The following is a 72,089-nucleotide window of genomic DNA, read 5'->3' as shown; positions in this document are numbered from 1 at the left end:
GATACCAAAGCCATACCCATAGAGTAGGCGGGTCTGCGACTGAACCCCATGAAGTTCCAGAGGAAACGTAGCCATCTACAAGGTAACGAAACGTAGGGGACCGCAAGCCAGCGCAGCCACACCAAACCATGAAGCTCATAAAAGAGAGGAAAACATGGGGAGGTAAAGGCACCACAGGCCATCCAAGAACAGCATGAAAACCCCTGTATGTATACCGGTGAGAGAAAGAAATAATAGTAGACATGTAGGTGTGAACAGGAAAGGACAGGACTTTGCAAGAAGTGGAACAAAACCTAGGGTCTGATAGATCCGCAGGATCCGGCATGCTGACCGTAAGTAAGACCCAGAGAGATGGCAACTGGTGTGACAGAGTTAGCGCATACCAGTGCAGTATGCACTACATAAAAACAGAAGCACTGTTGAAACCCGCTCCAGCAAAAATACGTGTGACATCAAGGGCAATATGCCAACCCACGGCCAGAAAATGCCGGTGGTATGAGAAACAGAAGACTGACAGTCACAGATATGTGAAAGGGCGACGGCAACCAGCAGGTGCTCCCAAAACATGACTTACAGTAAGAATGATAGCCAAGCAGAAGACTGGAAGGTACATAAGCAGACCGCGTGGATGTCAGAACCACACGAAGTATAGGAAGACCCTCTTATAGGGTAGCATGAACATCCCAGATGCAAGGGACGCAACAGCAAGAAGGCAACCAGCAAAAAGGGGACCAAGCAAGCCGGACACCCATATAAGAACTTGTAGCACAAGCAGACTAGTACAAAGACTACAACGCCACATGAAGGAACTTTGCCAGCAAGATACTACTGTGTAATAGTACAGTAGACATCGAATAAAAAGAAAGACGCTCAAAAATGAAGCGTAACAGCAATAGACTAGGGCATGCGAAAAGTACCAACAGACATGTGAAAGCAGAACAGGACAGGACAATGTCCAGGCCCATAAGCGACATCTGCCCCTTGCCTGGGAGGTACAATGGTCTCTCGCAAGAAAGAGGAGGAGATGGAGCTAGGCACGATAGTGGTAACAGTCAGGACTAACCTAAAGGTCCGGGGATCCATGAAGCAAGTATCCTGAAGAGAACACTCCCCTTGAGAGTGTTATAGAATGAACCCAAAGCAGAAGCGTGGAAAAACCTGTGCGGAAGCAGCAGGGAATGTGGGAAAATTGCTTTTGTGAAAGTGGCCAGGAAACGAGGCCATAAGACAATGTACAGCAGAAGCAGACATGGTAAATCTGCTACCTTGAAAGACAAGCCTAGTAAGGGCTGTGTATCCAAGTTTGAGCTAATATAAATAAGCCTGCTGCACAGCAGTTTTTTGCCCTGGTGCAAAGCGAGGACAGGGCGTCAGCTGTGAAAAAACTGTGCCTGAAGTAAATGGAACATGGGCCCGAAAGACCGTGTGCATCAAAAGAAGAGCCGAAATATATAGACCAGAGGATCACTGCAACGCTGAAACAACATAAGGACCTTGTCAAGGCATTCGAGGGAGAGGCCGCATGGCAAGGAACCCATGCCTATGCCTAGGCCTAGAAGCACTACAGACAACTGGAGCCAATTGCAACCGAAGTGCAATAGAGCGATGCTAATAGGAGGATTGCGATTTAGAAAAGGGGGTGGTGATGAACAGAGTGTCTGAGTTAAACAGACCACTCTTACCCAGTCCAAAGATCAGGGCTTGATCCATCACCGTTATTTATCTCACTGCCCCATCGCAGCTCAGAACCTGATGGTGCAGTGAGCTAAAAAACGGTGTTGGATCTAGCCCTGATCTCTTGACTGGGTGAGAGCTTTCTGCTTAATTCAGAGACTCTGTCCCTCACCACCCCTTGTTGTAAATATTTTTGTCCACCCTAAGCGTGGAAGGGTATTCTCAGATGTGAGACCCTTGCTCATTGCACCATCAGGATTCAAGCAAACCGGGCCGAAGACGGCTGTAATGCCAGAAACCGGTCCCCGGGAGCTTGTTCCCTTCCCAGTGTAAGAATTGGCTTTTGTAGTTTGGTTTGCCCTGTTCCCATCCTGCACTGGGACAGGAACAGACTAATTTGCATACAGCCAGGTTCTGAAACTGGGATGGTGCAGTGAGCTAAAAAACGGTGTTGGATCTAGCCCTGATCTCTTGACTGGGTGAGAGCTTTCTGCTTAATTCAGAGACTCTGTCCCTCACCAGCCCTTGTTGTAAATATTTTTGTCCACCCTAAGCGTGGAAGGGTATTCTCAGATGTGAGACCCTTGCTCATTGCACCATCAGGATTCAAGCAAACCGGGCCGAAGACGGCTGTAATGCCAGAAACCGGTCCCCGGGAGCTTGTTTTCTTCCCAGTGTAAGAATTGGCTTTTGTAGTTTGGTTTGCCCTGTTCCCATCATGCACTGGGACAGGAACAGACTAATTTGCATACAGCCAGGTTCTGAAACTGGGATGGTGCAGTGAGCTAAAAAACGGTGTTGGATCTAGCCCTGATCTCTTGACTGGGTGAGAGCTTTCTGCTTAATTCAGAGACTCTGTCCCTCACCACCCCTTGTTGTAAATATTTTTGTCCACCCTAAGCGTGGAAGGGTATTCTCAGATGTGAGACCCTTGCTCATTGCACCATCAGGATTCAAGCAAACCGGGCCGAAGACGGCTGTAATACCAGAAACCGGTCCCCGGGAGCTTGTTTCCTTCCCAGTGTAAGAATTGGCTTTTGTAGTTTGGTTTGCCCTGTTCCCATCATGCACTGGGACAGGAACAGACTAATTTGCATACAGCCAGGTTCTGAAACTGGGATGGTGCAGTGAGCTAAAAAACGGTGTTGGATCTAGCCCTGATCTCTTGACTGGGTGAGAGCTTTCTGCTTAATTCAGAGACTCTGTCCCTCACCACCCCTTGTTGTAAATATTTTTGTCCACCCTAAGCGTGGAAGGGTATTCTCAGATGTGAGACCCTTGCTCATTGCACCATCAGGATTCAAGCAAACCGGGCCGAAGACGGCTGTAATGCCAGAAACCGGTCCCCGGGAGCTTGTTTCCTTCCCAGTGTAAGAATTGGCTTTTGTAGTTTGGTTTTCCCTGTTCCCATCATGCACTGGGACAGGAACAGACTAATTTGCATACAGCCAGGTTCTGAAACTGGGATGGTGCAGTGAGCTAAAAAACGGTGTTGGATCTAGCCCTGATCTCTTGACTGGGTGAGAGCTTTCTGCTTAATTCAGAGACTCTGTCCCTCACCACCCCTTGTTGTAAATATTTTTGTCCACCCTAAGCGTGGAAGGGTATTCTCAGATGTGAGACCCTTGCTCATTGCACCATCAGGATTCAAGAAAACCGGGCCGAAGACGGCTGTAATGCCAGAAACCGGTCCCCGGGAGCTTGTTTCCTTCCCAGTGTAAGAATTGGCTTTTGTAGTTTGGTTTGCCCTGTTCCCATCATGCACTGGGACAGGAACAGACTAATTTGCATACAGCCAGGTTCTGAAACTGGGATGGTGCAGTGAGCTAAAAAACGGTGTTGGATCTAGCCCTGATCTCTTGACTGGGTGAGAGCTTTCTGCTTAATTCAGAGACTCTGTCCCTCACCACCCCTTGTTGTAAATATTTTTGTCCACCCTAAGCGTGGAAGGGTATTCTCAGATGTGAGACCCTTGCTCATTGCACCATCAGGATTCAAGCAAATCGGGCCGAAGACGGCTGTAATGCCAGAAACCGGTCCCCGGGAGCTTGTTTCCTTCCCAGTGTAAGAATTGGCTTTTGTAGTTTGGTTTGCCCTGTTCCCATCATGCACTGGGACAGGAACAGACTAATTTGCATACAGCCAGGTTCTGAAACTGGGATGGTGCAGTGAGCTAAAAAACGGTGTTGGATCTAGCCCTGATCTCTTGACTGGGTGAGAGCTTTCTGCTTAATTCAGAGACTCTGTCCCTCACCACCCCTTGTTGTAAATATTTTTGTCCACCCTAAGCGTGGAAGGGTATTCTCAGATGTGAGACCCTTGCTCATTGCACCATCAGGATTCAAGCAAACCGGGCCGAAGACGGCTGTAATGCCAGAAACCAGTCCCCGGGAGCTTGTTTCCTTCCCAGTGTAAGAATTGGCTTTTGTAGTTTGGTTTGCCCTGTTCCCATCATGCACTGGGACAGGAACAGACTAATTTGCATACAGCCAGGTTCTGAAACTGGGATGGTGCAGTGAGCTAAAAAACGGTGTTGGATCTAGCCCTGATCTCTTGACTGGGTGAGAGCTTTCTGCTTAATTCAGAGACTCTGTCCCTCACCACCCATTGTTGTAAATATTTTTGTCCACCCTAAGCGTGGAAGGGTATTCTCAGATGTGAGACCCTTGCTCATTGCACCATCAGGATTCAAGCAAACCGGGCCGAAGACGGCTGTAATGCCAGAAACCGGTCCCCGGGAGCTTGTTTCCTTCCCAGTGTAAGAATTGGCTTTTGTAGTTTGGTTTGCCCTGTTCCCATCATGCACTGGGACAGGAGCAGACTAATTTGCATACAGCCAGGTTCTGAAACTGGGATGGTGCAGTGAGCTAAAAAACGGTGTTGGATCTAGCCCTGATCTCTTGACTGGGTGAGAGCTTTCTGCTTAATTCAGAGACTCTGTCCCTCACCACCCCTTGTTGTAAATATTTTTGTCCACCCTAAGCGTGGAAGGGTATTCTCAGATGTGAGACCCTTGCTCATTGCACCATCAGGATTCAAGCAAACCGGGCCGAAGACGGCTGTAATGCCAGAAACCGGTCCCCGGGAGCTTGTTTCCTTCCCAGTGTAAGAATTGGCTTTTGTAGTTTGGTTTGCCCAGTTCCCATCATGCACTGGGACAGGAACAGACTAATTTGCATACAGCCAGGTTCTGAAACTGGGATGGTGCAGTGAGCTAAAAAACGGTGTTGGATCTAGCCCTGATCTCTTGACTGGGTGAGAGCTTTCTGCTTAATTCAGAGACTCTGTCCCTCACCACCCCTTGTTGTAAATATTTTTGTCCACCCTAAGCGTGGAAGGGTATTCTCAGATGTGAGACCCTTGCTCATTGCACCATCAGGATTCAAGCAAACCGGGCCGAAGACGGCTGTAATGCCAGAAACCGGTCCCCGGGAGCTTGTTTCCTTCCCAGTGTAAGAATTGGCTTTTGTAGTTTGGTTTGCCCTGTTCCCATCATGCACTGGGACAGGAACAGACTAATTTGCATACAGCCAGGTTCTGAAACTGGGATGGTGCAGTGAGCTAAAAAACGGTGTTGGATCTAGCCCTGATCTCTTGACTGGGTGAGAGCTTTCTGCTTAATTCAGAGACGCTGTCCCTCACCACCCCTTGTTGTAAATATTTTTGTCCACCCTAAGCGTGGAAGGGTATTCTCAGATGTGAGACCCTTGCTCATTGCACCATCAGGATTCAAGCAAACCGGGCCGAAGACGGCTGTAATGCCAGAAACCGGTCCCCGGGAGCTTGTTTCCTTCCCAGTGTAAGAATTGGCTTTTGTAGTTTGGTTTGCCCTGTTCCCATCATGCACTGGGACAGGAACAGACTAATTTGCATACAGCCAGGTTCTGAAACTGGGATGGTGCAGTGAGCTAAAAAACGGTGTTGGATCTAGCCCTGATCTCTTGACTGGGTGAGAGCTTTCTGCTTAATTCAGAGACTCTGTCCCTCACCACTCCTTGTTGTAAATATTTTTGTCCACCCTAAGCGTGGAAGGGTATTCTCAGATGTGAGACCCTTGCTCATTGCACCATCAGGATTCAAGCAAACCGGGCCGAAGACGGCTGTAATGCCAGAAACCGGTCCCCGGGAGCTTGTTTCCTTCCCAGTGTAAGAATTGGCTTTTGTAGTTTGGTTTGCCCTGTTCCCATCATGCACTGGGACAGGAACAGACTAATTTGCATACAGCCAGATTCTGAAACTGGGATGGTGCAGTGAGCTAAAAAACGGTGTTGGATCTAGCCCTGATCTCTTGACTGGGTGAGAGCTTTCTGCTTAATTCAGAGACTCTGTCCCTCACCACCCCTTGTTGTAAATATTTTTGTCCACCCTAAGCGTGGAAGGGTATTCTCAGATGTGAGACCCTTGCTCATTGCACCATCAGGATTCAAGCAAACCGGGCCGAAGACGGCTGTAATGCCAGAAACCGGTCCCCGGGAGCTTGTTTCCTTCCCAGTGTAAGAATTGGCTTTTGTAGTTTGGTTTGCCCTGTTCCCATCCTGCACTGGGACAGGAACAGACTAATTTGCATACAGCCAGGTTCTGAAACTGGGATGGTGCAGTGAGCTAAAAAACGGTGTTGGATCTAGCCCTGATCTCTTGACTGGGTGAGAGCTTTCTGCTTAATTCAGAGACTCTGTCCCTCACCACCCCTTGTTGTAAATATTTATGTCCACCCTAAGCGTGGAAGGGTATTCTCAGATGTGAGACCCTTGCTCATTGCACCATCAGGATTCAAGCAAACCGGGCCGAAGACGGCTGTAATGCCAGAAACCGGTCCCCGGGAGCTTGTTTCCTTCCCAGTGTAAGAATTGGCTTTTGTAGTTTGGTTTGCCCTGTTCCCATCATGCACTGGGACAGGAACAGACTAATTTGCATACAGCCAGGTTCTGAAACTGGGATGGTGCAGTGAGCTAAAAAACGGTGTTGGATCTAGACTGGGTGAGAGCTTTCTGCTTGATTCAGAGACTCTGTCCCTCACCACCCTTGTTGTAAATATAATAGGAGGATTGCAGCAGAAACATAGGACAGCCTGACCCCCAGAAAGATGTCAGTGAGGAAGACTCCATAGGAGCGTACCAAGGCTAAGGCAGTCACCCTATAGCCAACCAATACCCCACATATGGTAAGTCTCAACCCCTGCAAGGGGGGTCCTCTTGGGTAAAACACACATTCAGAGGAATGGTAGGATGACAGAACCAGCCATCCGGTTGTACTGAACGAATACTGAAATGGTGGAACAGCCGCTTGCACTATCCAGCCAGGCACTATGCAAAAACCTAGGGTCGTGTTTTTTATTTTGTTGAAAAAATCAAACCAACAAGGCAACATTGCCTATGCCACAGAAAAAAAAGGCAGGAAGTCATGCCTCAAGATTTACGGTAGCCCAGACAAGAGGCGGGAGACCGCCGAATCTGCATGGAGGTCAAAAAATATCCTCACCATTGAATGGCAGATCCCTAAGAGCATCCAGAACATTGTCTGGCCATGCATGGCGGCGCAAAGCCACAGACTGAGCAAGAGCTCGTCCCACTGAGTAAGTGGCATCAAGGGAAGAGCGGAGGGAATATTGCTCCACTCCCCTACCATCCTGCAGAAGGCGAAGCAATTCTACCCGTGGGCCTTCTGGAATAGAAGGAAGAAGGTTCTCAACCAAGTTCCAAAGGGTAGAGAATGTGCATGCAAACACGCAAACCTTATTTAAAGCACGGATGCCAGCACTGGCAGAGGCGAACAGCTGGTGACCACATGTGTCCAACCATCTAGACTCCCTGGTGGGAGGTAACAGTGGCAAGGTGAAGGAAGACTGAAAGTCAAAAGCAGCCTGAACAACTAGGCCCTGAGCTCTAGGGTGAAGGGATAGGCAGAGCGGATCATCCGGGGCAGGACGGTGTCGATGAGCTATGGCCCAATCAACAGGGTCACCAGAGAAAGGCCTCGCCCATGTGCCAAGCATGATGTCAAACAAAGATGCCCTTAGGGGCAGCAAAGGCTCCACTTCAACTGGCTCCATGTGGAGATGATCCAACAAAGGATCAGAAGGCAGAGAAGCCACAGGGGGCTGAAAACGAAGAATAGCTGTCGCCCTGTGAATAGCCCGTGCGTAGACAGCACTAGCCTCAGTTGCCATCCAGGAAGGTGGAAATAAACCATCGGTTGGAAACAGTTGGAGACTAACCCGTCCACTAAACAGCAATAGTGGAGGAGTTGGAGGCTGATCCGAAGGCCATGCAACACAAGGTAACTGCACCATGGACTGAAAGAACCTCAGATCTGAGGAGTCCAGAGGAACACCAACCTCTTGCATAAGAGGAGGCATTAACACCGGCGTTGACCAACGCCATGAGGGAGTCACATTGAAGTCCGAGGAGCAGGTGGGACACCAACCTCATGCAAAAGAGGAGACATGGATGTCGGCACCGGCGTCGACTGACGTCTAGTCAGAGTTGTCTGGACGTTGACGACCTCTTGGCCTGGGCGCCATCTGATGTCGACCTTACTGTAACAGGTGCGTCGAACCCTGCGCCACCTCCGACATCAGCGCAGGAAGCCACTCAGGACTATGCGGTAACTGAAGGGGTGGGCTGGACGGGCGACTGGGAGGGCCCACTGGGCTCTGTCCCGTCGGCGTCATATTGGCTCCGGAACCGGAGTCGATGCACACAGTCGGCGCCGAGGTGGAATCCGCTGGTGGGGACCCGACATGAGTGCCTTCCACCTCTATGGTACTCGAAGGCGAACCAGTGTGAGGGGGTGACCTAAAGTAAGAGTGAAGCGCTTTTGAATAAGCATCCATTTGGGCCCGCATTACTCCAACTTCCGGAAAAGGAGGGTACAGAGGAGATGACTGCCAGATGCCTGTGCCTGGCAAAGAGCGAGAGGGACAAGCGCAGCGTCACACATATGGGAGGAAGACCTCCACGACTTATGCTTGTGCTTACCCGCCTCTGAACGACATTCGCGGGAACAACCTCAGGAATGGGCTCGATCCCGAGAGGTAGAGCGTCGACACGAAGGTGCAGGACCGGACAGCCGTGCGGCCAGCAATTTCATACAACGCTCCCGTAAGGACTCTGGTTTCATTCACTGAGAGGCGTTGCACTCTTTGGAGTTGTGGTGCACTCCTAGGCACCAGATACAGATGGGGTGCAGGTCCATTACAGACATCTGACGTGCACAGGTCTCACAAGCCTTAAAGCCCGAAGGCATTGCACACTGTTGCTGGACGCCGAAGGCTTCGAGAAGACCCGAAAAACAGGCCAAGGAACTGCTGGTGTTCCAGGATTCGCGTTGGGATGCGGAAAAGAAGTAAACTGATGTCAGGGTGCCAGAAGGGGCATATATGGCCCAGCTTATGTCACGTCCGTGGATGACGTCAGGGCAGAGCTGTGCGGCACCAACCCCAGCGTGCAGAGGTGCTGCTGCAGAAAGTTTACGGATCCAGTCTGACGCCTGGCGATATTCTAAGTTAAATAATATGCGGATAGATGTCTCTATCAGATACAATTTAATTCCAGAGACTGTATGAACAATAATACCTCTCCTCCGTTGGACGTCGGAACCATCACATGACCACACGATAATAGCGTGTTCATGGCATATATTTTACTTTGTAAGATTATGAGACCATTAGATTCCAGACATCAGAACCGGATCACTGAAATAATATCGAGTGTCAAAATATCGACTAGCAAAAATATCGTGGACAAAATATCGACAGTCAAAATATCGAGTTTGTATCTACAAACAGGTAAGTACAAAAATATCGAGTACAAAATATCGTTTACAATAATATAGTTGTAAAAAATATCGACTTTATAAAAAACAGTGTTAAATTAAATTAATATTAAAATGTAATTACTAAAATATACTTAAAAATACTTACATTAACTTATAATAATTAAATAATAAATGAAAGTAATAACAACATTTTTTACAATATTATTTGTTAAAACATATATATATATATTAACATACTATAATTAAATAAGATACTAAAAACTGACCCTGAACCCTAAAAATACCCCTTTACCCAAAAACCCAAAACTGACCCTAAACCCTAAAAATACCCCTTTACCCAAAAACCCAAAACTGACCCTGAACCCTAAAAATACCCCTTTACCCAAAAACTAAAAACTGACCCTAAACCCTAAAAATACCCTTTTACCCAAAAAATGAAAACTGACCCTGAACCCTAAAAATACCCCTTTACCCAAAAACTGAAAACTGACCCTGAACCCTAAAAATACCCCTTTACCCTAAAACTGAAAACTGACCCTGAACCCTAAAAATACCCCTTTACCCTAAAACTGAAAACTGACCCTGAACCCTAAAAATACCCCTTTACCCAAAAACTGAAAACTGACCCTGAACCCTAAAAACGCCCCTTTACCCTAAAACTGAAAACTGACCCTGAACCCTAAAAATGCCCCTTTACCCAAAAACTGAAAACTGACCCTGAACCCTAAAAATACTCCTTTACCCAAAATTAATCAATATTATTTAGTTACCAATTAATTATTAATTAACAATAACAATAAAGTAAATATATTAGCACATTACCTGTAATTAATTTAATAATTAATATTATTTTACCCCAATTAATTACTTTACAATAACACAAAATTATATATATGTAAAATTTACTCTAATTAATGTAATTAACTAATTACAAATAATTAATTACCAATTAATTACTAAAAAAAATGTACTAAATTATATTAATTAATTAACTAATTAATATTAATTAATTATCAATTAATTATTAATAACATGGGATTCCTGCATCAGTAATCTAGTGTAATATCTGACAGTAATTGACATATCACACCAGGAAGTTCAAAGGTTTGGCTATTCTTAGAAGTTCCTATCTTAATGCGATTCCTTTATTTTCTAATAGAGGAAGTCCCAGTGTGCAGACTACGTCTACATCATCATGCAAATGTACACACAGGATCTCTTTTTCTAGTATCTTCTGTAAATTCTGTATGCCCAGAAGAGTATTAAATGGACTACTAATTACCTCCCACCTCCTACGGATCTTTCAGGGTAGTGATTTTTCCTGAGCCACATGCCAGGTTGAGGAGAGGCTTGTTTCCTGACACTAACCCCTATTTATCATTAAATCTTTATAAGCATACAACCAGAATGAAATGATGTTTATGGGTACTGTTCTGATCTATAGCCATGGCTCAATGAAATTTTGCTTGTTCTGCTTTGATTAGTTGGTTTTATTACTGTCATCATTTATACCTGGTCATCATAACTGTCCAATGTTGTGACCTAGATTTTGCATAACTGTGAGTAACTCTTTTGTATGTACATGAGGAAGAAGGCCACCATCCTTCTTTGGCACCAGAAAGTAGCTGGAATAGAAACCACAACCTACTCCTGATGCTGGCACCCTATCAATGGCTCCTTTGGTCAGAAGGGCCAGTACTTCATACCGCAAGAGCACAAGGTGATCCCGTCCAACTGATCTGGGATGTACGTAGTGGTGGTGAGGTTTGTTGGAATTAAAGGGAATGAAATTGTTTGAAAATTCAGCACCTACTAAACACTCAGGAAGAAGGCGGAGATTAAGGCTGGCTCTCATGGAAGCAGGGCGTTGGTTGACGAGCAATGGTCCTGTGCAGCGCTTAGCTCAGGCCCTGAGCTGGGCTTCATTGAAGAGCAATAAGGATTCTGATGGGGCTAGGCACCTTTGAAGCACCTCCATCAAGCCGATTTGACTTGAACCGTAAAGCAGCTGAAAGTTACAAGATCTCAGCCACTCTCCAAAACACCACTGTGAAGGAATCCCCTTCCTTAGTAGCTAGAGTGGGAGGAGGTGGGAGAAGGGAAGATCACTGGCATCAACCAGGTCCTCATACCAGTTGTCATTGGTCATGGACTCTTCTAGGGGGTCAGTGTAGGAAAAGCGATCCTCAGATCCCTTCCATTTTTGTTCTTCAGTGAGCCCTTCCGTGCAATAGGGCTCTGCCTCTAAATTCAGGGCTTGTGGGCCTCATCAAGGCTGGTAGTGATGTAGTGGGACACTGGTCCAGCTTCATATTGGAGTTGGGAATCACAATTGGTTCAACACCCCTGATGGGCGTCAGCAGTGCTGGGAATGGTACCTCTGGAACAGTGCCCGGGGGAGATTACGAAGTTGCAGTTGGAGCCAATCCAGATCTGCCAACAGATCTAATGGGTTTGGCTAGTGCAGAGAGCGAATAAACTGGCAGAGCTCCAGTCTAAGACCCTTCCAAATTCATAGGACCCAAGGGTGCTCCAGTGGGGTGTGACTGCCCAAAAATGAGACTCATGGCCTCATTCAAATTTCAGAGTTGGGTGGAGGTCGCTCCGGCTTTAGGAACTTCACGAAAGCGGTAAGCAGACCCATAATCTGACACCAGCTGTACATGGACCAACTGCGAGTGGGTCAGATTTTGTGGCATCCTTCCCTTGTGTCCTATAAAGAATGGGAGCACCCCAGAGAAGTCGGAAAGTGCTTTGACTTCTTGCACTTTTTCTTGTGGGACTTACCAGAAGAATTCCTACAGCGGAAAGAGGAACAAAGTGAGTGACTCCAGGAGTGGTCCTATACTCTCCCACGGTACCTGAACTGTGTGACGATTAACCAAAAGCTCTCGGATAGCCTTTGGGTTCCTTATCCTGTTCTCCGCACACAACACATAATAGTGGTCTACTTCAATACACCACAGACAGACCAAATGGGGTCTTTAACTGATGTTTGTCAATGGCAGGTTACACAAGGTTTGACCCCAGTGAGTTCTTTGAGGACAGTGTGACAAAAATTTGAAAAAAGGCACACCAGTCATTGATGAAAAGGTTGAAATAGTCACAAAATGACTGGGGGAAGTTCGATCGGGATTCGCACTGAGAGTGTGGAAAAGAAGGAACTGAGATCAATGTGCTGGGGTGGCGCCTATATAGGCACCTCGCACTTCACTTTCAGCGCAACGGCACTACCAATGCCAAGCAGAGCCAAATGACAAAATCTACCAGCTCATAAGGAGACCGCTCAAAAAAATTCCCAGATCCAGTCTGATGCCTGGAAGTATTCTAAGGTAATGAATAGAAGTCTCCTTTTGATGAAGATTGTTTTGTGTCTAAGGCAAACACGGATTATGTGTGTGTACCATGATATTTGCCTTTACCACGAGTTAAGCAGCAAGAGTGTGGTAGTGGTAGCATACTGAGTAGTGATCAGTAGGTGTGGACAGGGGCAGGTCTTTTTAACCTGTGTCACTGGAGTGAGGCCTACAGGCTCACTTGTTCAAAGTTCCACTCCTGTGTGCTTAACTCACCCCTGGGCCTACATAAGATTGATGCGGAGTGATGCACAGCGCATGAGTGTTGTATCTGAGCTGAGTGTATGTGTGCTTGGGAACAATACAGGGATAATGCAGTACTGTGTGCTGAGTACATGTGCTGGGTCTATGTGTGCCTGAAAGTGGTACAGTACATGAAGGATGTAGTTATGTGCAGTGTGTGCATGTACTGGGTGTATGTGTGCCTGCAAATGATACAGTACATACAAAATATAGTGCTGTGCAGTGCATGCATGTTAAATGCATGTGCTGGATGTATGTGTGCCTGTGAGTGGTAGTGTACATAAAAGATACATTGCTGTGCAAAGCCTGTATGGGAAAGGCACTTGGTGTATGTGTGTCTGGGAATGATACAATATAAGGCAGAATATGGGTTAGATTTTGGGAGATGCAGGGCTTTGTGGTGGAACATGGAGAGGAGTCAGAGTAATCCCCCAGAGAGAGAAGTGATCATTGCTGCATTTCTGTATGCTAAGTCAGCCACAATGGAGAAAGGCGAGCCAGGCTTCCCCCACATACCTCAAAGGGTGCTCTTTGATTCAGAGAGGTCACAAGGACAGGGCCAGAATGCATCTCAGAAAGTAATGGGGCAGATAAGTGAATCATTAAGAGTAGGGCTGAAGTCCAGGGCTAACCTTTTGATACACATATCACTCTGGCTGACATCCAAGGACGACCTCTAGTCACTCCCATGGCCTCTGTTGTGGGGCTATCAGCTTTGGAGTCGCTCCTGCTGTTACAGACTGCATTGAAGAGTAAGAGAGGGGAAAGGAGTTGAGTGGGAACTTCTAAAGGTAGCAGCCCTCAAACAAAATAATCTTCAAAGACTCAGAATCTAAATCACATTTGGTGTCTGGGAATCGACTACAAGAAGGGAATCTTGAAACTCCAAAAATTGTCAAGTGTCAAAAAGCCAGTTGGACTGTGTGTGGAAGAGAAGCTCTGCAAGACCTCTGGCTGTGACCAGGATTAGGGGCCGGTCTGACAGTGAGGGGATATAACCCAAAGAATCCATGACCAAGTGTCCTGGAGCACCGGAGCCTGCCTCCTTACCCAGACCAGTGTGCCCTGTGATGAAGAGGAGAGTGTTGGATGCAGCAAGATCCAGAGGGGAATCCTGTTAAGGGTGCTGAGACGGAATATCGAGTTTGAAATGCCGACTTACACAAATATCGAGTTGGAAATATCAGAAATATCAACAGCAAGAAATAGTGGTCAAGAATATCTAAATTAAGGTAAGAAATATTGTTTTTAAAAATAAAGAAGTCATTAATATTGTTTGAAGAAATATAGATGTTTAAAATATTGATTTTGTTTAGTGTTATGTATTTTAGTTTATATTTTAAATGTATGTGATGTATGTTTTTGTATAAGTATTGTTTAATTACATTTTGCATTCTTTTGTTCCGTTGTGGGGTTATAGGGCGGGAACTAATTTAATTATAATACATTAATGATTATTTTTTATGTATTTAATTTAGATTTTATAACTCTATTGTGGGAGGTAATTTATTTGTAATTAATTATTAATTGGTTGTTAACTAATATTAATTAATTGATAATTAATTATGGTAATTGTGTAATTTGTTTTAGGTGCGTGTTGGGGGTTTATAGGGGTAATGGTGGGAAGTAATTTATTTTTGATCAATTAAAAATTAGTTGGCAATCTATATTAATTAATTGATTGAAAATTAATTATGGAAATTGTGTTATTAATTTTAGGTCCAAGATGTGGGGTTTATAGGGGTAAAGGGTGGGAAGTAATTTATGTTTAATAATTAGTTGTTAATCTATATTAACTATTTGATCGGTTATCAATTATGGTAATTGTGTGATTTCTTTTATGTCTGGGTTGTGGGGTTTATGGGGAAAACAGTGGGAAGTAATTTATGTTAAATTAATTAATAATTAGTTATGAATTAATAATAATTATTTAATTGAAAATCAAATATGGAATTTGTGCGGTTGTAAAAACCTATAAAATTGTATTCTCCCTTCCAAGGAATGCCTCAGAAGCACAGGTGAGGCTGGAATTTGGGTTAAATAATCAGCAATATGCAAGCGAAGGGCAAGCACTTAAAGTATGGAATAGAATAAAAAATGATCAAGATAACCAAATGTTTCAGCTGTTGTGGCAAGAAGTAATAGATAACAGAAAATACACGCTTGGTCCTATCTAAACACAGCGATAGAAGAATATAGCATAACATCAATTTGGAACAATACAATCACGCAGGAAAGCTTAAAAAGAACAATCAATAAACTTACCAACCACCTTTCCTTGATAAAGGATAAAGATATGCTTGTAAAAAGAAATCATGCATTGCCAATTATAAATGGATTTAAGGGGGAAAAGGTTCAAAAATATCTTGAAGCATCTTGGTCTAAGAAAAACAAACACATTTTTATCAAAGCTAGATTTGGTTGTCTGCCAGGATTATGTCACTTACCTCCATAGAAGAGAACAGATGAGGATAAACTATGTAGGCTATGTAATTCTGGCCAAGAGAACATTATACACGTATTGTTTCTTTGCTCTGAGTTGGAATATGAAAGAAAATCCACATGTAGGCAAGCCCTGATAGCATGTTTAAATCCTGAAGACTTACTAATAAATTCTGCGTTTGTAAAATGTGTATGTGCAGTTGGGAAAATGCTGGAGGTTTTTATCTGATTCAATAATGGTTTGTGCTAATATATTATATAATCAAGTTTTTGTAAATATACATTTTATATGATTGATTGTTTTGTAACTTTTTTACCTTGATGATATTTAAGTAATTCTTGTAAGATTTTAATTAATCAAACAAAATAAATACACTTGAAACTTGAAGTGCTATTAATTTTAGGTGCAAGATGTGGGGTTTGTAGGGGTGAAGGGTGGGAAGTAATTTATGTTTAATAATTAGTTGTTAATCTATATTAACTAATTCATCGGTTATTAATTATGGTAATTGTGTGATTTCTTTTTAGGTCTGGGTTGTGGGGTTTATGAGGTAAAAGGTGGGAAATCATTTATGTTTAATTAATTAATAATTAGTCATGCATTAATATTAAAAGGCTGAGAAGCAATTTCCGTTTAATTAAAATCTAGATGATTGGAGGCGCGGCGAGCAGCCAAGCAAGATGGCCGCAGCCTAAAGGGGCTCCGAGGGTGAGATCGTCTCCACTGCAATCCGCCTATTTATCCGTCATCTAAATTGTACCCAGAGTCTAAATTAGTGTGGCTGAGACAGAGCGGAACGTAGCGATCCGGCGCTGGTGGCGGTCCGAGAGCGGCAGCGCGAGTTACAGGGATCGGCATATTGCGGCCTATCTGCTGGGTGGAAGCCGGGGACTAAATTTTGGAGACCGGCCCGCACAATAGTCTTGCGACCGGCTGCGAGAGACGGAGTGGTGACGGCAAGTAAATGTGGGCAGACTGTTGGCAGGCTGAGGTAGTGGAGGCATTGCCTGCTGCCTCCGTACCTGTGGCAGACAGGCGTCGGAATCCCCCCTGAGTCGTCAGGGATTGAGGCCCATTTCGGGAGTGGAGGCCAGGTGGAATTGAAAAGGAGGCCCGTCACCACAAAGCCGAACGGACACGGCGGTGGGGGCCTGAACAACGGTAGCGTCGCAAGTGCTGGCACAAACGTGGGACACCCGGTAAGGTGGAGAAGAACACCGCTCTAGTTGATCTGGCTGGGTGGAAGGCCCTAATATTGAAGATTCCTGTTGGGGGGCTAGCAGGCTCTGTCCTGGTACAGTCAGGGGTAAAGAAATGGAAGGCACTGCAGTCGGCGGTGGAATTAAGGTCACATAAATCTAGACTGTTGGACCCGGCCTCGTGGCGTGTCCCTCGCTGACCTCCATAAACCCAGAACGACGGACAGGACTGATTTCCGTCCACCCAGAACTATACCCGAGACTCCTACGTCGGACCTGAACCGACCTCCAGACCGCGTGCCTGCCCCCATGCACGTGACCAGCAGACTCCATGTTTTGCCACCCCGGCCAGCCGGCCGCCTTCTTCCCTTTCGGCAGCCTCTGGCTGCAGCTGGGCGTGCGCGTCCAGCGCGCCCCAACCCACCCAGGGGGTAAACGACTCTCCAAGTACCCGAAACCAAGGCTTCCATCACGCCTCCGGCCCCCCTCCAGAGGAACTGGTTGTCCTCACACCTCCGAACCATCCCTGAGGGCTGGTTTCGATCGCACCTTTGGCTGCCTACTGAGTTGGCTCCAGGCCTTGCTGAGCGTCTGGGATTCCCTGGACGCATGGTCCAAAAGCATCAAAGACACAGCCGCCCGACAATCAGACGCCTGGCCCTCGGACCTTCGGCCTCCTGCCTCTGAGGGTCCGGACATCAAAGAGCTCCTGGACTATAAGACAGCCTGCCTTCCATCTAACCGGCAGTGGTATCCTGGACAAGAAAGCCCTGCTGATCTGATCGCGGCTGACCTTAAGGAGAACAGCCTCCGACCCCCCGAGCCCTGCTGACGCTGTCGCGGCTCATCCTTGAAGCTACGGAACTGAAATACCGAGCCCTGCTGACGCTGTCGTGGCTCCCTCTTGGAGAGTAAGAACTGACCCATCGAAGCCCTGCTGACCTCGTCGCGGCCCACTCTGGAGAAACGAGAGACTCTTGCTACCATCCTGAGCCATGCTGACGCTGTTGCGGCTCCACCTGCCGACAGGTACCATGGAATACCCCTGATCAAGCCCTGCTGACCTCGTCGCGGCTTAAAAGAACCTTCTGGTCCAGCTGGACCATCGACGCTACCCTCAAGACAACCTTGAACCGAAGTGAGTAGGACAGCGAATACCATCGCCAGCCCCCGTATCCCCCAGTTCGAGGATTGAGAACTGTGCGCAGGGTACGTGGTGTGCCTGCTGGCCCCCTAAGACTGTCCCGCTTCCCCGTTCCCTGGTTACGAGACTTTCGCGATCCCTCGATCGCTGTGTATGGCTTCTTATTTTTTTACCTTGATAAAGTTCATACTTGATAAAGATCCACGGTGTGGTGTCCGTTCGTAAGTGTGGTGTGTCAACAGTGGGTACGATCAGTCCTCCCCGGCGAGGACTCCCCCTCGATAAGACTCGGCAGGAATTGTGGGAGAGGAGGGTCTCGGGTGGTTAAGGGAACAACTTGGACCCCCGCCAAGTTGAGTGTACAGTGTTTGGAGGGCCCGTAGATGCAGGATGACTGTGAGCTGAATCCCAGCTAGGCATACCAGAGGCGTAGATCCAACTGGGGGAGGAAAAAACAGCGCCATAACACTACTACAGATATCTTGCGATTCCCCCCCCCCAAGTCAGTGCTGATGTGACGAAGGACTGTGATATACATAATAGCAACACGCTGTGTCAGGTGTGGGATCTCCCAAGTAATAACCATTGATGGCCCCCAACGCAATAGGCACATACTCTGAGCAGGTGGAAAGGTGCTACGGCAAAATGGACAATGAGTGTCAAGGGGTCCCGCGCGAGCCAGCAGGGTAAGCCGGATAAATTTGCCTACACTAAAGTCTTCCCTCCATTACCAGAACGTAAAGGACAAGCAGATAAAGACAAAGAAGAGGACAGTGGCACCAAGGTGACACTAGAAGATATCATGGTGGCCCTCCACAATGTGCAAACGACGGTGGGTTCCATCTCAACGCATGTCACGTTCCTACAAGCGGACTTTCAGAAAATGTCTGCCAGAGTGGCAGAGATGGAACAGGTAACGACGGGTCTCTCAAAAGACTGCTGATCAAGAAGGTGACGCAATTAGAGGTGGATAACAAGCATATGGCGGCACAGCTGGACGACTAGGAAGGGCGCTCCCGCAGTAACAATGTTCGAATTAGGGGGCTTCCGGAATCGGAAGGGGGCCCGCTATGGACTTCTACAATGAAGACCTCATAAAATCACGTCTAAAGCCTAAAGGGCTCTCAGCCTTCTTTTCAGTGGAACGGGCACATAGGGTGCCGAGTGGCAGGCCGAAACCTGGAGCCCCCCCAAGACTAGCCCGTATCGTCAACTTTCGAGACAGGGATGCCATTCTTCAAACTGCCCGAGTGGCACCGCCCATTGAGTGCAGAATTCTGTAATCTCTTTCTTTCCGGACTATACGGCGGTGGTATCAGCACATCGCAGTAGTTTCTTCGAGGTCAAGAAGGCACTAAGGGCCCGTGAGCTACCATATTCTATGCTCTTCCCAGCAAAACTCCGTGTAGACACACCGGAGGAGGCCCATGACTGGCTTGAAGGGTGGCGAATTGCGGAGAGGTCCGGCGGAACGCAAAGGAGACAACGGCATCTTGGGAGAGAATGAGATCCTGAGGACATTGAACAAGGTTGGGGAGAGGCGGAACAATTACAGAAGGATGCAGGAGAATGAGTTCTTACGGGCAAACCACCTCCATGTAAGGAGGGTGTAAACTGGTATATGTTATGGCCGACCTCGGCACTTGACCACGACGAATAAACTGATGGTTGAGGACTCTGGGGCAAGGGGAAGATTCCTTCCTCAGACTTCCCGCTCCCATACATGCAAGTAAAGTTTCGGGGATAGGGTTCCAAGCACTGTGCTGAGTTGAGGTGGCGGGCAGTTTTGGGTCCGCATGGCAGGGAGGCAGGGAAGGGGGGTAGTCGGGTCGGGACTGTTTCTAGATATTTGGTATAATGGTTCTATCACAGTTATGTACACAGTTAGTTTTGCAGTAATGGTGCACACAATGAGGCACACTAGTTCAATACCGGGAAAAGTCACTAGCTTAACTAGGTCCATTGAGTATGGAAATGGGTTAAGCAACACAGGTTCAGGCAACAGAAGGCCCCATCCACATAATACCAACTCTTTCCCTCCTCATGTGGAATGTGCGTGGCCTTGGAGATAAAATAAAACGTGGCCTTGTGCTGCAATGCATCAAAAGGGGTGGCCCGGCAGTGGTATTATTGCAAGAGACACATCTTACAGGTACTTCCAGTAAAGCGATGGACAGATTGGGATATAAAATGGTGGTACATTCCGAATTCACATCTGGATCCAGGGGGGTTGGTATATTGGTTAAGAAGCAATTCCCATTGATAATATCAGATGTTAAAACGGATAGGTCAGGGAGATTCGCCGCCATTTTTACACAGTGGGAGGGCCGGCCCCTAAATATGGTGTCAGTTTACATCCCACCAGCGTTGCATGCAGTGACCCTCCCGGAGCTCAGTGTGTTCCTACTTGGATTGCCGGAGGGAGAGCTACTTATTGGCGGGGACTGCAACCCTATCTTGAATGAATTCCTAGATAGATATCCTGTGAGAGCGGGAACCACAGGAGTATCGTGACTAGGGAGCTTCATAGATGCAATGAGTCTTACAGATATCTGGAGGAGAGACCACCCGACAGAACGCTATTAAACATATCACTTAAGTGTCCATAATAGTTTAACAAGAATCGATTATTTCCTAGGTTCGCTGGGTAGTCTTAAAAATATAGGTACTATAGAAATTAGGCCCCGGGGTATATCTGATCATTTCCCACTGATGCTCCGATACACTTATTATTAACAGAAGCGGTGACGTATTTACCCAATATGCTCTGGCTATCTGCAAGTTCCCAAGACCAGGAAGGCGCTCAAAAAGGTAACGGGCCACTACTTTAAGGACAAAGTAGGTTCAGTTGCCTCTGCGACTACCCTTTGGGAGGTGTTCAAAACAGTAATTAGGGGACAGGCCATTGCTTCCATCACAGCACATAAATGGGAGGGGCAACGGGAACTGAGGAATCTAGAGTTCGAACTACAAACTGCAGAGATCCAACATGCTAATGACCCAACTCCTATTACATCCCACATCTTGCGCCTCAACCAGCAACAACATAGGGGACACCTCACAGAATTAAGAAGACAGCAACTGGAGCCCACTCGCCATAAAGTCAATGACATGATAAGGCCCGGAAGTTACTGGCATGCTAGATAGGTGGGAAAAAAGTGATAGATGGATTGGTCAGCTTTGCACGGAGGGAGGACAGGCAGCAACTGACCCACACGCAATAGTAAGCACGCTGGCGTGCCACTTTCAGGTAATCTATTCGTCGGACTCAGAGATGTCCCTAGAAGAAGCGCTGTCATATGTACAAAACCTTGCAATGCCCAAGCTAACCCCAGAGGAAGCGCTAGAGCTGGAAAACAATCCTACTATCGACGAGCTGTAGGCAGCCATTGGGGCGCTGCAATCGGGCAAGCCGTAGGGCAGAATGGCATACCGGTCGAACTCTATAAGAGGACGGCAGATGCCATTGTGCCCTATTTATTAAATATGTACACTGAGAGTCTGAGGGTGGGCGAACTCCCGCCGGACCAACGAACGGCCACCATAGTGGCTGTTCTGAAACCAGGGAAAACTGCGGATAGATGTACCTCCTATCGACCTATCTCCTAACTAAATGCAGTGGCTAAAATCCTTGTAAAGCTGCTGGCAAATCGGCTAACGCCGCATTTATCGAAACGTGTACACTTTGATCAATCAGGCTTTATGCCAGGCAGGAACAAGGCTCTTAACCTGAGGAGATTGCCTGTTGTTGTGTGTGTATTTTGGGATACACTCCACAAGAGCCACGTGGGAAGGTCCCTTTCACTGCTGGGAACCACCAGAGTGTTTCTTGTCTCATTGTTTTGATTGTCTTAGTTCTGATGAGTATCGATTTGTCCTTTAAGGTGCTGCTCCATTTGAAGGCAAACAGAGGACGTTCATTTGATGTCAAGCCTTTATTAAGGATCTGCCAGTTCTACAGATAGACCTTTTGATCTGGGAGGAGAATGTACAGAAGGTGTTGCCTCACATCAGTCTTAACAAATTTACAAATTGTCCCCGTAGGAATTACTTAAATAGTTTTCATAAATTCTTAATTTGTCACAACAGTGATCTATCATTCAATGAACGCAAGGAGGGTATAGTATTTTACTGTTATTTATTCATATAAGTTATTTTCTTTATCAAAAAATGCAACATAGCAACATAAACACTACTCTTTGTACAGATTTGGCTTCAAGTAGTATATAACACCTTTTGTTATTTACATGGAAAAACGAAATACCATGCAGAGAGGAATGTATCTCATTATAATACATTCATTGTAACATCACAACAAAATGGTACAAATGAAAACAGAGCGGTGTCAAGCGTCGACGTTTCTTTCCCTCGTTGGTTTAAAAAATCCATAGGACCATCATCAGGACAAGTTGCACATATATATCTACAAATAGATACAAAAATCAATACAGAACTCCTTGCATACCAGGTATCGTCTAATCACCCAAAAGGGAAAGCAAACCCAGGACATGCAACCCAAGTGTAACTCAAAAAGTGTTCCAAGCAAAAACATTAAACACCACAACCAAAGTGCAAAGACCCAGGCATTGTGATGGTCTTAATAATAAATATACAAAAATTAAAAAAGGTCTTACCAGAAACCTCCAGCCGGAGGTACGTAAGGCCTGAGAGGACAATAATGTCCAAATATCTAAAAACCAAAGTGAACACCATCGTCAGACTAAAGTAGATGCAAGAGTCGATATGTGTATGAAATGTAACACCCAAAACCAGTACTTACAGATTGCTTCAGTCAATCCGTCAAATTATTTCACAAGAGTTATACTTTTATCCTGTATCAATAAATAACAAAGGTGAACCCTTCATCAGTTACACTCACCTATTTGAAACACCTTACAAAACAAACCAAAACCCATTGTGTGTATAGATGGAGTACTCACAGCCAGAGACAATCAGGAGCGTATAAATCACCTGGAATCAAACAACTCGGTAGAAACTGCCAGCATGTAGAACGAGGCTAAAAAGCCACAGCACTGTTCACATTTCAATTAGAAAACCCGTGGCTCACACTTGCTTTTAGAAAGAAGGGGCAGCGTTCAACTTCCTCTCGACACGTTGGTCCGAAAATGCCGGTCCCGGCTTTTCGTATACATAACCCCTGACCTCTGCAGCGTCTGACGTACGACGCACTACCTATCTCTCTGTCCCAAACAAGATCGATAAATTTACAACAACTATGAATAACTCAGGAACCCACCACCTAACTAAGCGTAGCTACTGAATTTTACTTAACTCAAGCCAACTGGTGTAAACTCGTGTAAGTTGATGTATATAGGATTATCCATATACACACCAGCGGCCATCTTGGAACAGGTTCCATTGTGTAAAAAACAAGGTATTGGCAAGCCAGATGCTACAACTACTCAACACAAACCTATAAAACCACTAGAAGTACCATTCATCAAGCTCCCGTTCCTCCTCTAGAACGAGCAATGAAGTTATACAGTCTATACTCTGTAATTAATGGCCTGAAATGACAGCTTATAGACAGATATTTACAATGTAGCCACAGTATGCAATTCAATTAAAGAGTTTAACCCCTTCTCAACCGTGGTGCATGTCCAAATCCATTTATTCTCCCTTAGGGTGAGAAGACAATCAAAATTATGGTATCGTTTCGTACAGTTGATGACATCAATGACAAACCATCGCATTTTATTAGGTAAATGTGCCTTCTGGTGATAATGCTCGACAAGTGGGGCAGTGGTCACATTACATCTGATTCGGGATTGGTGTTGTAAAACACGTTTCTTTACCTCTTGGGTAGTTTTGCCTATATACAGCAATAAACAAGGGCATTGTATACAATAGATTACATTTTTTGTATTACAATTCGAATGATGAAACAATTTAATTTCCTTACCATTCAATTGCCAACTTTTCATTGCCCTAGTTTTTTCACATGCTGCACAATTCCCGCATGGGTAATGCCCAATAATAGGAGCTAAACCCCACATCAGTCTTGACATTGGTTCCTTGGGTTGGGAGACCTCCAGCAAAGCATCTCTGTTGTTATTGCACTTTCCAATTAAGATATGTTGGAAAGACAATGGGGAAGGCAAAAACCAGTATAATGGCACACAAGAGCACTGTAAGACGCAGAAAACAAGCCAAGAAACTAAACAACCACTTTTTAAAGAAAGGTCACTAGGCAGATGACCTGAAGTGGACAGTGCTTCACCAACCCAATATTCCCCATTCTGTGTCGGATATCACAGGGTCTTATTTCTCAAGGAATAGAAATGGATGTATAGACTACACAGTGACAGGGAATGACTGAATGATGACATTCCTTGGTCCTCTACCACAGCAGCTAAACCAACAACTACATGTAGTGTATGCAACTTTGTGTGACAGTTGCCTATTCATCTTAATTCAAAAAACCTAGACAGCCACCAACTGGCCAGGTACATTCAATCATCTAAAGCTTCATCAGTTGGCTGTCCCTACCTGACTGGCAACGAACATTCAGGGACTGCCTTTATAGGTGCTTTTTACGCATACACTCATTTTTTACGTACACACACATTTTTTGTTTTTTCAAATAACCATAGTTTTATGGCACCTTTCAATTTCCTTACTGCTTTCATGTACCCCATGTATGCAATAATGTTTTTTTGACTTCGCTCACGATCTCCGGGTCCCCCGCGAGGTACTACATTTCCCATGATTATGTTGCATCACGTACACCTACTACCTGACAGTGACATGACTCGGTCACTCTGCGACTGAAATGCACACCGGCTCCAACTTAGCTCAGGTTGGAACGGTATCTATACAATGTCTGCCTAAGACGTCCCTCCCCTACTGATGTGGCTACAGAGGGTTGGCCAACTGAGAACAGGTAACAAGAGACAAAACCCTAATCACGTTTAACAGTTTGACTGGAGAGCAACACATATGCTCCCCAGATCACTCTCTTTAGCCAGTACGGTCGGGTGACTCAAATTTGGTTTGTGGATATAGAGATCAGCCTTGTCCTTTCTTGTGTTCAGTTCCCCCACATTTTGCATAGCAGCGTTAAGTCAAGTGACCACACAATAATTGATTGGCCACAGCATATATTTTTCTTTGTAAGGTTATGATGGACAAGTTACATACCTTGGGTAATGATGTATCTGGTAAAGACACAGTCTAGCCGCAGATTCCTTAACTTAGAATATCCCCAGGCATCAGACTGGATCCCAAAAACTTTATGCAGCAGCACCTCTGCGCGCCGGGGGCGGTGCCGTACGGCTCTGCCCTGACGTTGTCCACAGACGTGACGTCAGCGGAGCCATATATAACCCTCCTTCCACGCTGACGTTAGTTTTCGACTGAGAAACTTTTCCATGCCACAACACAGAGCCACCACCAAAAACTGCACTGTGAGAATATGGGAACAGTGTGCAAACATTGAAGAAAAGTAGAATCACAAAGGACAGTGCCAGGCACTGTATCCTACAAACCAGTAGAAGGAAGAGCAGAGCACCGCTCTGAGAAGCACCCCACACAAATGCGAAGGCCAAACCACCTGTTGAGGGAGAGGAAGATGTGAAAATACAGCATGGCAGACAACAGAAGCCTGCAACTGTAATGTATAACCGTGAAGGACCACAAGTCCAAAACATCTGATCAAGGGCAATTTTACCCTAAGACGTCAACAGAAGAGACATCGCAACCCCAAGAAAAGACCATTAGAATGTGGCAGAACCGATGAACTTGAACCAATGGGTCACAGGGGTGGTAAGAGACCCCAAGGCGACAGAGAAGGGGAGAGCGGAGGGTGGGAAAAATCCTGAATATATCCCACACCGTACAATCCAGGTAAAGGGTTGGAAAGGACACATGACATATAAGCATACTGCCAAAATCACGTGAACAGGCGGAGAAAACAGAATGAACACTGCGTGTCGGAGTGAATTGAAAAAGTCACCCTGTAGAAAGGCAAGCCACCCGGTGGGAGACAAGTATAGAAAACCCCACCTGAAAAGGTCCTTGCAGAATGGGGAGGATGAGCAGGCGTTAAAGAATATGCGGCTAGACTGTGTCTCTATCAGAAACATCGTTACCGAAGGTAACTCGTCCATCTGACATCTAGCCACAGATTCCTTAACTTAGAATAGATACCAAAGCCATACCCATAGAGTAGGCGGGTCTGCGACTGAACCCCATGAAGTTCCAGAGGAAACGTAGCCATCTACAAGGTAACGAAACGTAGGGGACCGCAAGCCAGCGCAGCCACACCAAACCATGAAGCTCATAAAAGAGAGGAAAACATGGGGAGGTAAAGGCACCACAGGCCATCCAAGAACAGCATGAAAACCCCCGTATGTATACCGGTGAGAGAAAGAAATAATAGTAGACATGTAGGTGTGAACAGGAAAGGACAGGACTTTGCAAGAAGTGGAACAAAACCTAGGGTCTGATAGATCCGCAGGATCCGGCATGCTGACCGTAAGTAAGACCCGGAGAGATGGCAACTGGTGTGACAGAGTTAGCGCATACCAGTGCAGTATGCACTACATAAAAACAGAAGCACTGTTGAAACCCGCTCCAGCAAAAATACGTGTGACATCAAGGGCAATATGCCAACCCACGGCCAGAAAATGCCGGTGGTATGAGAAACAGAAGACTGACAGTCACAGATATGTGAAAGGGCGACGGCAACCAGCAGGTGCTCCCAAAACATGACTTACAGTAAGAATGATAGCCAAGCAGAAGACTGGAAGGTACATAAGCAGACCGCGTGGATGTCAGAACCACACGAAGTATAGGAAGACCCTCTTATAGGGTAGCATGAACATCCCAGATGCAAGGGACGCAACAGCAAGAAGGCAACCAGCAAAAAGGGGACCAGGCAAGCCGGACACCCATATAAGAACTTGTAGCACAAGCAGACTAGTACAAAGACTACAACGCCACATGAAGGAACTTTGCCAGCAAGATACTACTGTGTAATAGTACAGTAGACATCGAATAAAAAGAAAGACGCTCAAAAATGAAGCGTAACAGCAATAGACTAGGGCATGCGAAAAGTACCAACAGACATGTGAAAGCAGAACAGGACAGGACAATGTCCAGGCCCATAAGCGACATCTGCCCCTTGCCTGGGAGGTACAATGGTCTCTCGCAAGAAAGAGGAGGAGATGGAGCTAGGCACGATAGTGGTAACAGTCAGGACTAACCTAAAGGTCCGGGGATCCATGAAGCAAGTATCCTGAAGAGAACACTCCCCTTGAGAGTGTTATAGAATGAACCCAAAGCAGAAGCGTGGAAAAACCTGTGCGGAAGCAGCAGGGAATGTGGGAAAATTGCTTTTGTGAAAGTGGCCAGGAAACGAGGCCATAAGACAATGTACAGCAGAAGCAGACATGGTAAATCTGCTACCTTGAAAGACAAGCCTAGTAAGGGCTGTGTATCCAAGTTTGAGCTAATAGTAATAAGCCTGCTGCACAGAAGTTTTTTGCCCTGGTGCAAAGCGAGGACAGGGCGTCAGCTGTGAAAGAACTGTGCCTGAAGTGAATGGAACATGGGCCCGAAAGACCGTGTCCATCAAAAGAAGAGCCGAAATATATAGACCAGAGGATCACTGCAACGCTGAAACAACATAAGGACCTTGTCAAGGCATTCGAGGGAGAGGCCGCATGGCAAGGAACCCATGCCTATGCCTAGGCCTAGAAGCACTACAGACAACTGGAGCCAATTGCAACCGAAGTGCAATAGAGCGATGCTAATAGGAGGATTGCAGCAGAAACATAGGACAGCCTGACCCCCAGAAAGATGTTAGTGAGGAAGACTCCATAGGAGCGTACCAAGGCTAAGGCAGTCACCCTATAGCCAACCAATACCCCACATATGGTAAGTCTCAACCCCTGCAAGGGGGGTCCTCTTGGGTAAAACACACATTCAGAGGAATGGTAGGATGACAGAACCAGCCATCCGGTTGTACTGAACGAATACTGAAATGGTGGAACAGTTGCTTGCACTATCCAGCCAGGCACTATGCAAAAACCTAGGGTCGTGTTTTTTATTTTGTTGAAAAAATCAAACCAACAAGGCAACATTGCCTATGCCACAGAAAAAAAAGGCAGGAAGTCATGCCACAAGATTTACGGTAGCCCAGACAAGAGGCGGGAGACCGCCGAATCTGCATGGTGGTCAAAAAATATCCTCACCATTGAATGGCAGATCCCTAAGAGCATCCAGAACATTGTCTGGCCATGCATGGCGGCGCAAAGCCACAGACTGAGCAAGAGCTCGTCCCACTGAGTAAGTGGCATCAAGGGAAGAGCGGAGGGATTATTGCTCCACTCCCCTACCATCCTGCAGAAGGCAAAGCAATTCTACCCGTGGGCCTTGTGGAATAGAAGTAAGAAGGTTCTCAACCAAGTTCCAAAGGGTAGAGAATGTGCATGCAAACACGCAAACCTTATTTAAAGCACGGATGCCAGCACTGGCAGAGGCGAACAGCTGGTGACCACATGTGTCCAACCATCTAGACTCCCTGGTGGGAGGTAACAGTGGCAAGGTGAAGGAAGACTGAAAGTCAAAAGCAGCCTGAACAACTAGGCCCTGAGCTCTAGGGTGAAGGGATAGGCAGAGCGGATCATCCGGGGCAGGACGGTGTCGACGAGCTATGGCCCAATCAACAGGGTCACCAGAGAAAGGCCTCGCCCATGTGCCAAGCATGATGTCAAACAAAGATGCCCTTAGGGGCAGCAAAGGCTCCACTTCAACTGGCTCCATGTGGAGATGATCCAACAAAGGATCAGAAGGCAGAGAAGCCACAGGGGGCTGAAAACGAAGAATAGCTGTCGCCCTGTGAATAGCCCGTGCGTAGACAGCACTAGCCTCAGTTGCCATCCAGGAAGGTGGAAATAAACATCGTTTGGAGACAGTTGGAGACCAACCCGTCCACTAAACAGCAATAGTGGAGGAGTCGGAGGCTGATCCGAAGGCCATGCTGCACAAGGTAACTGCCCCATGGACTGAAAGAACCTCAGATCTGAGGAGTCCAGAGGAACACCAACCTCTTGCATAAGAGGAGGCATTAACACCGGCGTTGACCAACGCCATGAGGGAGTCACATTGAAGTCCGAGGAGCAGGTGGGACACCAACCTCATGCAAAAGAGGAGACATGGATGTCGGCACCGGCGTCGACTGACGTCTAGTCAGAGTTGTCTGGACGTTGACGACCTCTTGGCCTGGGCGCCATCTGATGTCGACCTTACTGTAACAGGTGCGTCGAACCCTGCGCCACCTCCGACATCAGCGCAGGAAGCCACTCAGGACTATGCGGTAACTGAAGGGGTGGGCTGGACGGGCGACTGGGAGGGCCCTCTGGGCTCTGTCCCGTCAGCGTCATATTGGCTCCGGAACCAGAGTCGATGCACACAGTCGGCGCCGAGGTGGAATCCCCTGGTGGGGACCCGACATGAGTGCCTTCCACCTCTATGGTACTCGAAGGCGAACCAGTGTGAGGGGGTGACCTAAAGTAAGAGTGAAGCGCTTTTGAATAAGCATCCATTTGGGCCCGCATTACTCCAACTTCCAGAAAAGGAGGGTACAGAGGAGATGACTGCCAGATGCTTGTGCCTGGCAAAGAGCGAGAGGGACAAGCGCAGCGTCACACATATGGGAGGAAGACCTCCACGACTTATGCTTGTGCTTACCCGCCTCTGAACGACATTCGTGGGAACAACCTCAGGAATGGGCTCGATCCCGAGAGGTAGAGCGTCGACACGAAGGTGCAGGACCGGACAGCCGTGCGGCCAGCAATTTCATACAACGCTCCCGTAAGGACTCTGGTTTCATTCACTGAGAGGCGTTGCACTCTTTGGAGTTGTGGTGCACTCCTAGGCACCAGATACAGATGGGGTGCAGGTCCATTACAGACATCTGACGTGCACAGGTCTCACAAGCCTTAAAGCCCGAAGGCATTGCACACTGTTGCTGGACGCCGAAGGCTTCGAGAAGACCCGAAAAACAGGCCAAGGAACTGCTGGTGTTCCAGGATTCGCGTTGGGATGCGGAAAAGAAGAAAACTGATGTCAGGGTGCCAGAAGGGGCATATATGGCCCAGCTTATGTCACGTCCGTGGATGACGTCAGGGCAGAGCTGTGCGGCACCACCCCCAGCGTGCAGAGGTGCTGCTGCGGAAAGTTTACGGATCCAGTCTGACGCCTGGCGATATTCTAAGTTAAATAATATGCGGATAGATGTCTCTATCAGATACAATTTAATTCCAGAGACTGTATGAACAATAATACCTCTCCTCCGTTGGACGTCGGAACCATCACATGACCACACGATAATAGCGTGTTCATGGCATATATTTTACTTTGTAAGATTATGAGACCATTAGATTCCAGACATCAGAACCGGATCACTGAAATAATATCAAGTGTAAAAATATCGACTAGCAAAAATATCGTGGACAAAATATCGACAGTCAAAATATTGAGTTTGTATCTACAAACAGGTAAGTACAAAAATATCGAGTACAAAATATCGTTTACAATAATATAGTTGTAAAAAATATCGACTTTATAAAAAACAGTGTTAAATTAAATTAATATTAAAATGTAATTACTAAAATATACTTAAAAATACTTACATTAACTTATAATAATTAAATAATACATGAATGAAAGTAATAAAAACATTTTTTACAATTTTATTTGTTAAAACATATATATATATTAACATACTATAATTAAATAAGATACTAAAAACTGACCCTGAACCCTAAAAATGCCCCTTTACCCTAAAACTGAAAACTGACCCTGAACTCTAAAAATGCCCCTTTACCCAAAAACTGAAAACTGACCCTGAACCCTAAAAATACTCCTTTACCCAAAATTAATCAATATTATTTAATTACCAATTAATTATTAATTAACAATAACAATAAAGTAAATATATTAGCACATTACCTGTAATTAATTTAATAATTAATATTATTTTACCCCAATTAATTACTTTACTATAACACAAAATTATATATATGTAAAATTTACTCTAATTAATGTAATTAACTAATTACAAATAATTAATTACCAATTAATTACTAAAAAAATGTACTAAATTATATTAATTAATTAACTAATTAATATTAATTAGTTATCAATTAATTATTAATTAAAAATATTTACAAACATATATTAATTAATTAATTATTATTAAATTACTTCCCACCCTATTCCCCTATAAACCCACAACCCGCTACAGAATTACATTACGTAATTATTATAAAAACAAATTTCATTTAATAAAATATTTTATAACATTAATACACACTTTTCACACATATTATTACATAAATATACACTATAAAGTATTATATATCATTAAAAATTCGATATTTTTGCTATCTATATTTTATACAGTCGATATTACTTCACTTACCTTAAAAACGATATTTTTGTAGTCGATATTCTGTCCAGTCGATATTTTGTCCAGTCTATATTTTAAAGTCGATATTATGTCCAGTCGATATTTTGGAGTCGATATTTTGTCTGTTTACCATCAGAACCATATAATACACCGAGTCTGACTCCAGGTAGGAGCTGTCTTTTTTTTTTATAAGACGGTTGAAATGAGTTGCTTTTTCCACCTCCGTGGAAGGTAATGAATTTTACTGTCCACCACCTATGAGTACAACATAGGGGCAGGTGAAAGACAATGTTGGGCGCTTCCCTTTGGCACATCTGTCCCGACTGAAACACTTGACATACTGAGTGCCATAAGTATTTTGCAGATGTAACATGGGATTCCTGCATCAGTAATCTAGTGTAATATTTGACAGTAATTGACATATCACACCAGGAACCCATGTTTTCCTTATTCTTTTTAAGAAGTTCAAAGGTTTGGCTATCTTAATCCCGCGATTCCTTTATTTTCTAATAGAGGAAGTCCCAGTGTGCAGACTACGTCCACATCATCATGCAAATGTACACAAAGGATCTCTTTTTCTAGTATCTTCTGTAAATTCTGTATGCTCAGAAGAGTATTAAATGGACTACTAATTACCTCCCACCTCCTACGGATCTTTCAGGGTAGTGATTTTTCCTGAGCCACATGCCAGGTTGAGGAGAGGCTTGTTTCCTGACACTAACCCCTATTTATCATTAAATCTTTATAAGCATACAACCAGAATGAAATGATGTTTATGGGTACTTCTGATCTATAGCCATGGCTCAATGAAATTTTGCTTGTTCTGCTTTGATTAGTTGGTTTTATTACTGTCATCATTTATACCTGGTCATCATAACTGTCCAATGTTGTGACCTAGATTTTGCATAACTGTGAGTAACTCTTTTGTATGTACATGAGGAAGAAGGCCACCATCCTTCTTTGGCACCAGAAAGTAGCTGGAATAGAAACCACAACCTACTTCTGATGCTGGCACCCTATCAATGGCTCCTTTGGTCAGAAGGGCCAGTACTTCATACCGCAAGAGCACAAGGTGATCCCGTCCAACTGATCTGGGATGTACGTAGTGGTGGTGAGGTTTGTTGGAATTAAAGGGAATGAAATTGTTTGAAAATTCAGCACCTACTAAACACTCAGGAAGAAGGCGGAGATTAAGGCTGGCTCTCATGGAAGCAGGGCGTTGGTTGACGAGCAATGGTCCTGTGCAGCGCTTAGCTCAGGCCCTGAGCTGGGCTTCATTGAAGAGCAATAAGGATTCTGATGGGGCTAGGCACCTTTGAAGCACCTCCATCAAGCCGATTTGACTTGAACCGTAAAGCAGCTGAAAGTTACAAGATCTCAGCCACTCTCCAAAACACCACTGCGAAGGAATCCCCTTCCTTAGTAGCTAGAGTGGGAGGAGGTGGGAGAAGGGAAGATCACTGGCATCAACCAGGTCCTCATACCAGTTGTCATTGGTCATGGACTCTTCTAGGGGGTCAGTGTAGGAAAAGCGATCCTCAGATCCCTTCCATTTTTGTTCTTCAGTGAGCCCTTCCGTGCAATAGGGCTCTGCCTCTAAATTCAGGGCTTGTGGGCCTCATCAAGGCTGGTAGTGATGTAGTGGGACACTGGTCCAGCTTCATATTGGAGTTGGGAATCACAATTGGTTCAACACCCCTGATGGGCGTCAGCAGTGCTGGGAATGGTACCTCTGGAACAGTGCCCGGGGGAGATTACGAAGTTGCAGTTGGAGCCAATCCAGATCTGCCAACAGATCTAATGGGTTTGGCTAGTGCAGAGAGCGAATAAACTGGCAGAGCTCCAGTCTAAGACCCTTCCAAATTCATAGGACCCAAGGGTGCTCCAGTGGGGTGTGACTGACCAAAAATGAGACTCATGGCCTCATTCAAATTTCAGAGTTGGGTGGAGGTCGCTCCGGCTTTAGGAACTTCACGAAAGCGGTAAGCAGACCCATAATCTGACACCAGCTGTACATGGACCAACTGCGAGTGGGTCAGATTTTGTGGCATCCTTCCCTTGTGTCCTATAAAGAATGGGAGCAGCCCAGAGAAGTCGGAAAGTGCTTTGACTTCTTGCACTTTTTCTTGTGGGACTTACCAGAAGAATTCCTACAGCGGAAAGAGGAACAAAGTGAGTGACTCCAGGAGTGGTCCTATACTCTCCCACGGTACCTGAACTGTGTGACGATTAACCAAAAGCTCTCGGATAGCCTTTGGGTTCCTTATTCTGTTCTCCGCAAACAACACATAATAGTGGTCTACTTCAATACACCACAGACAGACCAAATGGGGTCTTTAACTGATGTTTGTCAATGGCAGGTTACACAAGGTTTGACCCCAGTGAGTTCTTTGAGGACAGTGTGACAAAAATTTGAAAAAAGGCACACCAGTCATTGATGAAAAGGTTGAAATAGTCACAAAATGACTGGGGGAAGTTCGATCCGGATTCGCACTGAGAGTGTGGAAAAGAAGGAACTGAGATCAATGTGCTGGGGTGGCGCCTATATAGGCACCTCGCACTTCACTTTCAGCGCAACGGCACTACCAATGCCAAGCAGAGCCAAATGACAAAATCTACCAGCTCATAAGGAGACCGCTCAAAAAAATTCCCAGATCCAGTCTGATGCCTGGAAGTATTCTAAGGTAATGAATAGAAGTCTCCTTTTGATGAAGATTGTTTTGTGTCTAAGGCAAACACGGATTATGTGTGTGTACCATGATATTTGCCTTTACCACAAGTTAAGCAGCAAGAGTGTGGTAGTGGTAGCATACTGAGTAGTGATCAGTAGGTGTGGACAGGGGCAGGTCTTTTTAACCTGTGTCACTGGAGTGAGGCCTACAGGCTCACTTGTTCAAAGTTCCACTCCTGTGTGCTTAACTCACCCCTGGGCCTACATAAGATTGATGCGGAGTGATGCACAGCGCATGAGTGTTGTATCTGAGCTGAGTGTATGTGTGCTTGGGAACAATACAGGGATACTGCAGTACTGTGTGCTGAGTACATGTGCTGGGTCTATGTGTGCCTGAAAGTGGTACAGTACATGAAGGATGTAGTTATGTGCAGTGTGTGCATGTACTGGGTGTATGTGTGCCTGCAAATGATACAGTACATACAAAATATAGTGCTGTGCAGTGCATGCATGTTAAATGCATGTGCTGGATGTATGTGTGCCTGTGAGTGGTAGTGTACATAAATGATACATTGCTGTGCAAAGCCTGTATGGGAAAGGCACTTGGTGTATGTGTGTCTGGGAATGATACAATATAAGGCAGAATATGGGTTACATTTTGGGAGATGCAGGGCTTTGTGGTGGAACATGGAGAGGAGTCAGAGTAACCCTCCAGAGAGAGAAGTGATCATTGCTGCATTTCTGTATGCTAAGTCAGCCACAATGGAGAAAGGCGAGCCAGGCTTCCCCCACATACCTCAAAGGGTGCTCTTTGATTCAGAGAGGTCACAAGGACAGGGCCAGAATGCATCTCAGAAAGTAATGGGGCAGATAAGTGAATCATTAAGAGTAGGGCTGAAGTCCAGGGCTAACCTTTTGATACACATATCACTCTGGCTGACATCCAAGGACGACCTCTAGTCACTCCCATGGCCTCTGTTGTGGGGCTATCAGCTTTGGAGTCGCTCCTGCTGTTACAGACTGCATTGAAGAGTAAGAGAGGGGAAAGGAGTTGAGTGGGAACTTCTAAAGGTAGCAGCCCTCAAACAAAATAATCTTCAAAGACTCAGAATCTAAATCACATTTGGTGTCTGGGAATCGACTACAAGAAGGGAATCTTGAAACTCCAAAAATTGTCAAGTGTCAAAAAGCCAGTTGGACTGTGTGTGGAAGAGAAGCTCTGCAAGACCTCTGGCTGTGACCAGGATTAGGGGCCGGTCTGACAGTGAGGGGATATAACCCAAAGAATCCATGACCAAGTGTCCTGGAGCCTGGAGCACCGGAGTCTGCCTCCTTACCCAGACCAGTGTGCCCTGTGATGAAGAGGAGAGTGTTGGATGCAGCAAGATCCAGAGGGGAATCCTGTTAAGGGTGCTGAGACGGAATATCGAGTTTGAAATGCCGACTTACACAAATACAGTTGGAAATATCAGAAATATCAACAGCAAGAAATAGTGGTCAAGAATATCTAAATTAAGGTAAGAAATATTGTTTTTAAAAATAAAGAAGTCATTAATATTGTTTGAAGAAATATAGATGTTTAAAATATTGATTTTGTTTAGTGTTATGTATTTTAGTTTATATTTTAAATGTATGTGATTTATGTTTTTGTATAAGTATTGTTTAATTACATTTTGCATTCTTTTGTTCCGTTGTGGGGTTATAGGGCGGGAACTAATTTAATTATAATACATTAATGATTATTTTTTATGTATTTAATTTAGATTTTATAACTCTATTGTGGGAGGTAATTTATTTGTAATTAATTATTAATTGGTTGTTAACTAATATTAATTAATTGATAATTAATTATGGTAATTGTGTAATTTGTTTTAGGTGCGTGTTGGGGGTTTATAGGGGTAATGGTGGGAAGTAATTTATTTTTGATCAATTAAAAATTAGTTGGCAATCTATATTAATTAATTGATTGAAAATTAATTATGGAAATTGTGTTATTAATTTTAGGTCCAAGATGTGGGGTTTATAGGGGTAAAGGGTGGGAAGTAATTTATGTTTAATAATTAGTTGTTAATCTATATTAACTATTTGATCGGTTATCAATTATGGTAATTGTGTGATTTCTTTTAGGTCTGGGTTGGGGGGTTTATGGGGTAAACAGTGGGAAGTAATTTATGTTAAATTAATTAATAATTAGTTATGAATTAATAATAATTATTTAATTGAAAATCAAATATGGAATTTGTGCGGTTGTAAAAACCTATAAAATTGTATTCTCCCTTCCAAGGAATGCCTCAGAAGCACAGGTGAGGCTGGAATTTGGGTTAAATAATCAGCAATATGCAAGCGAAGGGCAAGCACTTAAAGTATGGAATAGAATAAAAAATGATCAAGATAACCAAATGTCTCAGCTGTTGTGGCAAGAAGTAATAGATAACAGAAAATACACGCTTGGTCCTATCTAAACACAGCGATAGAAGAATATAGCATAACATCAATTTGGAACAATACAATCACGCAGGAAAGCTTAAAAAGAACAATCAATAAACTTACCAACCACCTTTCCTTGATAAAGGATAAAGATATGCTTGTAAAAAGAAATCATGCATTGCCAATTATAAATGGATTTAAGGGGGAAAAGGTTCAAAAATATCTTGAAGCATCTTGGTCTAAGAAAAACAAACACATTTTTATCAAAGCTAGATTTGGTTGTCTGCCAGGATTATGTCACTTACCTCCATAGAAGAGAACAGAGGAGGATAAACTATGTAGGCTATGTAATTCTGGCCAAGAGAACATTATACACGTATTGTTTCTTTGCTCTGAGTTGTAATATGAAAGAAAATCCACATGTAGGCAAGCCCTGATAGCATGTTTAAATCCTGAAGACTTACTAATAAATTCTGCGTTTGTAAAATGTGTATGTGCAGTTGGGAAAATGCTGGAGGTTTTTATCTGATTCATTAATGGTTTGTGCTAATATATTATATAATCAAGTTTTTGTAAATATACATTTTATATGATTGATTGTTTTATAACTTTTTTACCTTGATGATATTTAAGTAATTCTTGTAAGATTTTAATTAATCAAACAAAATAAATACACTTGAAACTTGAAGTGCTATTAATTTTAGGTGCAAGATGTGGGGTTTGTAGGGGTAAAGGGTGGGAAGTAATTTATGTTTAATAATTAGTTGTTAATCTATATTAACTAATTCATCGGTTATTAATTATGGTAATTGTGTGATTTCTTTTTAGGTCTGGGTTGTGGGGTTTATGGGGTAAAAGGTGGGAAATCATTTATGTTTAATTAATTAATAATTAGTCATGCATTAATATTAAAAGGCTTAGAAGCAATTTCCGTTTAATTAAAATCTAGATGATTGGAGGCGCGGCGAGCAGCCAAGCAAGATGGCCGCAGCCCAAAGGGGCTCCGAGGGTGAGATCGTCTCCACTGCAATCCGCCTATTTATCCATCATTTAAATTGTACCCAGAGTCTAAATTAGTGTGGCTGAGACAGAGCGGAACGTAGCGATCCGGCGCTGGTGGCGGTCCGAGAGCGGCAGCGCGAGTTACAGGGATCGGCATATTGCGGCCTATCTGCTGGGTGGAAGCCGGGGACTAAATTTTGGAGACCGGCCCGCACAATAGTCTTGCGACCGGCTGCGAGAGACGGAGTGGTGACGGCAAGTAAATGTGGGCAGACTGTTGGCAGGCTGAGGTAGTGGAGGCATTGCCTGCTGCCTCCGTACCTGTGGCAGACAGGCGTCGGAATCCCCCCTGAGTCGTCAGGGATTGAGGCCCATTTCGGGAGTGGAGGCCAGGTGGAATTGAAAAGGAGGCCCGTCACCACAAAGCCGAACGGACACGGCGGTGGGGGCCTAAACAACGGTAGCGTCGCAAGTGCTGGCACAAACGTGGGACACCCGGTAAGGTGGAGAAGAACACCGCTCTAGTTGATCTGGCTGGGTGGAAGGCCCTAATATTGAAGATTCCTGTTGGGGGGCTAGCAGGCTCTGTCCTGGTACAGTCAGGGGTAAAGAAATGGAAGGCACTGCAGTCGGCGGTGGAATTAAGGTCACATAAAGCTAGACTGTTGGACCCGGCCTCGTGGCGTGGCCCTCGCTGACCTCCATAAACCCAGAACGACGGACAGGACTGATTTCCGTCCACCCAGAACTATACCCGAGACTCCTACGTCGGACCTGAACCGACCTCCAGACCGCGTGCCTGCCCCCATGCACGTGACCAGCAGACTCCATGTTTTGCCACCCCGGCCAGCCGGCCGCCTTCTTCCCTTTCGGCAGCCTCTGGCCGCAGCTGGGCGTGCGCGTCCGGCGCGCCCCAACACACCCAGGGGGTAAACGACTCTCCAAGTACCCAAAACCAAGGCTTCCATCACGCCTCGGGCCCCCTCCAGAGGAACTGGTTGTCCTCACACCTCCGAACCATCCCTGGGGGCTGGTTTCGATCGCACCTTTGGCTGCCTACTGAGTTGGCTCCAGGCCTTGCTGAGCATCTGGGATTCCCTGGACGCATGGTCCAAAAGCATCAAAGACACAGCCGCCCGACAATCAGACGCCTGGCCCTCGGACCTCCGGCCTCCTGCCTCTGAGGGTCCGGACATCAAAGAGCTCCTGGACTATAAGACAGCCTGCCTTCCATCTAACCGGCAGTTGTATCCTGGACAAGAAAGCCCTGCTGATCTGATCGCGGCTGACCTTAAGGAGAACAGCCTCCGACCCCCCGAGCCCTGCTGACGCTGTCGCGGCTCATCCTCGAAGCTACGGAACTGAAATACCGAGCCCTGCTGACGCTGTCGTGGCTCCCTCTCGGAGAGTAAGAACTGACCCATCGAAGCCCTGCTGACCTCGTCGCGGCCCACTCTGGAGAAACGAGAGACTCTTGCTACCATCCTGAGCCCTGCCGACAGGTACCATGGAATACCCCTGATCAAGCCCTGCTGACCTCGTCGCGGCTTAAAAGAACCTTCTGGTCCAGCTGGACCATCGACGCTACCCTCAAGACAACCTTGAACCGAAGTGAGTAGGACAGCGAATACCATCGCCAGCCCCCGTATCCCCCAGTTCGAGGATTGAGAACTGTGCGCAGGGTACATTGTGTGCCTGCTGGCCCCCTAAGACTGTCCCGCTTCCCCGTTCCCTGGTTACGAGACTTTCGTGATCCCTCGATCGCTGTGTATGGCTTCGTATTTTTTTACCTTGATAAAGTTCATACTTGATAAAGATCCACGGTGTGGTGTCCGTTCGTAAGTGTGGTGTGTCAACAGTGGGTACGATCAGTCCTCCCCGGCGAGGACTCCCCCTCGATAAGACTCGGCAGGAATTGTGGGAGAGGAGGGTCTCGGGTGGTTAAGGGAACAACTTGGACCCCCGCCAAGTTGAGTGTACAGTGTTTGGAGGGCCCGTAGATGCAGGATGACTGTGAGCTGAATCCCAGCTAGGCATACCAGAGGCGTAGATCCAACTGGGGGAGGAAAAAACAGCGCCATAACACTACTACAGATATCTTACGATTCCCCCCCCCAAGTCAGTGCTGATGTGACGAAGGACTGTGATATACATAATAGCAACACGCTGTGTCAGGTGTGGGATCTCCCAAGTAATAACCATTGATGGCCCCCAACGCAATAGGCACATACTCTGAGCAGGTGGAAAGGTGCTACGGCAAACGGACAATGAGTGTCAAGGGGTCCCGCGCGAGCCAGCAGGGTAAGCTGGATAAATTTGCCAACACTAAAGTCTTCCCTCCATTACCAGAACGTAAAGGACAAGCAGATAAAGACAAAGAAGAGGACAGTGGCACCAAGGTGACACTAGAAGATATCATGGCGGCCCTCCACAATGTGCAAACCACGGTGGGTTCCATCTCAACGCATGTCACGTTCCTACGAGCGGACTTTCAGAAAATGTCTGCCAGAGTGGCAGAGATGGAACAGGTAACGACGGGTCTCTCAAAAGACTGCTGATCAAGAAGGTGACGCAATTAGAGGTGGATAACAAACATATGGCGGCAAAGCTGGACGACTAGGAAGGACGCTCCCGCAGTAACAATGTTCGAATTAGGGGGCTTCCGGAATCGGAAGGGGGCCCGCTATGGACTTCTACAATGAAGACCTCATAAAATCACGTCTACAGCCTAAAGGGCTCTCAGCCTTCTTTTCAGTGGAACGGGCACATAGGGTGCCGAGTGGCAGGCCGAAACCTGGAGCCCCCCCAAGACTAGCTCGTATCGTCAACTTTCGAGACAGGGATGCCATTCTGTAATCTCTTTCTTTCCGGACTATACGGCGGTGGTATCAGCACATCGCAGTAGTTTCTTCGAGGTCAAGAAGGCACTAAAGGCCCGTGAGCTACCATATTCTATGCTCTTCCCAGCTAAACTCCGTGTAGACACACCGGAGGAGGCCCATGACTGGCTTGAAGGGTGGCGAATTGCGGAGAGGTCCGGCGGAACGCAAAGGAGACAACGGCATCTTGGGAGAGAATGAGATCCTGAGGACATTGAACAAGGTTGGGGAGAGGCGGAACAATTACAGAAGGATGCAGGAGAATGAGTTCTTACGGGGCAAACCACCTCCATGTAAGGAGGGTGTAAACTGGTATATGTTATGGCCCACCTCGGCACTTGACCACGACGAATAAACTGATGGTTGAGGACTCTGGGGCAAGGGGAAGATTCCTTCCTCAGACTTCCGGCTCCCATACATGCAAGTAAAGTTTCGGGGATAGGGTTCCAAGCACTCTGCTGAGTTGAGGTGGCGGGCAGTTTTGGGTCCGCATGGCAGGGAGGCAGGGAAGGGGGGTAGTCGGGTCGGGACTGTTTCTAGATATTTGGTATAATGGTTCTATCACAGTTATGTACACAGTTAGTTTTGCAGTAATGGTGCACACAATGAGGCACACTAGTTCAATACCGGGAAAAGTCACTAGCTTAACTAGGTCCATTGAGTATGGAAATGGGTTAAGCAACACAGGTTCAGGCAACAGAAGGCCCCATCCACACGATACCAACTCTTTCCCTCCTCATGTGGAATGTGCGTGGCCTTGGAGATAAAATAAAACGTGGCCTTGTGCTGCAATGCATCAAAAGGGGTGGCCCTGCAGTGGTATTATTGCAAGAGACACATCTTACAGGTACTTCCAGTAAAGCGATGGACAGATTGGGATATAAAATGGTGGTACATTCTGAATTCACATCTGGATCCAGGGGGGTTGGTATATTGGTTAAGAAGCAATTCCCATTGATAATATCAGATGTTAAAACGGATGGGTCAGGGAGATTCGCCGCCATTTTTACACAGTGGGAGGGCCGGCCCCTAAATATGGTGTCAGTTTACATCCCACCAGCGTTGCATGCAGTGACCCTCCCGGAGCTCAGTGTGTTCCTACTTGGATTGCCGGAGGGAGAGCTACTTATTGGCGGGGACTGCAACCCTATCTTGAATGAATTCCTAGATAGATGTCCTGTGAGAGCGGGAACCACAGGAGTATCGTGACTAGGGAGCTTCATAGATGCAATGGGTCTTACAGATATCTGGAGGAGACACCACCCGACAGAACGCTATTAAACATATCACTTAAGTGTCCATAATAGTTTAACAAGAATCGATTATTTCCTAGGTTCGCTGGGTAGTCTTAAAAATATAGGTACTATAGAAATTAGGCCCCGGGGTATATCTGATCATTTCCCACTGATGCTCCGATACACTTATTATCAACAGAAGCGGTGACGTATTTACCCAATATGCTCTGGCTATCTGCAAGTTCCCAAGACCAGGAAGGCGCTCAAAAAGGTAACGGGCCACTACTTTAAGGACAAAGTAGGTTCAGTTGCCTCTGCGACTACCCTTTGGGAGGCGTTCAAAACAGTAATTAGGGGACAGGCCATTGCTTCCATCACAGCACATAAATGGGAGGGGCAACGGGAACTGAGGAATCTAGAGTTCGAACTACAAACTGCAGAGATCCAACATGCTAATGACCCAACTCCTATTACATCCCACATCTTGCGCCTCAACCAGCAACAACATAGGGGACACCTCACAGAATTAAGAAGACAGCAACTGGAGCCCACTCGCCATAAAGTCAATGACATGATAAGGCCCGGAAGTTACTGGCATGCTAGATAGGTGGGAAAAAAGTGATAGATGGATTGGTCAGCTTTTCACGGAGGGAGGACAGGCAGCAACTGACCCACACGCAATAGTAAGCACGCTGGCGTGCCACTTTCAGGTAATCTATTCGTCGGACTCAGAGATGTCCCTAGAAGAGGCGCTGTCATATGTACAAAACCTTGCAATGCCCAAGCTAACCCCAGAGGAAGAGCTAGAGCTGGAAAACAATCCTACTATCGACGAGCTGTAGGCAGCCATTGGGGCGCTGCAATCGGGCAAGCCGTAGGGCAGAATGGCATACCGGTCGAACTCTATAAGAGGACGGCAGATGCCATTGTGCCCTATTTATTAAATATGTACACTGAGAGTCTGAGGGTGGGCGAACTCCCGCCGGACCAACGAACGGCCACCATAGTGGCTGTTCTGAAACCAGGGAAAACTGCAGATAGATGTACCTCCTATCGACCTATCTCCTAACTAAATGCAGAGGCTAAAATCCTTGTAAAGCTGCTGGCAAATCGGCTAACGCTGCATTTATCGAAACGTGTACACTTTGATCAATCAGGCTTTATGCCAGGCAGGAACAAGGCTCTTAACCTGAGGAGATTGCCTGGTGTTCTGGCGCGCGCAATTTACGTGCAGGAACCGGCAGTGGTGTTATCACTAGACGCCCATATGGCGTTTGACATGGTCAAATTGCCCTTTCTCTTTGCGGCATTTGGGGTTTGGACCAAAATGTTGTTCCTGTGTTAAGCTCTTGTACACCAAGCCAATGGCCCATGTTACAGCCAATGGTCACAATTCCAAAGACTTCCCTTTAGCGAGAGGCAGTGCCAGGGCTGCCCACTGTCGCCGTTACTTTTTGCTCTGGTGTTGGAGCCATTGGCGGCATGGATACGATGGGACCCAATGGTACAGGGCCTTAAATGGACAGACAGCTGGGAAGATCGAGTGTCCCTATAGGCCAATAATATCTTGTTATATCTGGCCTCGCTAAGGCGCTCCTTATTGGCCCTCCTAGATATTTGTGCGGCTTATGGCAAGGCGTCCGGTTATATCATAAATTGGTCTAAATCACTACTGTATGTGTTGCATGGCCCGCGCCACATCTCCCTGAAAATTGACTGCTTCAGGTTGCGGACAGTACGTTTAAATATTTAGGTATCTATGTCACTGCTGACTTGGGGGAATTTTTTCGTAAGAATTTGCAACTGCCGCTGGAAGGTTTCAAGCGGGACCTGCATCACTGGGGTACGCTGCCACTGACCTTGTTGGGGAAGGCAGAGCTTTTTAAAATGATGGCCCTACCCCGTTTTTTATATGTTCTAGAGAATTCGCCATACCCAGTACTGCTAACCTACTTCAGCGTGATTTCGACACTGGTTTCCAATCTTTTAAGGAGTAATAAACCTGCCCGAATTCCGCAAACTAAGTTAGTGCGCAGATGGTATGATGGGGGGACAGCGCTCCCCAACATATAACTTTATTATTGGGCGGCGCAACTGAAAGTGATTAATCAATGGGTGCATGTCTCGCAAGAGGATCCCGCATTTAAGGCTGACAGGGCGCAACTGGGCATGAGAGAAGTGCGTACTCCCCTATTTGACAAAAAAGTGACCTTGGCAATGTTTCGTCCGCTGCATCACACGTTGGGGGTGTGGCATACGGCACAGGCAAAACTAGGATGGCGGGGGTACTGACCCAGCTAACTCCACTATGGGACATGAAACTGCTTAGGAAACTTAGGAACAGTAAGGGATTCGGGACATGGGATGATTTAGGGATATCAATGGTGGGGGATATGTGGTAGGGAGGAGAGATAGTCTCCTCAGCAGCAATACGAATTGGCCCCCTCAGAATTGTTTCGATACATGCAGATACGACACACCCTCATGACAATACTGCTTCACGGCACAGAAGTTCCCGAAGCATCCCCTATGGAGGATAGGTTATTGACTGATTACATGCCAAAGAGGGCCACCTCTCTTATGTACCGTAAATTAGTGAATAATATGTCCGACCCGACGAGACTCGTGAGAGAAAAATGGTCTCAAGATATTGGTAATATGGATGATTCAGAGTGGCAGGAAGCATTAGCACCCCCAAGAGAGGTTGGCATACCCTCACGCCTCAGAGTAGTGCAGCTCCGTATCTTACATAGGTCGTACTACAATAGACACACCCTACACAAGATGGGCAGGGCAGAACACCCCTACTGTACGCATGGTTGCGGGGAAGAGGGAACGTTCTTCCATACCATATGTGATTTTCCTAAAATAACGGAATACTGGGCGCAGGTATTGAGAACAATATCACAATCGGAGGGGGTATCGCTTGTACCGGAACCATGACACTGTTTACTAAATATATGGGAGCCGAAAGAGCTCACGCAATCGAGGCAGAGCTGGGTAACACTAGGAATTATGGTTGCCAAACGGAACAAAGCACAAAAGTGCGAGTCCGAGGGGCAGAGATCCTGTCTCTTGCAGCGTGGGGAAGGGACATGGATGCAGCCATGTTAGCTGAGAGGGAGGTGCTCAGTAGTAGAGGATGTCCTAAAAAGTGGAGAAAAATTTTGGGGGCGTGGAATTAATATAGGGGTGATTTTTGTGAAACACCACCGGACAGAGAAGATGAAACAGACTTGGATGAGACGTGATGATTTGTGGGTGGGTGGACGGGGCCCGGTTTCAGATACTGAGGAAAGGTAAATTGGTGACTTTGTAATAATAATTGGTAATTATGGTGATGAAGTGTTGTGCTACACTGCTTTATTTTGTACAAGAACGGTTTCTTGCTTTGTTGGAATGATAATCAATATTAGTTGATCATTAATATTAATTAATTTATTTATATTTAAATAGGGTATTTGTTTATTTTTGTGTGTCTGGGTTTTATTGTTATAGGGGTACAGTGTGGGGAGTAAATTAATTGTACTTACTTTATAATTAGTTGTGAAATACTATTCGTTTTTAAATTGAAAATAGGTTTTATTTGTTTAATTAATTTGATTACAGTTTAATGTTAGCTGTGGGTTGTGGGAATTATAGGGGTAAAGTGTGTGAAGCTAAATAATTATTCTGAGTTTTAATTTGTTTTTTAATTAATAATATTTCTTTAATTGCTAAACAATTATGTTAGAGTACATTTTTTTTAATTTAGATGTGGGTTGTCAATTGTGTGGTTCTATAGGGTAGGAAATGAAAAAAAAGTAAATGTATGTAATAATTAATGTTTATGTTTCTACATTTTTTTAATTAAAAATATTTATTTGTTTGGATTTTTTTATTTCATAGAATAATTGTAGGTATTTGTTATATGTATTTAACAAAGTATGGTTTTCAAATTGAAATATTAAATGTATTTGAGTTCATAGCATATTTATATGTTTGTTAATTTATTTGTTTTATTCGATATTTTATTGTTGTTAAAATGGTGTTTGTTTTTAATTTTGAACAGACTGGAGTTAGAATATTCATTGTTACTCCTCTGCAATGCAACCCTTTCCCCACTGTTGCACTCACTGGGGTGGGAATAGTAATTTTCACCCCTCCGCTATCCAACTCTTTCCCTACTTTTACAATTCTATAGGGTAGGAAATGAAAAAAAGTAAATGTATGTAATAATTAATGTTTATGTTTCTACATTTTTTTAATTAAAAATATTTATTTGTTTGGATTTTTCTATTTCATAGAATAATTGTAGGTATTTGTTATATGTATTTAACAAAGTATGGTTTTCAAATTGAAATATTAAATGTATTTGAGTTCATAGCATATTTATATGTTTATTTATTTATTTGTTTTATTCGATATTTTATTGTTGTTAAAATAGTGTTTGTTTTTAATTTTGAACTGACTGGAGTTAGAATATTCATTGTTACTCCTCTGCAATGCAACCCTTTCCCCACTGTTGCACTCACTGGGGTGGGAATAGTAATTTTTACCCCTCCGCTATCCAACTCTTTCCCTACTTTTACAATTATTGGATTGGGAATAGTAAATTTTATCCCGCCACTATCCAACACTTTCTCCACAGTTACACTCACTGGAGTGGGAATAGTAATTTTTTACCCCTAAACTATCAAACACTTTACCTACTGTTACGCTCACTGGAGTGGGAATAGTAATTTTAACCCCTTCGCTATTTAACACATTCCCTAAAGTTGCACTCATTGGAGTGGAAAATGAAAGTTGGAAGATTTTTAAAAAGTTTCATGTTATAATTTATAATAGAATGATTTTTTAATTAGCTTTTATGTTATTGGTACATATATATATATATATATATATATATATATATATATATATATATGTATATATATATATATATATATATATATATATATATATATATATATTTTGTATACAAAGGAGGCGGCACAACCAGGATACTTTTAAGCCTTCTTTATTAAGACTTCACCCCACCAACGCGTTTCAGCCACAACTGGCCTTGCTCACGGTCCTTTGTGGCTGAAACGCGTTGGTGGGGTGAAGTCTTAATAAAGAAGGCTTAAAAGTATCCTACTTGTGCCGCCTCCTTTGTATACAAACATTTTCCAGGGTCAGGATCCGACCCCTGGGCGGAGCACACGCTCTCGTTTGGTTTCGGGATCTCTTTGTGTACCGATATATATATATATATATATAGATATATATATATATCTATATATATATATATATATGTATATAAATTAAATTACCTACTGGCGATCGCCAGTAGGTAGTTATATCTAGAACCTAGTTTCCACAGGAAAAGCATTTTTTGGTTTTCTAATAATTTTGGCGTCGTTTGACAAATCTGTTTGAAATTCTACAAACAAGTCTATCCAGGTCAGCTACTTTCCTGAAAGTTTGGGGGTGATTTATCAAGTGGGGGCTGAGAAAAAAGGGGTTCCCAAAATGCTTTTTCCCCATGTTAATTTCCATAGGAAATTTTGTGACGAGCTACAGTCCGAACTGCTGAATGGAATTACCCCAAATGTGGCAGAAAGGTAGAGCTTTGTTCAGAAAGCAACCTTTTTACGTTCAGTAGTTTTTGAGAAATTCAAAAAATAAGAGTGAAAAAAACATTTTCCCATAGGAAACTTTGTGCAAGGCTATAGCCGAAACTACTGAACGGAATTACCCCAAATTCGGCACAAAGGTAGTGCGTGGGTCAGAAAGCTACCTTTTTTTAAATGGTGTAAATCCGTTCAGTATTTGCTGAGAAATTAGAAAGATAAGAGTTTCGATATTTGGGCGGAGCTTAAGTCGCATGTGCCAGAATTACTGTGATTGGCTGCCAACACAGCAAACCAGGAAGTGTTGGCAGCCATCTTATGCAGACCCCCCAGGATATAGCGGCATGGATTAGCAAATTTAGCGGCACAAAAATGGAAATTTAGCGGCACAAAAATGGAAATTTAGCGGCAATTTTGCGGCATTTTATTTGGCCATTTTTGCCTACAACAAATACAGATATCTTTGTTTTTTTGAGTTAATTAACAACATGAAGCTATATATATTTGGTTTAATTACAATGTAGACACTTTAGGGCAGATTTACAAGCCCCTTGCGCCCCTTTTACACCACCGTTGCATCACTTTTGTGACGCAGCGGCAGCGGCAGCGCAAAAGATGCGCCATGGTGCGGGGTACTTACAATGTGACGCATCTGGGAGATGCGTCACGTTGTAAAGCCCTGCACCAGAAGGAGGCGTTCCTGCGCAGAAAGGCCTCCTAAAAGTGGCTGAGTGAAATCTACATGATTTCACTCAGTCACTTTTGGGCCCATGCTGCGTCAAAACCCTGCGCCTGCTTGAAGCAGGCGTAAGGGTTTGGCAAACAAGCCTTTCTATAGCCTTCCCTCTGACTCTTCCCCCTCCATCTCCCCTTTACTCGTCCCAAACCTCCTCCTACTGCTATAATCTCCAAAGAAACCCTTCCCTCTTCTATCCCGCCACAACTCTTTTCAATCCAAAAGACTCGTATGTACACTGCTCAAATAAATTTCGTATTTCATCTGTGTGCGTTCCGGAGTAGCGGCTACCTGCCGAAAAGTGCTTCGACACTTCATTAGGGGTAGCCAGCCCTATATACATGCAAACCCTTTCCTCCACTATCCTTATTCAAACCAAATAATAAACTCACATGTCCACCGCTCAAATTAATTTCATATCTCCCTATAGTATACTAATTCACGAATAATCCTCTTTGGGTTCCGTGGTAGCATGCTACTCGAGGAAAGGCGCTTCAACGCCTTCTCAGGAGTAGTAAGCGCTACATAAATGCACTTACAATAAACCAATTTATCCTGCTACTGTTGTAATGCGCTGGTGATTTAGCTACATAAAATTGCAGATGGTTTATCACAGTGAACCTTCAGGAAAAACTGTGATGGTGGCTCTACTCTCAATGCAACGGAAAGATAACAGTTCTACACGCATGATGAAATGTCATACAGAAAGACACATTACGTTGACTACCAGACGAGTGTCCCATAACAAACAGCATGGAGTAGGAACTTGCTTTGCTCACGCTGGTGATTGACCAGATTTTAAATATTTATGTAACATTACAATATAAAAAGGCAAATGCAAACTACAGCACGACTGTCCTACAAACACAATTAAAACTTTCACTGCTTGACTGAAAGAGCCCCGTCACATCTCCTCCCATTCAAAGGTGGCCGCCTAAGCAGGCTCCTCATTTGTAGTCTTCTATTATGTCCATGAAGAAAGGGGCTCGTATCTTGTAACGCAGGGAAGTAATCCTTAGAAGAAAACTATTAAAATGTGTATTAAAATAACAAAAAGCGAAATGATTCTTCCACAGAAGATGCTTGGTTACACCGCATACTTTCCATGCTACATAAATCAGTTCCCCGGACGCGTGACGTGCTCTCCATAGCCTGACAGTCATCGGGCTCGATTACACCACGACCCTGGCCCTTCAAAAGACTCGCCCCCGCCGCCTCATCCTCGTGATCACCTCGGCTGTAATGTAAGTCCGGAACCTTGAATGAAGCCCGAGGGCGCTCGCTCCGCTTCAAAGACGCGCTGCGCCGTGAGGAGGCAGGAGCCGCGCGCGCACCGTTACTTCCAGCACAGTCTTTACAGATTAAAAGACCCCCCAGGATATAGCGGCTTTTATAAAAATGCCGCGATTTCTACAAAAGGTGCCGATTTCGCGGGCACTTTTGTAAAAATCGCGGCATTTTTACAAAAGTGCCGATTTCGTGGCAAATCGCGAAATCGCGAAATCCTGGAGGGTCTGTCTTATGGCTCGGTAGAAGGGAGTCACCCGAAAATGGAGAAACAAAGGTATAAAACAAGGGAAGGGGGCAGGGTAGAAATACCCTTACCTCCTAGGTCTGCTCAAAGGATCCTAGAAGGACCGCCAGGGCCCAAAAAAGTGTTTAAAATAAATAAAATTGGCGCAATTCGCGCTGGGGTCGCAGGTTTCCACGTTTTATTTAATGACCTCCCTGGGTGGGCTAGGCTACAGGGCATTTCTTAAAAAATAATACTGTTGGCTTGCAGGGTTTGCGTGGTCCGGCTGGGTCCGCACAGCCCCGGGGCTTCCCTCATGTTGGGAGGGGGTTGCGCGACCCCCGTCCTGGAGCCCTCTATGTGCTCATAAATTTATTGTCATTTGGTGAATCTACAGGAAATTATTCAAACAGTTTTTCTTTTTTTGATTTGCTCCTATATTGAAAGTTTTGGGGTGAATGGTGTAGGAGGGACTGAGAAAAAAGAGGGTCCCAAAACGTGTTTTCTCCATGCAATTTCGATACAAAAGTTTACAGAAGACTACAGGTGAAACTGCTGAATGAAATTACGCCAAATTTGGCAGGGAGAAATGTGAAGGTCCAGAAAGCATGCTTTTGTTTAAATGGTATAAATTTGTTCAGTAGCTTTTGTGAAATAGCAAAGTTATGATATCAATATTTGAGAATTCTGACATCTGATTGGCTGAGGGGTTAGGAGCAGGAGATTACGGCTCATTGGCTGTGAACTGTTGAAACCAGTAAGTGTGGGCAGTCATTTTGTGATTCGGTTCCTCTGTTTACATCCCAACAAGTCATCGGGCCAGTAGTTTTACCTCTGCGAGGCAACTTTGGCATCTGTGTGAGATACCCCTTTCACACTGCCTCTCCTCATATCACCAGGCCGCGGCAATGGCTTTAGAAGCCGTCCGTCGAATTGGAGCTCTGTGAGTTGGTCTGTTGGTACGATCCCCTACAGTACCCAAAGACTACCGAAACACCACTGCACTGTTGTAAACTCTAAAACACTACCCCCAGCACGACCCCCTACATTATTCAAATACCACTGCACTAAACTAAATCCTAAAAGTCTACCCCCAGCACGACCTCCTACACTACACAAACACCACTGCGGTACCGTGAACCCTAAAACACTAACCGCACCACAACCCCCTAAAGTACATAAACAGCATTGTAATATCTTAAATCTACTCCCAGCACAACCCTTTACAGTACCGAAACACCACTGTACTACCCTAAACCCTAATCCCCTACTCTCATCACGACCCCCTACACTATAGAACACCACTGTGCTACCGTAAATCCTAAAACACTACTCCTAATATGACCTCCTATACTACATAAACACCACTGCGCTACTCTAAACAGTAAAACAATTTTTTCAGCACAAACCTCCAAACACTACACAAACACACTGACTACTCTAAATCCTAAAACAGTACACACAGCACAAACCGTACAGTACACAAACACCACTGTACTACCCTAAAGCATAAAACTGTACCAGTCCGTGGGCTCGCAGGTTTGCGCCTGCGAGCTGTCGTGTCCCTAGCTGTACATGTGCGAGCCAGCCCATTAGGTCATAGGTGTGTCTCTGCTAGAAGGGCCGTTGGCCTGTTGGTGTCCCTTTGCGAGTTAGACTCTCCGTATCCCTCTCTGAACCAGCATGCTGCTGTGCATTTGAGAGCCGACGGCCCGTAGCTCTCCCTGTGCTAGCCGGATTGCAGCTGTCACTCTACGAACCGATATTGAGACTAGAAGGCGGCTCTCAAAAGATCCCTTGTGTTTATTAGTTGGAGCTACATATAAGTGCGGATGCACAGCTTCAAGTTATTCAGAAAAACTTTATTGATCTGTGAAGTGTACTTTATCACTTCTGTAGATATCAGCCATATTAAAAGGTATGTTGTTGTTGTAGATGGACCCCATTCTATGGTCTCTGAGGTATGCAGACACAGCTTTGTTGACATTCTTCCTAGATTTTTCAATCTGAGGGAAAAATTGGTTTAACCATTTCCACTTCTGTCTTTGGCATATATTGGAATATACAGAGACAGTTTGAGGGAAAAGCAACATCAGTTGTCTAAAGGTGTCCTTTATAAGAATTTCCAAACCTACGCCAGTCAATGTGCCTAGGTCGTTTCCACCACAGTGCACAATCATGAGGTCAGAGTGTTGGAGATGCAAACAGGTTTTAATCAAAGGCAACAATTGGTGCCACTTCAATCCTCTCTGTGTAAACCATTTAATGTCCAGATTTTGTAAACCTAGGTCTAAGTCAGTACTTCTCTGTTCTGCATTCCTCTTGTACCAGAAAACATAGCTATGTCATACGATCCACACTAGCATTTTGAAGGTATGGCTGGGAGGTATAGATAGATCTTTGTAGCTCATGCAGTCCATTTGTAGAATAAGAGGTATGTTTAAAGATGGGGAACTACTTTTTTTCCCATACAAAACGATAACTGATTGGGAGATGAAAAGCATTGTTTTTTAAAAGTAGGGTGCACATTCGTCTTATGGTAAAGCATCTTTGTCATTGGTTAAGAAAAAGCAGTTTAAACGTAGAGTACATATCATAGGAAAAATTTGCCCAACTCAACCAAACCTGCTACTTGCATTTGGAAGGCACTGTTTGAACTTTCAACAATCATGAACTTTTAAGCTACGCGTGACGTTAAATGTTCGAGAAAATGTTGCGAAAAAACATCGTTAGGTTTAAAAATAATTATGATTTTTTCACCTGCACGTGTTGTAGAATGTTCTAGAAAGTGTTTTGATAGAATACGGTGCACTTCTGACTTCTATGTGTCCTTGAATACTAAAAAAACTTGAAAAATAAAAAATAGTGAGAAGTTTTGCAATCTAAAAGAAACAAGGAACTATTCTAATTTGTTCTTCACATGTACTTAAGTGTGGAGCAACAAAATTACAGACACAACAGCACCAGGAAGAGGAACAAGTAGGGAGTGGGGGGACGGGGGGAGATGGGCACAATGGCACACATGCACAATTAAGTACAGCACAACTACAGACAAACCATGGCCAAAAGAAACACACCAACAAGGAGCACAAGTCACAAACCACCCAACATCACACCACTGAACAAGCACAGAAGTGAAAACCACACTGCTTGAAAGGGAGAAGGGTGAACAAAACTTCACATGAAGGGACATCTCAAACACAATGAAGCACACACACATAGAAAGCAGGGCACACCAACATCAAACACAATGTTGTCCAAATGAGATTTGCAGAATCGAACACAGGACACAAATGCACTCGCCTGCGGCGAATAAATGTCCAAACGCGTCAGTACAAAACAGGCATATGAGAAAGCATAAATACGAACCCACAGGCCAGATGGGGTAGCAATTCACGTATGGCAGGCAGCCACAGAGTACATGAAACACACATTGGCATACAAATGAAGACACAACACATTTGGAGACAAGTGAAAATGTGGAAACTTTATAAAAAAAAGTGTTTGTCAGTACGGCCAAGAGTAGTGCCACGATATGCAGACAAATGCAGCAGCATGCTTGAATAAGGAACGTAAGAAAAAGTCCATGTTCACCTCGGGGTAGTCCATCACCAACACACGTCAGTGTCAAGCAGCTTTGCTGGTCCTCGCCTTGCAGCCATGTCCACTGTCGTCTTGGGACATGTGACCAGATGCACACATGCAATGTGGAACATCGAGTCGTAGTTGTAGATACCTTGTCACTCGTCCATGAACGCGAGTGCAACTGCATAGCCACTATCTCTCATGAGTAATGGTTGGCCTCAATATTTGACATGTCATCAACGTAATCCATTAGCTGACCGGGACAGTTTGCTGACTCCAACCACTGTACCCAATGTGCACCAAAGCAGAATTGGGGAGTGGGTCAATTTGCTCACTGCATACTACAACACGTGCAATCTCCCAGGCCCAGTTCCCAACATGCATGCCAAACATTCATGCATGCCATAAACAAGCATCACTATGACACTCCTGGTCGTGGGCCAACAGGGAGCACACACACTCATCGTAATCCATGTCGCCTACCCAAACGTTGGAGAGGCACACGTCTATGCACCATTTGGATATGCCCGTGCGACATTACAACACAGGTTGAACGCAGGTGACGTCCGCAATGCATAAGCTCAGCCGGTAAGTGATCCGCAGCACTGCCATAGGCAGTGCACTCAGGACATGCAGCAGACGTGCAAGGTATAAGTGGATGTGAATGGAGTCGACCATGTGTTTGGGATGCCCTGCCATTGCGTCAGTGGCTCTGCTTGTAGCTGCACTGGCTTACTGTGTGCCAGTCTAGTGGATGAAATGGCACAGCTTGGTGCAATGAGCTGGGTCTGTGAACAATGGGTGCAGGCAGGGCTGGGATGGGAGTACATGTGAAGGCCATTTCATGCACGCTAAATACAACAAAGGAATTTTAAGTGTGGGATGTGTACTCGTTCTCAAATTGGGTAGTGCGTAGTGTGGGAGACGGATGCAAATATTATCGTATCTGTCATGGGGGCTGGTCACTTGCAAGTTCCTTCTCGGAGCAGCAGATGTACTAGCGCAAGATAGCTCAGCCAAAAACCTTTCATCCGTACAGAAACCTTTCCAGCTGCATTCATACAAGATGTGTACAGAGGTCTGTTTTGGTTGTTGTGGGATGTCTGCGTCCCTGGTCATCATGGATGAGATGCCCAGCACGTGGCACATGGGCAGGTTCACTGTGTGTTACGTTGCCAAACAGCTGCTCCGCTCTCCCACGAGCCTCCACACTTTTGTGCGCTGCACTGTTGTATCTCGTGCTCTCCTATGGCACACCATTGTAATGCATATTTGCGCATGTCCTACAGCATTCCAACCACACCATGACACTGCCCTTTGGAGGTGGTGCATGCCACTTTACAACATCGACTGCTGCGGCCCTTGTGGTGGCCACACCAGAACACAGAGACACACTTACTGCACTTCCTGCACATGGACATGTCCGAGACACCCTGTTCCCCTTGCCGGATAGGCACACCCCTACGCTGACCTGTGTATGCCGGACCAGCACCCGCTGCTTGTGCATGCAGGAGGATGCATGTGTAGCTACATGTCCAGGCTCATTGCCAACGCTGAGATGACATGGTAACGTCCACTGAAGACAGCACACTGTGATGCTGTAGGGCCTGTGCCCATCATGCTAACACAATGACCACACGGACACACTTGCACAGATGCGGGTTCGGGGGGCATTGGTGGTCCTGGGGTTGTTGCGATGAGTGTTGCGGCCCTCATGGGTATCCGGGTATCATGCTCATCGATTCTTTGGCACCTGTGGGTATTCCGGTGTGGCTCTTGGCTGTGTTCCCTTGCATGCTGCAGGTAGTCATCCTGCTTAACACCAGCAGAAAGCAGGTGTAAAATCCCTGGTGCTAACGCGCCTTATCACTAGAATTTGTTTTGCATTGCAGCTTTTGCCTTTTGTTGTGAAAGTTGTAACATGTTTTTTTTTCGTGTACAGAAAAATAAACAAACTATGCAGTGTATCCTGTCAAGATCCAGCACCTAACCCACTATTCCCAATCAATATAAATACAATGAGATTTCTTCATTGATTTCTTCATAGATTTTGTGAGTACACTGTAAATGTACCCACTACCACAGTGCTATTCAATACAGGCATTTACTGGCAGATGCATAAAAATTTGGTAATCCAAGTCCTTATTAGCGAAAAATAAGGAATCTCTAATAAGTTAATGCAAACCTCGATGCATCAAGAAAATCGCAAAATATTACCGAATCGGTAAAAATCGGTAAAAAATTGCGATAACATGAATACCGAATTAGCAAATGCCGAATCGGTATTAGCGAAATCGGTATTAGCGAAATCGGTAAAAAGACGCGGCGCATCGGAAGCAGGCTGATGACATCACAACCAGGAAGTAGCACAGCCCATGCTTCACTCGGTGACCTGAGGAGCTCAGAGGAGGAGACAGAGCACAGGAGCAGAGGAGCAATACATAGCCAGCAGTCACCAGGACCTGCACAGCAGTGCATCATGGAGAAAGAAGCACCCAAGGGAAAGGACACCCCCAGGAAGAGAAAACTAAAATTCTCTGACAAGGAACTTGAGATACTAATAGAGGGTGTCTGCAGCAGGTATGAAAGACTGTTTGGAAAGCTCTCCCTGCAGGTGCCAGAGGAGGATAAGCGCAGGATGTGGCTGCGCATCAAGGACAGCGTGAATGCTGTCGGAGTCACCCATCGCAGCATCGAGGACCCGAAAAAACGGTGGTCCGACCTCCGCAAAAGGGCCAAGGAGAGGATTGCGGAAAGGGTGAAGGATGCGGCTGGCACAGGTGGTGGGTCCTCGAATGTGACACCGAACACAGCCCTCGAGGACCTTGTGGAGTCCATAATCAAAACGAAAGCTGTTGTGGGGGTTACCCAACTGGACACCTCAGGTGCTGCGAAAGGTGGACAAGGTAAGATGCATGCCAGCACAGATATGCAGCGTCTTGTCAACCTCTGCCCATTTCCCCAAGCCAAACACAGTGCACAAGTAGCCGTGCCTAAAGCACAATCCCTCAACAGAGTGTTGCATCATGGGAGTTGTAGTCATAACATGAAAGGGCTCATGTCTGACCCCTGAGGTGCATGACATGAAAACAGCAGCAAAGGGCCAAATGTCAGTCCCAATATGTCCTTTATGTAGATGACAAATGCTAAAAATTACAATATCCACAAATTCATAACAATGCTCTGTTTCACACACAGATGCCTCCCCCATGGAATCAGACGACAGCGGCAGCCTAGTCATCTCTGAGACCCCAGTGGTGACCGATGCGGAGAACATGCTGGAACATGGAGGCAGTCCTTCCCCTTCACCACCACCGCAAACATCACCACCAACACCAGCACTGCGGACAAGACCACCACCACCAACACCACCACGGCGAACAAGACCACCACCACCACCACCTCCACCGCGGACAAGAACACCAACACCACCACCTCCACTGTGGACAGGAACACCAACACCCCCACCACCTCCACTGCGGACAGGAACACCAACACAACCTCCACCAGTCCTGCCAACCACACATAGCCGCAGGGCAAATGTCCCCTCCCTGCAGGAGATGGAGACGGAGATGAGACCAGCAGCCCCTAATGTACAGCAGCAGGCTGTCGTAACACCAACCGCCCGAACAGCAGCACGTCTGCGAGCTAGACAGCGGGCCGGATCCCTGGGTAGGGCTGCAGCAACAACAGTAGATCCTGCAGATGTGCATGGAGTCGTGGAGAGCCGGATGCTGCATGTTCAGCGCCTGCAGGCAAAACACATGGGTGCAATGAAAATGAGCATGACAAGAATGTCCAACAGATTTGCATCAATGACTAACGCTGTGCGAGAGCTTACCACAGCCATTGCAGAGGGCAACAATGACATTAAGGCATGTCTACAGGAACTCACACGCGCTGTTGTTGCAGGCCAACGGAGTGAGGGATGGAGACATGAGCAGTACTCCCTCAGTACCAATGCCACAAATAAGGCCATCAAGAAGCTGTGCAACAGCACAGCTGTGGTAGACCGCCGACCAGTGTCCCTGCAAGTGGACATGGGCCATTATTGTGGGGATGTGGCAAGGACCCTCGATAGAGTGACCACTGCAGTGGAACATCTGCAGTCTGGAACTGCCAGTATCAGCAGTGTGGGAGGGGATGAGGTGAGTGAGGCAGCCTCAAGTGCGAGCAGCGTCACCATGCCTGAGACAAGCGGGAGGAGGCGCAGCGCGCGCAGCGCACCAGCCACAGAAGGTCATCAAGGAGATGTTGAGGAGTCACGGGACAGAAGGCTGGGGGTCCCTGGCAAACATAAATAGCCATGCTGCAATGGCTCCCTGGCCATGGTGAGTTAACCATGGGCCAACTGTAGTGCCAAATGCAGCACCTGTGTTGTCAATGGACATTTTCTCTTTTGATTTAATTTACGCTGCATCATGTTTCTGTTACATTAATCAGAACCAGTCAAGTGTTAATGGGCATTAAACCCTTGCAATGCATATCATCTTGTCATGGCTCTTTCTTACCTGTCTCAGAGGTGATGCCGTGTGATGTATGTCTGCCTCCTTTGCCCTTCTGCTGTGTTGGGCACATGTGCCTGTCGGTGTTGGGGGGGGTTGCTGTGCACGTAGCTCGTCCTCACCGTACACCTCTATGGGTATCCCCCTTCTTGTTGCGATGTTATGCAGGATGGCACAGACAGCTATGATCTGGCAGCAGGTCACTGGGTTGTACTGCAAGGCACCTCTTGTCTTGTGCAATATTCTGAAGCGACTCTTAAGGATGCCAAATGTGCGCTCCACCACATTCCTTGTGCTGATGTGTACTCTGTTGTAGCGCTGCTCTGTGGTGTTGCTGGGTTGAGGTAGGGAGTGAGTAGATACTCACGCAAGGCGAAAGCGCTGTCACCTGCAGGAAGGGGAGAGAATGGTCAGCGGCATGAATGCAGTGGTACATGTGGGGATGGATAAAATGATGTTGCATCAATACGTGCCTAGTAGGTGTCCAACTCCAAATTCACCGTTGATCAGGCGCCTGTGGATGCCACTGTGACGGAAGATGTATGCGTTGTGTGTGTTCCCTGGAAATTGGGCTACGAGGTCCGTAATGATGTGCTTGGCATTGCACAAAACCTGCACATTAATGGAATGTTATGACTTCCGGTTGCGGTAGATGTATTCGGTGGCTGAAGGAGGACAGATGTGGACATGGGTGCAGTCGACACACCCTATCACATGGGGGAATTGTGCCACCTGGTAGAACTCATGCTTGGTGCGGTTCAACTGTTGGGGGGTCGTGGGGAAGGTGATGTGGCGATGTATCGTTGCTAGCATGGCATCCAGGAACCTGTGGAAGAAGCGTGATAGTGCGATTTGCGACACGCCTCCGGCTTCTGCTATTACCCCCTGGAAGCTTCCAGATGCCAAGAATGCAGGCTGCATAGGACCTGGACATGGGCTGGTATTGCGTGGGTCCTAAGGGTCTGGTGCTGCAGTTGTGGGTCCAGGTCTGCTATTAGACGCATGATCATGGCAGGGCTGAGTCTGTACTTATCGTACACCTGCACATCTGTTTGCCCCAGCAATGTGATGCTCAACTTGAAGACCTTTTCCTGGATCATCCTCCTACGCTGGGCCAGGGCATTGATTCTTCTCCTCCGAACAAGCACGTAGGGGGCAGACATTTTGGTTGACTAACAGGGTTTCCGGGGTAATTTTTAAAGGGTTACTGATTGTCAGCACCTGTCAGGGAAATTAAATTTTATTTTTTTCTCATTCAAATAACTTTACCTCCAGTTTGAGATTCCCCTTATTTAGCTCATGCTAAATTGCGATTTTTGAGTGTTTCGGTATTGCTATTTTTGATGCATTCCGTTGCGATTCTTTATTAGCGCTTCGGTATTTCCGGGGGCCTGCTTTGGTTTTCGTTATTTCCGAATGGCTGAATAGCGATTCAGTAAAATACAGAGGGGATTTTTTTTGCGATTCTTTATTATTTACCGATTTGTGTTGATGCATTGAATTTTGGGCTTTTGCGGTCGGTATCGGCCTGTTTTACCGAATCGCTATTTTACCGGGAGGTATTTTGCTTGATGCATCTGCTTGCATGTATTTAGAATAAATCACAAAGGTGCACCTCATGTGTTTTTGCACTGGAAGGCCTACTCTGCATCTCATTATCAGCACTTTAATGCAACTAAAGTTGAGATAAATCTAACAAACTATTCAGAAGCTGGTGCAAACTGCAGACATCACCAGTATTCCCACAGAAACTGCCCCAAATTGAACATTATGGTGGACACCACCAAATAACAAGAAAGAGTCACACAACACTTAAGTAACAACCAAAAACTTTATTGAAATTTAACTCAACACAAAACAACAAGGCAGAAGACTCCTGTTGGGTCCATCAATGTCGACAGCACTATCATATGCACTCATACATCTATACAGATACTCACACACTGCCACTCACCCATGGAGTTATTCACACACCTAGTCAGTCTTACATATTTATACAGATACTAACGCATACTTAGTCTCTCATTTAATCACTGATACAAGTATACACTCATCCATACAGCCACTCTCACAATCACTGACTCTCCTGTATAGTTATTTATATACTTCAACTGTCACATACACTGTATTTTATATATGTAGTTACTTGCTCCTGTACCACTGAGACATTCATTCATTTACCAACAGACTCATACACACACTCACCCACCCATACAGCTCTTTTCACATGCACTTCTGAACCCATACACCCAGTGAATCAAACACTCACACATCTATGCAGTCAGACACCTCTCACCCACCCACACACTCACTCAATCTCCCATACAAATACTCAGGCAACCAATCAATAACCCATAGAGACACTTATGTACCTACTGAGTAACCCATGCAGCAGGTTACGCAACAACAGAAAGACTGATACAGACATTCACACAGTTTAGTCACTAACCCATGCATTCAGTAAGACACATGTAATCACTCATGTATACAGTCAGTCATGTACCTACTAAATCCTTTATACAGACACTCATTCTTCAATACAGCTTGGCATATATATAAAACATATTTAAATTTTACAGAAACACACAGTCACTGCATGATGTCATCAGTGATGTCATTTGAGATGTCATCAGTGATGTCGTCAGTGATGTCACTGACCATGTCAGGAATGATGTAATATGTGACATCCTCCGCAGTGCATTGCGGGTGCGCAAGTAAAAAAAAAAAGAAATCATCGCAATTCACGCTGGGGTCAAGGGTTCCTGTGTATTATTTTAATGAGACCCCGGGGTGGGCTAGGTCTCGTGGGAATGTTTTTTAAAAAAAAATAGAGGGGGCTCGCTGGGGCTGTGGGGGCCCGATGAGGATCCTGAAGTCCCAGGGCTCGCTGGGGTCCCTGCAGTCCCAAGGCCTTACTCATTTTGGGAGGGGTGTTGCGCGGCCCCTCTCCTGGAGCCCTCCATCTGCTTATAACTTTTTTGCGGTTCCAGCGTTTTATTTTCATAAGACCCTGGGGTGGGCAAGGTCTCATAGGAACTTTTAAAGAAAAAATAGTGGGGGCTCGCTGGGCTGCGGGGCCCACTGGAGTCCCCACAGACCCGGGGCTTCACTCATGTTGGGAGGGGTATTGCGCAGCCCCTCTCCTGGAGCCCTCCATGTGCTTATAACTTTGGCCTCATTTGACGAATGTTTACGAAATTTTCAAAAAAGTTTCTCTTTTGTGATCAGCTCCTATTTTGAAAGTTTAGGGGTGATTGGTCAAGAGGGGTGGAGAAAAAGGATCCCAAAACCTGTTTTCTCAATGCATTTTCCATATGAAATTTTAGACAAGGCTACAGGTGAAACTGCCTGAATGCAACTAGGCCACATTTGGCAGGGGGAAAGGTCTTGGTTCAGAAAGTGCGCTTTTGTAGAAATGGTGTAAATCCGTTCAGTTGTGTTTTGAGATATTAAAGGAAAAAAGTATAAATATCTGGTCGGTGCCTAACAGCTAAGCAAGAGCTTGCCTCTGATTGGCTGCTAACATTTCAAACCAGGAAGCGTTAGCAGCCATTTTGTGCCTCGCATTGAGTGAAAATATAAAAGAAAGGTTCCAGGGGGAATTTAATATAGCGGAGCTCGTTGTAATGAGGATTTGGACGCAGTGAAGGTTTAATATTTATTAACAATAAATGAGAAACAGGTGAGCGCCAGGCAGCACCACTTCCACTCCAGGACACCAGTAGGAAGATAACCCTTCTCACGGTTCTTGTGCCCAAAATCACCACTTTCGCAGCTATGCCGTTAGAAGCCAGTCCTTCGGCTGGCAGCTCTCTACCTTTGCGAGCTAGTACGCTGCTGTGCCTGTACCCATGCTAGCTACTAAGCTGCTGTTCCGTTGGGAGCTGACGGTTTATAGTTCTGCACCTGTGAGTCGAGTGGACGGGCCGCAGTTCTCCCTCAGTCAGCCTGGGTGCAAACTGTGCATAAGCCACAATACATAAGCATTGAAAAGCCATTTTGTGTGGTTCAGTCCATCAGCTGATATCTGTCCAAGGCATTTCTGAAAACATACCAGAGTTCATTTCTGTGAGAGATACCCCTTCCATGCTGCATCTCCCCACATTAGCAGGAACACACACTCTTCCCACATCACCAGTATACCCCCAACAAACTTCTTGGGCCCGGAAGTGTCCCTGTGCGGTTGGACAAATAAGAAACGTAGTCATGTATAGATTTACATATAAAATGTTTTATTTAAACAAAACAACAACAAATAAAACTATGTACAGCCATGGCCTGTCATTGCTGGTCCATTTGTGATTCACAGCCTGCAAGATAAAAAAAAAGATAAGATGGTGCGTCATGCGTCCAGCAAAGGAGATAGAGAGAGAAAGAGTGAGAGAAAGAGGGAGAGGAAGTGAGAGAGTGAGAGAGAGGAAGACAGAGAAAGAGAGATAGAGTAAGAGAGAGAAAGAGTAAGATACAAGGAAGAGAGAAGGAGAAACAGTGTGACAGAGAGAAAGACAGAGAGAGAAAGAGTGAAAGAGAGGAAGGGAGAAAGAGTCAGCTACAAGGAAGAATGAAACCGTGTGAGAGAGAGGAAAACAGAGAAAGAGAGAGAAAGAGTAGGATACTAGGAAGAGAGAATGAGAGAATCAATGTGAGAGAGAGGAAGAGAGAGAGAAAGAGTGAGAGAGTAAGAGAGAGAGACAAAAAGTGAAAGAGAGTAAGAGAGAGAGAAAGAGTGAGAGAAGAATAGAGAATCAGTGTGAGATAGAGGAAGAGAGAGAAAAAAATGAGATAGGAAGAGAGAGAGAGAGAAAGAGTGAGAGAGGAAGGTAGACAAAGAGAGAAAGAGTGAGACAGAGAGGAAGACAACGAGAGAAACAGTGTGAGAGACAGGAAGAGAGAGATAAATAGAGAAATGGTGTTGGAAAGAAGAGAGAGATAAAGAGTGAGAGAGAGAAAGAGAGATAGAAAGAATGAGACAGAAAGAGAGAAAGTGTGAGAGAGAGTAAGGAAGAGATGTAGCGGGAGAGGGAGTGTTGACACTGGAGAAAATCATCGCAACTCACCTTTGGGCCACCGGTGAGAAATCAAAACTCCTTCTTAGGGGTCTCGCTGATCAAAAGCTGAACAAAAGTTGGCAGAGAAACTGAAATATCAAAAGAAACATTTATTAAACTCACATGAGTTGAGGCTGCATCACACAGAAGCCGTGGCAACTGAATGAGGCAGTCTACAGAATGCAGAAACCTGGGGCTTTTTATATGTTTTAGAATTACATAGTAAGCATAAATGCAAGGGGTAGTCCTGGCTCGTGCGAGCACACAAAATGCCTAATATGGACATGCAAGTTCTCTTTGTTCAACCAAGTGGGAGGAGCTAACAGTTTTCAGAACGTAGTAAACACATTCCTATCTGAAACTGATCAGTAACAGCTGCAGACCCTACCGGGCATTTCTGAGCATGCATTAAAGTGGAGGAGGCTAAAAATATCCTGTTACTGGGCAGACTTCAGGCGCAGCTAACAGGAAGGTAGGACAAAGCACATGGTGAGCACATGGCAGCACATGGCAGACAAGATGGCTGCCAGAAAGACAAAATGGCTTCTGCTAACGCTAACCCATTGCTACTAATTTACGACAGACGGCCGTTTTAGCATTTAGCTGAAGACATTCCCATGATCCAGTAGGAACATAGAAAACATGTGCTCATTATTTTCACAATTTCATCAATTTCCTAATTCATTGCTAGGTAAGCATTTTCCATTCTAAACATTTCATTAAGGGTATGAGCAGGAATACAAAAGAGAAAGGAAGATTTGGTCATAAACATACAGACAGACACTAGGAGAAAGTAATGACCACTATTACAAAGAAAATTATCATTTTCACAACCCTAAGCAAAAGCAAATCCTAAAATCTTTCAGTAATCACTATATACTCCGGTGAAACAGTGGCGATCCTTCAATGCTCTCAGCTTGAATAGGGATACTCTTCCACAGAGAATGAACTTTATTCTACCTTTACTAAACAGAATACTACTCTAAAACAATGCCAGCAAAACAATAAGAAACAGTCTCCTAACACCCATTTTAACCACAACTGTGCCCAGAGTTCGTTCGAAGTCTCTCTGGCAGGCTTCTATCGTCCATCAAATCTGTTCCCATTGTTGCATTGGCCTCTTGATTTAGGTTTCCCATGGAAATGTGTCTCAGTATCCATTGGAGTGCCCTCCTGGCAAACACTCGCAGCTCAGTCAAAAGTCTCAATGTCTCAAGGCAGTGCATCTGTATCTCTCCTCTGCGGCAGACACTACAGATAGTTATGTTATGTTATGTTATGTTAGCTGCATTTATTTTGCGCACAGCTGCTCCAGCAAAGGAGCGTCCTGGCGCATGGAAAAGGTGAACATAACACAACGCGGAAAAAGTGAGAGTCAACATAAAAGGATTAAAACAGGTAGGTTTTCACGGCCCTGCGAAATGCTAGTAGATCCTCTAAAAGGCGGATTTCCAAAGGAAGCGAATTCCAGAGAGCCGCAGCTCTCACACGGAAGGAGCGGCCGCCCATCCGGCTAAGCCTGAAACGCGGGGTAACCACAAGGGATTGCCCTAGGGATCTGAGAGAGCGAGTCGGGACATAAGGAGATATAAGATTATTGAGGATCTCAGGAGCCGATCCTTTTAAAATTTTAAAAGCAAGGCTGAGTACCTTAAAATGGATTCGGCTTTTCACTGGTAGCCAGTGTAGGGACCTCAGAGTGTTGGACGTGGGACATGACCTCGGCAGGCCCACCACTGCTCTCGCAGCCGCGTTCTGGACGCGCTGCAGGCGGACGATCTCAGCTTGGTTAGCTCCCAGCAGGAGCGAGCTGGCATAGTCCAGCCGGGAGATGATCGTCGCTTGGATGACCAACTGTCTCGTCGGGGCATCGAAAAATTTAAGCACCGGCCTCAGTCCGCGTAGGACACCAAAGCAGCAAGCTGCCACTCTCTTAGTGTGGGTGGTAAAACATAAGGTGTGGTCGAGCCATACTCCCAGGTTTCTGAGCTCCATCACCGGTATGGGGGCAGGCCCGAGCTCCTGTGGCCACCAATTGTCCCCCCAGCAGTCCGTTCCTCTTCCCACGATCATCACCTCGGTTTTTTTTGCGTTCAGCTGGAGACAGTTGTTATTCATCCAGCTGGCCACCTCTCTCAGCCCATCACGGAACCTGGGGGCATCCAGTTCGGCGTCCCCGCTGATCGTGACCGCTAGCTGTGTGTCGTCGGCATATGAGACCATAGTAAGGCCCCACTGCCTGGCGACATCAGCCAGCGGCCGCACGTAGAGATTGAAAAGCGTGGGACTCAGCGAGGAGCCCTGGGGAACCCCCAGGTCCAACTGATGGAATTTGGACTGGAAAGGAGGGGTGGCAACGCAGAAGGAGCGATCGCTGAGGAAGGAACGGAACCACTGCAGAGCGGGGCCACAAATGCCGATGTTCTCCAGGCGGTGTAGGAGGATGCGATGGGACACTGTGTCAAAGGCAGCGCTAAGATCTAATAAAATAAGCGCTGCCGTTTGACCTGCATCCAACACACTCCGCAGATGTTCCACCATTGCCAGAAGGGCGGTCTCCGTGCTGTGCCCAGCACGGAACCCATTCTGCGTCGGATCGAGAACATTGGCCAGTACCAGATGCTCAGATAAGGCTAGATTAACATGGGCCTCCATGACTTTGGCCGGCCAGGGAAGCAATGAGATTGGGCGATAGTTTTCCGGTTTTAGAGGATCCAAAGATGGATAGTGAACTCCTCATTGATCATGGGCACAGATCATCTTGTGCAGACCTGCGTATACATTCTCAAGCTCCAACTCTCATTATTCAGTGTCAGAGGACGCTCAGGCTGCTCTTTCATAATTGGTAATTAACAAACCGGGAACACCCTCGGGTGTTGCATCCGTGAGGTACTTTCCTGGCGTTCTCACATATTTTTTCTATGTGGGTGAGTCTGTACACATTCATGTTTATATATTTTAAGGCATGTCCGGACCTGTAACACAGTAAAATATATACTAATATTTCTTGGGTGAGCCGATATGATGTATGGCCCCATGAGTTACAGATTCTGAGAATTATATCATGCAGGCTTAATAGGGCTTTTTGTTTCATATGCGTTGAGTGGGGGGCTGCCCTATATAGCCTTTCTCCCCCTGACATCCCTTTTTGAGTAACTGCTCTTTCATGGGCACGATAATGTAGTGCCTCTTGCCAATCTTGTATTCTGCGGTGCACTGCCCTTCCGTTGGAGCAAAGGAAAAAGGGGAAGTGTGTGGCCAAAACTCAGGCCAAGGGGCTCAAGGGACAGTATACTGTCAGAGGTTACCAGCACATGACATGTAGTTTTTGCTCTTTTGCCCTGAAACTCTGGTTCTGTGGCAAAACCAGATCCTCCTTTTTCTCTGATGTTCAACGCTGTCTGATGAAGCAAACACAATACCTTGAAGATACCATTGTTGGCGTGCGGGTGCCTTGCTACTTTCTGGGTGCTGGGACTGTAGGCCAAGACCTCCTGCTTTCATCTGTAGCTGTCCATAATAGGAGTTAGGATTTGTCTTGATCACTTGTTCTGCAGGGTATCATTCTCCCTTTGACTCTGGAAGATCCTGCAGAACCTAGTGATGTAGGAAATGTGATACAGTTGTTAGTTTCCTTAAATTTAGTACAAAAAACAGATCAATATTTAACAAGGGGACTGCAAACAGGTGGCCTGCAATCTTCAAAAGAGTGGCCATACGCCATGGGACTATTGTGATCTAAAATACACTGTCATTCTCAAAGAATACAAAGACAAAGGCAAAACAATGACTCTAACCTCTTCATTTGGGTTTCCATATGAGAGCATATCCTCTACTATCTAAGGGTAGATAAGTACATAAGAATTCTATATGAATGGATGTCCTCACACATAGTGACATCGTCTAATGGGGTAAACATGTTTCTCAATGATTAAGTCTAAGTGTTCCTAAATTCCTCATCTAGAACACCTCAAAAGCGAAATCACACAATACAGATTATCAGGGACATGTAGACAAAGGCTAATTATCAAAATGTGGAAACAAAAGACAAGAACTAGAGAGTCCTGGTATTTCCATTATTAAAACACATCTGGTCTATCAAAGATTAAAGCAGCAGAAAAAAGAACTGAGAACCAAATTAGAATAGGCATTGAATTTGTCATATTCAAAAAAATAAACATAAGGTATCTCCTATTGAGATGGAAAACTTGTCTTACTATAATATTAAGTCAGATAACCAGTCTATCACTACCCTGACAGTCAGACTGGAAAACATCGAAATAGGCCTAAAGAAAACTCTTGAAAACCAGTCTGGTCATACAAAAGGCAATTATACATAATATGGTGGTCCCTGTTACATCACTGCAGTCTGGAAGTGTGAACCTGAACAATACATCAATCATAAAAAAATGAGTTGACTGGTGAAAGGAATACGGAAAAGGGAAATAGGAGTAGGACACAGCTAAAATCCCCAATAACTTGGCACAATGCAACATAAGTCAGGGGAGAAGAGGCAAAAGGAAAATCTATAGGAAGAACAAAAAAATTACTCAAGTGATAGTCAAGTTTGTGACATAATACCAAGAGTATGGGTTATACACAAAAGTCAGTAGTACACAAATTCAAACTCTACCACTGGCCCCTACACCATATACGGTAATCTCAGTTAATGGTCCAGTTCCTTCTTCAAGGGAAAAAAATGAAAAGTTTAGGTCACCTTTGCAAGAGCCACAAATCTATAATTTCATCCTTAGGTCCAATCAATGATACATAAATCTAGGCCTGCCTATTCCTTGAGGGAGAGGGCAGTAACGTGACTACAGGTGACACAATTTGATCCTGTATATCTTTTTTTATGTTTCTTCAATACTTATAGCCAAATTTGACATACACTGGTGAAGTGTTGTCTGTCTTGTTCACAACATGAAAAAAATCATATCTGTGAAATTTAGTATCAGCACAAATTTACCCAACTGTTGGGCAGCGATTATGCATCGTCATGAAATATCCCTTCACAACACAGGGGAACTTGTAATAGTATCAAAAGCAACAACATAAAACAAAAACATGCATAAGATAAAAAAAACACGCACATGCCAAGCCATCATATATACGCGCTGTATATCAAGCACAAAAAGCATAGACAAAGTACAATAGCATATGTAAATAAGCGGTGACACACAACACCATTGCATGCACTTTATACACTGTGAACCTGCAGCCCAAAACCCAATATTCTGGCCTGCTTAATTTGTCAGGCTTAAAATCGGACTTACACCAAAAATACTTTCCTTTACGTTCATCACCGGCCGTTTGACAGCAGATCACCAGTCAATGGAGATCAGCTGTCAAATATAACACTGTGTCGCTTCTGACACACAGGACCAGCAGGAACAATTCATAAAAGGATAAAATGCGAAATCATGAAAAAATACACGAATATTTCTTTTCAAAGAAGTCATAATAAAAAAAATCTCTTTTCAACATACTGCTGACACAGCACATAACACACAAAATCTCAACTGTTAACCAACCATCTTTTTTAAACATGCTAAACCACCTTAATTTTGACTGTCTTAAAATAAAACTCTTTCACAGACGCTCTGCGTGTCTAGTGCGCCAACCCCCTTTAAGGCCCTGCTATTTTTTTCTCTTCAAGGCAGGTCAGGAATGCACTTCTCGGAGACAAAGCCCTAATGTAATAAGCTGCAGATGTGGACGTGAAAGCCTCGCACAATCCTCTAATGTGCAAGCTTTCATTTCTGTTAGTCAGAGAAGCTTTACCAAGCAGTCATTTCTCCATCTGTTTTCACTTACTTCTAAACCCCCATCTCACTGACCTTAAGGTCAAAATCTGCCTGGCGCACTCCGCGCTCCTCAGCCCCCCTTCCTATTCCCTCACTCGAGCTGACAAAGACAAAAAGCCTTCCCAACTCTTTCTAGCCTACAATAATCAACCCTATTGAAAAACACATGTTATATAAATGACTTCTTTTAGGGGCTAAAATTCATTTATTCTTAGATTATTAAAACATTTACTGTGAATGATTCGCAGAATATAATAACATAGCATACCAGCTTTAAAACAAATGTTTGCTACCACCCTATGCAATGGTACTCATTTTATCAACCTTAAATGGATGAACGTCTAAATGGGCCCTGCTAAAATTAGAACCTTCAACCCTGATATTAAACGCAAAGCCCTGCACCGGGCACATTGGCTCACCGAGCTGTGAAAAGCAACCTCGAATATTAACAACCCGCAAGTTTGTATTATACACAAATGTATGCATTTACTGAAGCCTGAGACACTTAAAAGCTATTGTAAATGGCAAGAATACTGTTTAAAAGGCTATTTACCTCAATTTCGACTTTGATCTTTGGGGCACTTAATAATAAAAATCCTACAATTGCATAACTTATTAATCATCCTCAGAATGTTCTTTACAGATTGCAAACATTGGACATTAGACATATCTCATGTAATTCCTTAAAAAAATGAGTTTTTATGCCTGCGCCAAGTGAAAATCAACATGTAAATGTCCTGAATATGCAGCAACACACAACTTAAATCAAATTTTAATGCCAGGAGGTTATAGTATGAGTATTAAGCTTTATAAATATCAAAAAACTAATTTAGAAGCGCTTAATTTTTTAATGATTATTTTTTCATAATTAATCATAATTTTTACTAAACCTAATCATTTGTGATAAATCCACATATAAAAACAAGCTGCATCCCTTGCCTATCATTTTTAGATGCATTCGTTTATGAGCCTAAGCACAAAAGCCTAACTTAAAACATGACAGATTTTCGCGCCACTTTTTTTAAAAGGACAATCATTATTTAGCAACAGAACCAAGAATATACTTTGAAAAAAATGCTTATGGAGAGGAAAACCGCAATTGAAATGTTTTCCTGTGATACAAAATAATGAACCTTATTTTTGAAACCCTCTAAAACACTATTCTGAAATGCAAAATTCCAACCGTGATTAACTAACGGCTAAGTCCTGGCTAAATAAACATTCTGATGTTATTCATGGCCTTCGAAAAACAACATCTGCTTCCTTAACGGCAGTAAGAGCCCTGCACCTCTGAGCACGCTTTCAGTCTTACTGAAAACAGACATTTCAAGTTTTAAAATGCGTGTGCAATAAGTTGCATTTAAATCTACCAAAAATTCACTTTAGCTGAAGTGTTTGCCTTTTTACATGTAATACAATGCATGTAGGTAAAAAAAATGCTATAAATTCTTTTTTCTACAAAACACACAATTTATTTTTGAAGCCTTTCATATTCCTAGTGAATGCAAATTTTAACTTTATCTATTTTAAGCATTTAACATTTTGCACATATGCGTTTTTGCTTAGTCTATAAATTAAATAGCAACATATAGCAATTTTAGCATGTGACATGGTAAATTGCTGCATTTCTATTTAATTTCTAACTAATATTAATTAATCTAACATTTTACTTAACAGACTGAAAACATCAAGAAACCCACAACCACACATTGAGCTCATTTCAGACAGAAACAGTAAGGGTTCAAACAGTCAGGACACACAATACAGCGCTTTAGCCATTTGTTTAATAAATTGCGCCATCGCTATTCACATACAGAAGTTACACTAATGGGAAAAACCACATAGACATTTAAACACACTGTTTCACCCACAAATCAACACATAGGACTGAAACAAAGGACAGCCCACAGATTGTACTTAAACCAAACCATTTGTAAATACTCGTTGTAAGTCATATATACAAGAAACGCTTCTCAATAGTGTTTTAAAAGACTGCAAAAAACAGTCCAACAGACTGCTGTGTATCCAAGAAGCCAAAATACACTCAATTCACAAGTTTTGACTGGCAGAGCACCAAAAATCGCTAAGCATTTCTCCATTCATAAAATTGCACAGAACAAAGGATCCTTATATGTATTATGTCCATATTTTAATTCCCTGGGGTAACAAAATCACCAAGGAAGAAATTTGTTTTTAAACCCAAACCTATTCAGGTATTCCCTCTAGGGGAGCTAGCTAATTTTAATTCACATATCACTATGGTACCTTCCAAAAAGCAACACATTCTTTGATGTGAACTTGAAAACAGGCATGCCAAAATAAATATTGCAGAATATACAATATTATACCCAAAGTAGTGCTTAAAGTACCCTTCGTACGTGCACCATTCAAATTTCATACAAAGTCGAGAAAAATCTCTTAATTACCTGCCTACATGTGTTGCAACGCATATATCCCAAATCCAAAACCAAATATGACTAGTCCCACAAAACCAAATAGCCAGAGCAAGCTTATCCTAAAACTGCCTTGCCAAGCCAAGGCTTCCAAAAGCTCGCAGCAAGTACCGTAGAACGGTTCTTACCAGTCCAGAGCGTCCAGATTCTAACTGCCAAGTTCTGAATGACCTAACGGTCTCTCTTTTTTTTTATACTCACGCCAAAAATTTTCTCGGTCAGGGGTGACATCATGTGGAGGATCAAAATCAGGAAGATCAGAAACACACTGGGCTGCAGACAAAGAATCCCCAGAATCTCCTGTGCACAGAGTACCTTCTTAGTAGAAACTTGTCTTGTCTTCCTCCGTAGATTTCTGCCTCCTGACAAGATCAGACCTTCAGATAGCCACCTCTCTGATGAGCCCTACGTTGGGGGCCATTTGAGGAAATCAAAACTCCTTCTCAGGGGTCTCGCTGATCAAAAGCTGAACAAAAGTTGGCAGGGAAACTGAAATATCAAAAGAAACATTTATTAAACTCACATGAGTTGAGGCTGCGTCACACAGAAGCTGTGGCAACTGAATGAGGAAGTCTACAGAATGCAGAAACCTGGGGCTTTTTATATGTTTTAGAATTACATAGTAAGCATAAATGCAAGGGGCAGTCCTGGCTTGTGCGAGCACACAAAAATGCCTAATATGGACATGCACGTTCTCTTTGTTCAACCAAGTGGGAGGAGCTAACAGTTTTCAGAACGTAGTAAACACATTCCTATCTGAAACTAATCAGTAACAGCTGCAGACCCTATCGGGCATTTCTGAGCATGCGTTAAAGTGGAGGAGGCTAAAAATATCCTGTTACTGGGCAGACTTCAGGCGCAGCTAACAGGAAAGTAGGACAAGCCACATGGTGAGCACATGGTAGCACATGGCAGACAAGATGGCTGCCAGAAAGACAAAATGGCTTCTGCTAACGCTAACCCATTGCTGCTAATTTACAACACTGGTATGTCTCCAACCACGTGCCGTGGGATAGTGCAGCCCTCAAATTTAGTGATCTGAAAGATAGTATAGAATTAGTAATTGCAGAGTACATACAACTGCACATGCATAATTCTCTGATTCGCTAATGCGCAATGAAGCTGGTGCACCCCATCCACTCCCACTGCTTGGAGGTATCTGTGCGCACTTGGGTTCCCAGACTGCTGCATACTGTCCACTCCCGCCGCCCATAGATGACTGCCCGCTGCTGCAGAAAGTAGTCTCTCTGCTCACTTCCCGCCAGTGGCATGTGTGTGTAAGAGCATCCACCATGTGCCGAACGAACCTTCTCAGTCGTTGCGTAATCGTGGTAAAGCAGAGCGCACAATTCGGAGTGGGT

Source organism: Lissotriton vulgaris, chromosome 7 (assembly GCF_964263255.1).
Source record: "Lissotriton vulgaris chromosome 7, aLisVul1.2, whole genome shotgun sequence".
Taxonomy (NCBI): domain Eukaryota; kingdom Metazoa; phylum Chordata; class Amphibia; order Caudata; family Salamandridae; genus Lissotriton; species Lissotriton vulgaris.
Note: the sequence above shows the minus strand (reverse complement) of the source record.